Source organism: Tenrec ecaudatus, chromosome 4 (assembly GCF_050624435.1).
Source record: "Tenrec ecaudatus isolate mTenEca1 chromosome 4, mTenEca1.hap1, whole genome shotgun sequence".
NCBI classification, from domain to species: domain Eukaryota; kingdom Metazoa; phylum Chordata; class Mammalia; order Afrosoricida; family Tenrecidae; genus Tenrec; species Tenrec ecaudatus.
The window spans coordinates 46,022-117,049 of record NC_134533.1 but is presented as its reverse complement, the minus strand read 5'-3'; the positions used below and the strand labels follow the sequence as shown (position 1 = coordinate 117,049).

The 71,028-nt window shown below is 51.5% G+C and overlaps 2 protein-coding genes and 1 pseudogene across 2 annotated transcripts in view; 2 read left to right on the top strand and 1 right to left on the bottom strand.

The window, feature by feature from the left end:
• LOC142444740 (putative GTP-binding protein 6) overlaps window positions 1-6,092 on the top strand; it is an 8,314-nt gene extending 2,222 nt beyond the window's left edge. Inside the window, exons 2-7 of the mRNA XM_075545936.1 lie at window positions 992-1,127; window positions 1,634-1,689; window positions 2,124-2,269; window positions 2,776-2,827; window positions 3,263-3,464; window positions 5,848-6,092. Coding sequence (XP_075402051.1) covers window positions 992-1,127; window positions 1,634-1,689; window positions 2,124-2,269; window positions 2,776-2,827; window positions 3,263-3,464; window positions 5,848-6,092 — 837 coding nt within the window. The remainder of the gene's footprint in view (window positions 1-991; window positions 1,128-1,633; window positions 1,690-2,123; window positions 2,270-2,775; window positions 2,828-3,262; window positions 3,465-5,847) is intronic.
• A 13,171-nt stretch (window positions 6,093-19,263) lies between these two features.
• Window positions 19,264-45,335, bottom strand: LOC142444730 (PI-PLC X domain-containing protein 1-like; annotated as a pseudogene).
• A 17,516-nt stretch (window positions 45,336-62,851) lies between these two features.
• Window positions 62,852-71,028, top strand: part of ANHX (anomalous homeobox) — a gene marked incomplete at its 3' end in the record, with an annotated part of 10,246 nt that continues 2,069 nt past the window's right edge. Inside the window, exons 1-5 of the mRNA XM_075545886.1 lie at window positions 62,852-63,106; window positions 63,733-63,860; window positions 64,195-64,318; window positions 64,552-64,771; window positions 70,058-70,205. Coding sequence (XP_075402001.1) covers window positions 62,852-63,106; window positions 63,733-63,860; window positions 64,195-64,318; window positions 64,552-64,771; window positions 70,058-70,205 — 875 coding nt within the window. The remainder of the gene's footprint in view (window positions 63,107-63,732; window positions 63,861-64,194; window positions 64,319-64,551; window positions 64,772-70,057; window positions 70,206-71,028) is intronic.

Sequence of the window (71,028 nt, the reverse complement as noted above, 5' to 3'; positions counted from 1 at the left end):
TGATGAGAACAGACTGCCTGTTTTTTTCTCCCACCTTGGGTTCAAGCCGCTGTTTATTTCCGTTTACAGCGCTTAACCACGGTGCCAATAGGGCTCTGGAAGGGGCCACGGTGGGTACACAGGTCGTTTTATGGTCAGGTGCCCTCGAGTCCCTTCCCACTCACAGAGACCCCACGTGACACCACAGAGTGTCTAAGGCCGGTGATCACCTGGTCTTGTTTCAGCGGGACTGTTAGCTGGCTTGAACAAATGACCGTCAGTCAGCGGGTGAGCACTTAACTGCTGCCCCGCCAAGAATCCTGAGATGCTCCCCAGTTGGGAACCCCAAGCTGGGCTCCTATGGAAGACAGCATCGACCTACCCACCCCCCCCCCACCTCTAGATCAGGGCCATCGGGCTCGACTTCGGCTTCAGCGAACACGTGACCCTGTGTGGCCAATGGGGACGCGGCACAGGCCCGCCCCCGGCGGCTGTAGAAGCGAATTATGACCCTCCGGCCTGCCCTCCGCGGTGGGCTCCGGCTCTCTCGCGAGACTCACGGCCGCCCCGCCCCGCCCCGCAGCCTTCAGTCCCCAGGCTCTGGGCGGGGGGGCCGCAGGGGTGGTGGGTGGTTCCTGCGTGCGGTGTTCCGGAGCCCCGGGAGAGGAGCCAGAAGACTTCGGAAGGAGAGGAGGAGGGGGGCGAGGAAGAGGCGCTGCTGAGCTGAGGGCCTCTGCTACGGGCCGGCGCTTTGCGGGCGTCCCTGCTCCACCCGGACAGTGAGTGGGTCGCGTGGAAGCCAACGCGGACCCGAGGGGACGGGCGGGCTCCCGGGGGCGGGCCTAATGCTCAGGGTGGGGCCTCCGAGGTTAGACTTCTCGGGGTTAGGAGGCGGGGCGGGGTTGCCTCCGAATGCCGTGGGCTTGGAGGGTCGGGGTTTCTGGGCGTGGCAACAAGAGGGGGCGTTGCCCTCGGGTTTTTTCCCCCGCCCCGTATTTTCCTTGGGCCGCAGCAGACTGGCCCATGGCTGAGTCGGTCTCTGGTGCACACGCTAGACGGCTGGTCGGTGGTGGAGAGCCTGGTGGTGCCCACGGAGACGCCCGACAGCCGGCTGGTCTTTGGCCAAGGCAACTTGGAGCAGCTGACAGGTGCGCTATGGGGGTTGGCTGCGCAGACCCCTCTTCCCCGACCTGCCCGCCCGCCCCCCCACCCGACGCCTCCGTCCACCCCACAGCTGGCAAGCCTTTCCAGTATTGGCATAGGCTGCAGCGCGGTCCCTGCAGAAACCCAGGACTTTTAGCCCTGAACCTCAGACGTGGAGGTGGGACCTGCTGCCATGCACCCGCTGCCCCTGGGCAGGCGCCCCCTCGTCACCTGTGGGTCCAGGGCCCCTGCTGTCCTCAGACACTTGGGTCCCTTGACCATCGTACCTGCGGCATAGCCCCCCTCCCCAGACCCCGTCAGACAGGCTGCCAATAATCTGCCTGCACTGACAGGGCTGTGGGGGTCACACACCTACAAGGAGACCCCAGACTCCCCCTCTGTCCACTGTGTGGCTGTCCTGTGCACCCCTGAGGCACCCCACTGTCCTCAGAATGACTTCTAGGGCAGGTGTGTGAGGGCACCAGACTCCTGTGACGTCCTTTTCCGTTAGAGGAGCTCCGCGGCTCCCCAGAAGTCACGTTTGTCTTCCTGAACGTGGAGAGGATGCCTCCTGACAAAAGGCACTCACACACCCGGGCCGAGCAACTGCAGCTACCAGGTGTGACCATTGACACAGGTGGGGGGCAGAGCCTGCAGCAGGACGATCAAGTCAGGGACAAACAGAGGGATAGCCCCACTTTATCCACGGCCACCAGCCTGGGTGTGGTCTGCCTGTGCGTCACCTACTCAGGTGTGTATACCTGCCCAGGTGTGCAGGTGCATTCTCTGCCTAGATTTGCATCGACCAAGTTTGCCGCCTGCTCAGTTGTGTACCATGTTCCAGGGTTGTTCCCTGCTCAGATGTGTACTTGGCCAGGTGTTCATGTCCTCATCCATGTCCCCCTGCACAGGTGTGCTGAACACCCAGCTGCACATCTGCCCAGGTGGTTGCCACATGCTCAGGTTTGTTCGGTGCCCAGCTGTGCCCTCAGATGCTCCCCTCTTGGCCCTTGCAGAAGGAGCTGGAGGCGGCCTGGGGCGTGCAGGTGTTTGACTGCTTCACCATTGTGCTGTACATCCTCAGCTGCTACGCCTGCCCCAGGGAAGCCTGGCTGCAGCTGACCCTGGCTGTGATCCCCTTGCTTAAGTAGACTCTGAGATCCTCCTGCTTAGGTAGATTCTGGGATTCCCCCTGCACAGGTAGACTGGGATTCCCCCTGCTCAGGTAGATTCTTGTTAGAGGAAACCAGCTTCTGACAACCAAATGCTGACCCTCACTGCTGAGCACCCTGTGGGTGCTGGTGGCAGATTCCTGGCCTGGTGCCCTGTCTGTGGTGCACCCCTCGAGAAGGCTGCCCAGTAGATGCCGTCGCAGACAGTGTCAGCATGGGGGACACGGGGGCAGCATGTGACAGGCGGCAAGGGGATGACCTACTTCTGCAGCCAACATGCCCTCCTCTTTCTGCACCAGGTCCGACCCGAAGGAGGACCCATCTCCCATAGACCGATAGGGTGGGGACTCGCTACATCATGGCCTCTGGTGTGTGTGCTTATGGCCTGCCCTTTGGGAGTTGGGGAGGGGGACCTTGCGAGACGCCTAGGAGGGTGGGTGTGCAGGTGACTCGGGGTTCCTGTGGCATGTTCACACCTCAGGGCCCGAGCATCCAGAGGGCCACAGCAAGGGGACAAAAATCCGAGGCTTGAGGTAACAACATTGTCTCCCAGATCTGGTGACCTGGAGTCTGAGGTCCATGTGTGGGCAGGGTTGGCCTCCCTCAGGAGGCTTCTAGGGGAGGGTCCTTCCTCGTGGCCTCTCCCAGCTCCTGGGGCCCCTGGACATTCCTGAGCTTGTGTCCACATCTCTCCAACCTGTGCCTCCATCTCTACGTGGCTGTCGCCCCTCTGTTTCCCACCTCCTCTGTTATAAGGAAAACCACTCCTATAGGATATGGGCACCTCTGCTCCAGGGTGAGCTCAGGACACTGTTGTGATGTGAACTTGGTGGCAAAGAACATGCCCTGGATGGTTCCCCCCACCCCCGCCGTGGGATGGCGTCGTCCATAGGTTCCATGCTCACAACTCTCATGCAGGCCCAGGGTCCCATTCTCCTCTCCACCCCGGGATTATGTCATGCACACAGGCGCATATTCCACTCTCACCCCACCCTCCACCGGGAGCTGCAGGGGAGATGTTCCTGCAAGTGCAGCAGCATCTGCTGAAGGACAGGGAGGCACGGATCAAGGAGACGCTGCAGAACCTTGTCACCAAACGGAGACGGCTATGCCAGCAGCTGCAGGGCCGCGAGCTCCCCACGGTCACCGTCATGGGGTACACAAACTGTAGTGAGGAACTAGTGCATGAGGAGGGCTGCCCAGACGGGGGTTGATGTGGGGGAACAAAGACTGAGGGGTCGACATGGGCACACAGACGGTAATGAGGAGATGTGAGCACACAGACTGATCTTGAGGTGACGTGAGCACACAGACTATGATCTCGAGGTGACGTGGGCACACAGATTGTGGTGAGGAGGGGATGTGGACACACAGTGGTGAGGAGAGGACATGGGCACACAGACTGTGATGATGAAGGGATATGGGCACAGACTGGTGAGGTGATTTGGGCACACAAACTGATGAGGTGATGTGGGCACAGAGACTGATGGGATGTGGGCACAGAGACTGATGAGGGGTTGTGGACACACAGACTGATCAGGAGGTGATATGGGCACACACTGTGATGAGTAGACATGGGCACACAGACTGTGATCAGGTGATGTGGGCACACACACTGATCAGGAGGTGATGTGGACACACAGACTGATGAGGACATGGGCACACAAACTGAGAGGTTATGTGGGTACAGAATGTAATGAGTAAGCATGGGCACGCAGACTGTGATGAGGAGTGGACGTGGGCACAGAGACTGATGAGTATGTGATGTGGGCACGCAGACTAACAAGGATGTGATGTGGGTACAGAGACTGATGAGGTGATGTGGGCACACACCGATGAGGGGACATGGGCACACAGACTGGTGAGGAGTGACCTGTAGTCCACAGCAACTGCAGTCAGTGGTCAGGACGGGTCATCCCCACTGTGGTGATTCCTCAGGCCTTGGTGAGTTAGTGCTAGGACCATCCGCTTCCAAGCGCCCTTGGGAACCATACCCCGACAGGGCACCTCACAAGCAGTCCCCACCTACCTGTCAGATTGCTCTGCTTCTGTGGGGCGTCCCAACTGAGACGGACTGGGAAGCAAGGCTGACCACTACGTGCACACATCAGCCCCTGACCATCCTGTTGGCCTGAGCCAGCTGATTGACCTTGCCCGGGACAGTGCAGGCTGGGAGCCTGTCGGTGGGGTGATGTCACCCTGGGCTGGGCCAGCCTCCTCCGGGACAGCAATTGCCACACTGGGTACATGGGTTGTCTGTGGCACCAGGAGGCCTCCACACCCGTCAGCTGCCACGAAAATCCTCAGTAGCCAGTGGGTCGCTGTGGACCCCTCACCATCACGTCAGTGCTTCAAACCACCAGCCTCTGAAGGAGCTGTGCCGTCTGCTTCCATGAAGACTGACAGTCTCGGAAACCCACAGGGCGGTTCTACCCTGATCGTCGGGGTCACAGTCGTAATGGACTCGCTGGCCATGGGGGTTTTGTTCCTGTGTCCATTTCAGGAGGGTCCCTGGTGGTGGTGTGAGGTCAGTGCAGGGCTGCCCATTACAGGGGCAGCAGTTCAAACCCACCAGCCTTTTCTCCGGAGGAAGATGAGGCTCTCTGCTTCTGTGAACAGTGACAGGTTTAGAAGCCCTGTATAGGATCAGTCTGTGTGGGACTAGCCCCATGGGCAGGGTTAGAATCCTGCATGGGATCAGTCTGGGTCACACTGGCTCTGTGGACAGGGTTAGAGGCCTGCATGGGATCAGTCTGGGTCACACTGCCTCTGTGGACAGGGTTAGAGGCCTGCATGGGGTCAGTCTGGGTCTGACAGACCCCGTGGACAGGGTTAGAGGCCTGCATGGGGTCAGTCTGGGTCTGACAGACCCCGTGGACAGGGTTAGAGGCTTGCATGGGATCGCTGTAGATTGGATGGAACCTGTGAGCAGGTTGGTTATTGGTTTGCAGATACCACAGTGACTTCGATCTCGCTGGGGTCTTTTGGGAGCAAGTTCCAACTACAAAAGCCAAACCCTTTGTCGCCATGGCACCGGTGCTGGCTCACAGCAGCCTGTACCCTCTAGGACAGGGCAGATTTGTAAGAAGGACAAACTGAGGCACGAGGACAAACAGAAAAAGTTAAGAGGTTGTCAGAACTCTATTAGAAAAGAAGCTCCCAGACGAGGTTCCTTGGTCTAGCAGGTAGCCCAGGGAAGTCGCACACAGCAAGGAGAGTGGTGGGTTTTTCAAGGAGAGGCCGAGGAGACTCCCTTTTGGAAGGCGTTGTGGCCACAGTTCCCGGGGATTTTCCGCTGCTGGCATGTTCTCCCTGAATCTTTGTCCAGCCATTGCCAGTGGGGAAGAGAGACTGTTACTCTTGGAGCCAGCTCGAAGAATGGTCCGCCAGCTTTGCTTCCGGGGACGTGCAGGGAGAAGGGTTGAGGCCCTGACAACTGCATGTGTGGGGTGTCCCAGGCTCAGCCACAATAGCCCACTGCACCAGCGGAGATGGGGGCTAGCTTCTTGGGCTAAGCTCTGCACATATGACCTCTGCCATGTCGCTCCTCCAGTGAAAACCAGCCTGATCCAGGCCTTGACAGGAGACACAGCTGCACAGCCTTGGGACCAGCTGTTTGCCACCCTGGACACGAAGGCCTACACGGGCTCCCTGCCCTCGCGCCTGATTGTACTGTACGTGGACACCATCGGCTTCCCCTCCCAGCTGCCCAATGAGCTTGTCGCCTCCTTCACTGCCACCCTGGTGGATGTGGCTTGTGAGCTGAGAACAGCCCCTTGGAGGCCGGCCGGGCAGTGAGTGAGGGGGCTCAGCTGGGATTCCCAGAGGAGTACCCAGGCACCATTTGGGGCAGAGACTGGGCATAAGGGGGGCGCCACCTGGGACAACAAAGACGGGCACCAGGTGGCCCACCTGGGGCAGAGAGGCCCGGCACCAGGGGGCCAACGAGGGACAGAACCTGGGCACCAGGGGGCCCACCTGGGACAGAGAACCTGGGCACCATGGAGCCGACCTGGGGTATAGAGGCTGGGAACCAGGGGCCCACTTGGGATCCTGAAACACCAGGCACCCTGTTCCCACCTGGGACAGAGAGGCTAGGTACTAGGGGATTCACCTAGGACAGAGGCTGGGCACCACGGGGCCCACCTGGGGTCCAGAGAAGCTAGGCACCTAGTGTCCACCAGGGACAGAGAAGCTGGGCACCAGTGAGCTGGGCACTCAGGGATTCACCTAGGAAAGCTGGGCACCAGGGGGCCTACCTGAAAGAGAGAGGTTGGGCACCAGGGGGCCCACCTGGGATCTAGAGAAGCCAGGCACCCAGTGTCCACATGGGACCGAGAGGCTGGGCACTAGCAGGTTCACCTAGGACAGAGAGGCTGAGAGGCATGGCACCAGAGAGCCTACCTGGGGAAGATAAGCCAGGCACCCAGTGTCCACCTGGGACAGAGGGGCTAGGCACCTGGGTACCCATCTGGGATCCAGAGAAGCCAGGCACCCAGTGTCCACCTGGGACAGAGGGGCTGGGCACTGTGGTGTTCACCTTGGGCAGAGAGGCCTGGAAAAAGGAGCCCACGTGGGACAGAGGTTGGGCACCAGGGGGCCCACCTGGGACAGAGAGGCTGGGAACCAGGGAACCCACTTGATACAGAGAGGCCGAGCACATGGGGCCCACCTGGGGCAGAGAACCTGGGCACCAGGGGGCCAATCTGGGGTAGAGTGTCCGGGTACCAGGGCGCCACTAGGGATCCTGAGATGCCAGGCACCCTGTGTCCACCTGGGACAGAGAGGCTGGGCACTAGCAGGTTCATCTAGGACAGAGAGGCCGAGATGCATGGCACCAGGGGGCCCAGCTGGGATCCAGGGAAGCCAGGCACCCAGTGTCCATCTGGGATAGAGGCTGGGCACCAGGGCACCCACCTGGGGCAGAGAGGCTAGGCACAATAGGGCCTACCTGGGTCATACCACTGGGACACCTGGGGGCCAACTTGGGGCAGAGAAGCCTGGCACCAGGGTGCCCACTTGGGATCCAGAGAAGCCAGGCACCCAGTGTCCACCTGGAAATGATAGTCTGGGCACTATAGGGTTTTCCTGGGGCAGAGAGATTGGGCACCAGTGGGCCCACCTGGGGCAGAGAGGCCGGGAACCAGGGGGGCCCAACTGGGGCAGAGAACCTGGGCACCAGGGAGCCCACTTGGGACAGAGAGGCCAGGCACCAGGCAGCCTACTTAGGGCAGAGAGGCCAGGCACCAGTGGGCTCACCTGGGGTAGAGAGGTCGGGTACCAGGGCGCCCACCTGGGATCCATAGAAGCCAGGTACCCAGTGTCCACCTGGGACAGAGGCCAGGTACCAGAGACTCTATCTTGGACAGAGAGGCTGGGCACTAGGGAGTTCACCTAGGACAGAGTCCAGGCACCAGGGGGCCCAGCTGGGATTCAGACAAGCCAGGTAACTAGTGTCCAACCTGGACAGAGCCTGGGCACCAGGGAACCCACCTCAGGGAGAGGGCTGGACACTAGGAAGCTCACCTAGGAAAGGGGCTGGGCACCAGGGAGCTCACCTGGGACATACCACGGGCACCATGAGGCCCACCTGGGTAAAGAGATTGGGCAACAGGGGGCCCACCTGAGCTCCAGAGAAGCCAAGCACCCAGGAAGGGTCCGGTGTGGTAGCCAAGTTGGTGACCCATTGGCCACCCACTTGCTGCGAAGTCGGCAGTTTGAACCCACCAGCCCCCAGTGGGAGAAAGCAGGTTGGTCCCCTGGAGAGCGACAAACTAGGAGACCCACAGGGGCAGTGCCTCCCTGCCCGGCAGGGTAGCTGTGAGTATGCGTCCACTCAGTGGCAGTGACGACTTCTCTGTCCTTCGGTCACTCCATCCCTCTCCTGATCCTCTGATGGGAGAGGGCTTCATCTGGCGGGGAGGGGGGGGCTGTACCTCCCCCTCCCCCATCCAAACACCTGGAAGCCACACCCCCTCCCATGCACGTGCCCCATGACCTTTGACGTGGCCCCTCCCCCGCGTCCGAGCTTGGAAGAGGTGGTCTGGTTAGTGTCTCTGAGCTGCACTTCACTGAGTTGCCCATCCACACACTCCTGAACAAGCGACCCCTGGGGGCCACCGGCGGGCCGTCTCCTAGATGAGCGGAGGAGGTAAGCTTGGAAGGGGGGGTGGCTGCTGTCCGTACCATGGGGGCAACCCGGGGTGACGAGGCAGACCCCCGCCTTGCGGCGGTTCCCCCAGCCCATCTGCCACCTTCACCACTGCAGGACGTCAGGCCTACCTTCCCTGGATGCCTGCCAGCCCTCCGGGGTGGCTCTAGCGTGTGTTAGTACTGAGGGTGTACCAAACAATAAAGGTGTGGAGCCAGGGTGGGGGGGTGGGCCTGCTTGGGGGTGCGGGCCAGTGGCACCTGAGCCCCGCTTTCCCCGAGCCTGCAGAGGGCAGGAGCCCGGGGTTGCTGCAGGCCCTGGGCCCATCTGCGGGAGGGGCGGGAGGGGCGTGAGCAGCGGGCATGGGAGAGGCTGGGGCCAGGTGCATGGGGTGGGAAGTGGGGGGGGTGAGCGGGTAAGTGTAAGCCCCACCCAGAAGCTGCTTCCTGACCGGGAGGAGCCCTGCGGGTGGAGAAACGCCTGCCGCTGGGCCCAGCACCCAGCACGGTGGAGCGAGCCGGCCCTGGTGCTGTTGTGCATGAACTGGACAAGAACAACTCAGATTCTGGTAAAGCAAAATAGTTTATTGGAAAGGGATCAGAGAGGAAGAGGAGACCTGCGCAGGAACCAGTTCTCCAAGCAGAGATTGGCCCGTTTGCTTACAGACTTAAAATTTTTATGGGGCGGGGTAAACACCGGGGCTTTGCAGCTGTGCAAGCAAGCAGGAACAGAAGCAGAACTTGCCCTTAACTTGAACATTCTTGGAATTTTTCCAGGATCAGGGTGGGCTGCTCTGCTTCCCGGACCTTATCACAGCTGTAATCCCTGATAAATGACGGGCAGAGGAGGCTTCAGGGAATTTCCAGTTTGGTTTCAAAATGGAGGCTGCTACAGAGTGGTTTCACTTAAGCTAACTATCACATTCCTCCCTGTTGTTACACCTGTGAATCTTCCAGGTGCAGTCACCCATATGACTTAGCACCAATTGCTTAACAGATTGGCCTCGGTCCTGTACAAACTGCACCAATTTATCAATTAGCGGCCCTCAGGTTAAACTAATTAAAAGCAGAAGCAGTGGGCCTGCTAGACTGGAGATTAAGGTGGTGAGTCAAGGAGACCAGTTAAACACTTGTTGGAACCAACCTTCCTGGCTCCTTCTGCCTTCTCACTCACTCAATCTTTCTCTCACTAAGGCTAAGCTATTTTTTATTATTCCTGAGTGGTTGGCATAGAAACAGCAAGTTTCACCCAGTGTCATACAAAGACCTCCTTGTTTGAGAAACAGGAGGTCTAGCCTGCGTCTGTTCTGCAGAACTACTTCAGCTAGGGAATTGAGGGATTTTTTTTTTTAGATCTCTGACAGACTTTTTAAAATCCTGTAAATCATCTATTTGCTGACTTAAAATTGTATAATTTTCATTTTTTTTTGTATAAGGCTGCCGTCCCTACTGATGCTGACCTGGCAATGCCTAGTCCCACAAGTAAAGGAACTAATATAGGGACTCTTGACTCTGGAATAAGTATTAAAATGCTGCCACCGGCTTCCCATGAATACAGAAACACTTGGGGTAAAATATGAAGTAATATACAAAATCCAGAATGGTTAGAGGCGAGTAATATTGTAGAGAACAAGCAGGGAGTGATTCCAGTAGAACAAGCAAACCACATTCCTGGTGGGGCTAACAGAAAGGGTTCCCTGGAACTGGGTATAACAGAAACATTGGCACAATACTGACTATACCGTTGGGATTTCCAGTTGGTTTGGTAGCAGTGTCCTTTCCAGTGTAAGTCTTCCAGGGTTAGGGTAGACCTTTCCCCGGCTTCCTTCCACTTGCACACACTGCTGTTATTATTATAATCACAGTGTGATGTTGGCTACTGAGGAGGTATCGTTGGGCTTAATTCCTACAAAATAGGGTGGTGCCGGGTTAAGACATAATCAACAATTACCAGTGAAATTTGGGTTAGTAGCATTTATAAAATCAAAAAATGTTTTTAGGGTTTTTACTTTTGCCAACACAGGGGAGTTTATTTTGGTTTGTTTAGGTTTTGGGTTGAATGCTGGAGACACCGCGATGGTAAGAGTTTTAGGAGTATGAGACTGGGTTGGGATTTTGGTTTAACAGGAGGGGGGTTTAATACTTTGTTAGGCCCAATGGCTTGGGCTGTTTTTCTAGAAGCAAGTTGCTTTTGAACAGTGACTATGACACCAGGGTCTGGTTTACTGACAATTTGACTCCCCAGGTTTTCTCAGTTAACCACTCTGGTGATTGATGGTGATTTAACTTGCCACTTAAATCTGGTGATTTAACTTGCCACTTACGAGGGTTACATGCTCCTACTGCGCACGAGTGGGGTTTATTTATTTATTTTTGCCAAAAATGAGAATAAACGCCCTTGTGGATGGGTTCCCAGCTTCCCGTAACCATAGTTTTACATCCCCACTTAGGTTGCCACGCAACTTCACCATCTGCTGGACAAGCGTATATGTTTATGTTAGATCTCTCTGGGGATAGATATACCTCGGTCCTTGGCTCCACGCGAGAAAATTCACGCTGAAGCCTGGTTTGTGATCCAAGTGAGTTTTATGAGCGTTAGAAGAAGTTTCAGGTTTACACAGGCACCAACAGGGCTCCTCCCGAATGTGCAGCCTGCCTGGAAGCTGCTCACAGAGTCACGCTGTTGACTCCAGGCTCCTGCCTTTTCAGTCATTTCACAAGAGGCGTGGTGGACGACCCCTGGTCGACGACCCCTGGTCGGTCCCATTGGCTGAACTGAATTAGACAGGCCAATCCAGGTGCAGCGCCCACCCATGCGTACCTGGCGGGAAACCTGAACCTCTGAGCATGTGCAGTGTGCCACTCCTTTGTTTCCATAGCTTGACTCTCTGGGCATGCATTAATGGCCATCCCAGCACCTATGCTAGACTACTTAACATCCCCCCCTGAAAAGATATGGACCCGAATCTTTGGGGGTACTGGGCAACCACATCTCTAGCTACTTCCTGCTGACAAAAGGGGCAAAGTGGGGTTTTGGGTCCATACCCTTCCTACTCTGTTAGAAAGGGTTGTCCATTCAGGGCCCAGGATGAATAAGGTTGAGGTGGTCCAGGAGATGGTGGCTCTGGAGCTGGCACACTTGGTTCAGAGGCCTTGGTAACCTGAGAACTTCTGGAAAAACAAACGGACAAACAGGTGAACAGTTTAAGTGAGACAAGAGTAAGATTGTGAGGTGGTAGTGCCCTAGAAGTTAGGCTAGTGTCGCAGGAAATCAATAGAAATCTTAGGACTAACAGGCATGAGTGTTTGGGTCTGAGGTAGAATCCTCTGTGTAGCCCTCATCTGTCCTGGGGTGGTGATGAAATACCATCCTAAGACCATCCAGTGGCTCACAGGAGTATCCATCTGCAGCCTCTGCCTCGGAGGAGTCAGATGGTGATGGTTTCCAGGGTTTCACCTGGGTATGGTGGATCCAAGCACTCTGCCCTGGAACTTTGACAGCAGTGGGCGTAGAGAGAATTACTGGCAAAGGTCCCTTCCAGACTGGCTGGAGCTGGGAATTAGGGGACCCGTCCTTCCAAGTTTTATAAGAACTAGATCTGGCTGGCACAAGGGTGGTAACTTCCCCTCCCTTTGGGTCTGAGTGAGCCCAAACTGATGGAATGCCTCCTGACACTGGGCTACTTGGGTGGCATATTGCTGTATTAAGACTACTTCAGTCTATAGCTGGCTCGCTTATAAGAAAAGGCTGCCCGTATAAAACTTCATAGGGGTTCGAACACGTAGATTGCCGTGGGGCAATCCTAAGATGTGGCAGAGCTATGGGTAGTGCATCTTTCCAGCTCATCTGAGTTTCTTGTGTCAGCTTTCTGAGGGGTAACTTCGGGTGTTGGTTAATTCTCTCTACCTGCCCCGAAGACTGAGGCCTCCTGGCACAGTGGAGATGATAGGTTATTCCCTAGTGTTAGGAGACTGCGTGAGTGATTTGGGAGATGAAAGCAGGCCCGTCATCACTCTGAAGCGATTTGGGAAGCCCAGACTGAGGAATTATTTCCTGAAGTAGTTTTTTAGCCACTTCATTAGCCTTCTCAGTGCAGGTGGGATACGCTTCAATCCACCCAGTAAAGGTGTCTATAAACACCAGAAGATGCTTAAATCCCTGGACAGCAGGAACCTGGGTAAAATCTGCCGGGCTTCCCCAGGGTAGGATCCTTTGCGCTGGACAGGTTGAGCAAGGTGGCTTCTGAGCGCCCCTCGGGGACTGTTGGTCTGACAGATGAGACAATGGGAAGTTACTGACCTGCTGGTTGAGGTTATGTTGGCCCCACAGAACTGCTGAGTGAGCAGGGTCAAGGAGGGTTTATGGCTAAGATGAGTGGCGTCATGGAAGGCTTTCATGACTTTCCACTGGAACCTTTGTGGCAAGAGGAGCTTGTTGTCTTTCTCCCACCATCCACCAGGTCGAAGGCAGAATTCTTGTGTCTTCACTTGTTCCACTTCTTTTGGCGTGTAGTCTGGAAGAGGGAGCTGGTTTGGGGGAATTAAGGCATTTATGGAGACTGAGGGGCAGGTGTCCAAGGCTGCCTGTCTGGCAGCCTTATCAGTGTCTCGGTTGCCCACAGCGACTTCCGAGTCCCCTTGTGCCCTTGGCAGTGCACTACTGCCACTTCAGCTGATTTTTGGACAGCTTCTAAGTGTCTTGATCTGGCTCCCATACTTCATGGGGCTTCCCTGAGTGGTGAGATACCCTCTTTCCTGCCAGATAGAAGAGTGGGTGTGGAGGACCAGAAACCCATATTTGGAGTCAGTAAATAAAGTTAGTTTCTTCCCCTCTGCTAGTTCAAGGCCCCTGGTTAAGGCTACGCGTTCAGCCGGCTGGGCTGAAGTTCCCGGGGCAGGGGATTAGCTTCAATTACTTGGTTGAGGGAGACAATGGCATAGGCTGCCTTGTGCACTCCCTCAATCACAAAGCTGCTCCCATCTGAGAACCACACACAGTCTGCAAGCGCCAGCGGTTGGTCTTTGAGGTCTGGTCATGGCAGGTTATTAGTAGACAGCAGCAGTAGTACTGTTGTGGTTGATGGAGAATGGTGCCTACCCGGTGCCACATAGTAGGATTGGTGTAATTGAGGCAGCTTTTGCAGCTTTACCTTGAGCAGGTTGTCCATTTTCTGTATGGTCCATTGCTTGGTGACGTGCCCCACCATGGTTTTTTTTACTTGGGTGAAGTGGATCCATGGCAACTTTCCTGCAACTTTTACCACAGTGGGAGTGGTAAGAATTACTTGGTATGGCCCAGTTCACCTTAGTTCGAGCGCAGGGGTCTTTTGTCGCTTGACCCAGGCCCAGTTGCCTGGGGTTAGATCATGGAAGGGTCCCGATCCTTGCGGCTGCTCTGACCTGGGATTTTCTGCAGTGTCTGGATGGTGGAGGTGGTGCAACAGGTGTTGTTAGTGCTGCAGACTTCCTGCACAGCCTGTATAGACTTTAAAAGTTTAATATTAGTGAGGTGAGCCAACTGCTCCATCCCAACCTTAGGTAAGAAAGGAGGAGGTCTACTATACATGATTTCAGAAGGCGCAAGGTTTTTAAGGTATGGGGTGCAACGGAAACGCATTAAAGCAAAAGGAAAAAGCTTTACCCAGTTCTCGCCGGTTTATATGCATAATTTAGTTAGTACTTTCTTTAAGGTTTTATTCATTTTTTTAACCTGCCGTGGACTTTGAGGCTGATAGGCACAATGAAAATTTTAATACATAAAACTTTACTTAAAATTTTAGAAATATGTGTTACGAAAGCAGGGCCTATATCAGAGCCAATGCACAGGAATGCCAAATCTAGGGAGGATCTTAGTTAACAGCAGTTTGCATACCACAGTGGCAATTTCTGCTTTGGTTGGGAAAGCTTTTTCTTTTTAGCAGGCCCCCAGAGGCCCTGCAACAGAAACTAGTGATGCCTGGTTAGGGCTTCCTTGTCCTGTGCATCGTTGGGGTCCCATGGTGGGCTCCGGGTTGGAAACAAGGATTTTTGCAAATGCAGGGCAGCCACTGGCTGCCCCGAGTAGAATCTTATTGGTTTCCCTCTGGATTCTTTCCCATTCTTCTGCCGTGAAGGGAACCTGTAAAAGTTGCTGAAAATCATCCCAAGTGGGTTGGTGGGTATGGAAAATGGTTTCCAATAAGGAAATTAATCCCTGGGGTTTATCAGAGAAGAACGGGTTCTGTTGCTTCCAATTATACAGGTCACTGGTAGAAAAGGGGACATAAACCATGAAAGGGACTGCCTGGTCCACCCCTGGTGGAGGAACAGTTCGTCTCAAGGGAAAAATACCGACCGGTACTTCAGCAGACTTGCCCTGTTCTCCCGCTGTCTCAGTGTATACCTACCCCTCTACCCCCCCGGGTGTGGGGAGAACTGAATGGGGCAGCAGTTTCCATAGTATCAGGTGCTGAGCTTGCTCCAGCAGATGGGTATGGAGAAGGCAGAGCTGGGGACCTGGCTGCCTCAAGGGGTGCTCAGGTTGAAGGAAGGGTTTCAAGCTCCCCTTCAGCACTCTGGAGGACAGGTTCAAGTTGCTGGGGCTTCTTGTTTTTGATCCGAGTCTCCTTTTCCACTGCCACCAGGATTAGAGGCTATGTAAATCCACACATCTATGTGTAGAGGATTTGGTCTGCATGACCTGGTTTTCTGCAGACATATTTCCACACCTGGTATAAAAGAGAGAGGGAAAAGGTGCCCGCTGAGGGCCAATCGGGCACTTCTGCAACCCAGTCTGTCTCACAAAAGGTCCTGAGATGAGAAGACTTTGTTTTGAAAGCATAAGTTGACGTAGATCTTTTAGAAAAGTCATAAATTATCTAAAAGGCAGTGGAGTGGTGTTGATTGCATCTGTCCTATGGTTCCACTTCACCTGTTGAAAATCAAACAATCATGGAAGACAAATGGGAGCATGAGCCACCAACACACAGCCGAAAACAATAGACAAGAAACGGGGGACTTATATATATAAGGAAAACAACAATATGCCATCAATAAGGCATCAGTTTAAAGATACAGGAGGTCGCAGAGATGTCTCTCTGGCCCTCTGGGAGTGCCCTAAAGTTGCGTCCAACCGAGCCTAACCTCCCAACACGGAGTGTGCACACCAACCTGTTAGCGCTCTGGACAGGATCCGACAACTGGGGCGGAGGAACGTCTCTCTGAGGCCTTCCCCTAGTTGCGGCACTGGCTGAGGAAAACGCCTGTTCCCGGGGTCTCGCTTGTCCCACTAATGTACAACCTGGTTGCCAAATCTCGGTGGAACCTCCAAAATATTGTACATGAACTGGACAAGAACAACTCAGAATCTGGTAAAAAGCAAAAGTTTATTGGAAAGGGATAGGAAAGAAAGAGGAGACCTGCACAGGGACCAGTTCTCTGAGCAGAGAATGGTCCAGTTTGCTTACAGACTTAGATTTTTATGGGCTGGGGTAAACACTGGGGCTTTGCAGCTGTGCAAGCAAGCAGGAACAGAAGTAGAACTTGTGGTTAGCTTTAAAATGGAATTTTTCCAGGATCAGGGTGGGTCGGCTGTTATGCCCTGATAAATAACGGGCAGGGGAAGCTTCGGGGAATCTCCACAGCTTGGTTACAAATGGAAGCTACTACAAAATGGTTTCACTTAGACTAACTATCACAGTGCTGCTGGCACCTGCCAGTCAGCGTCCTGGCCGCTCCTGGACGTCCTGGTGGAGGGGGCGGCTGATTAATGGCTGCCTTTCTCCGGCAGCCCCCACGTGGTGTCTGGTCACCCTCCTCCTGTGGGTTCTCCCAGAATGCCTTGACTGGTGTCCCTCCCCCAGCAGGGACCCCCACGCTGGCCCCAGGGCCTCCTGAGGTCTGGGGCTTAGGAGGAAGCAAGGGGGAGGACTCCTGGACTTACCAGAAAGGATATCTGTGTCATGTTGGTGGTGGATTGAACAGAGTGCTCCCCTCTACCTCTAAACTGCACCCCAACTTTCCTGAGTTGTCACTTCCCGCAGATGGACTGTTCCAGGCACTTCCCTCAACACAAGCAGCCGCACATGAACACAGCACATGCCCCTCTTACCCATGTGTGTACATATGCTACCACACACATACAGAGCACAGACCACAGTGTGTACACACAGGTACACACACCACATGCTACACCACAAGCACACATTCTCTTAGGCTAGTGCGTTTTGCAGATTCACATTGCAAACCAGGCTGCACCTGAGCAGTCTGAGGCCATTTCCATGGGAAAACCTCATGGAGCCCCCAACACAAACCTTGTGGGAGAATGAGGTGGTCTTGAGGGCAGCAGCTCACTGACAGCAATGACTGAAGTTGCAGGGGAAGGGGAAGCTGCAGGGATGGGAGGACCCCATGTGACGCCTCTCAGGGCTGCTGTCAGGACTGGGAACCCTGACACCAGGCCAGCTCAGGGATCTTCCCCACCAGACAACATGCCCTTCCAAATAGGGCGTCTTGGATGTTCCTTGTACTGTTACATCCAGAAGCTCTGCCGAGATCCAGCTAAACCAAGACCTCACCGCCACACAGTCTTTTCCAGTCCATAGAGCAGAGCTGCCTCTGGGGGCTCCTGAGGCTGTCAGCGTTTATGGGAGGGAGCAGACAATCTGATCTTTCTGTCAAGAAGTGAATGCATAGGTAGATATACAGATAGATAGATAGATAGATAGATAGATAGATAGAAAAACACTGCCATTGAGTGGATCCCGATTCAGTGACCCTGCAGGACAAGGCAGAGCTGCCCTTGTGGGTGTCCCAGACTGTCAGTCTTTACCGGAACAGTCTGGTCTTTCTCCTGTGTAGCAGCTGGTGGGTTTGAACTGCTACCAGGAAGCTCAGCATTTCATACTCACTAGCCGCTCCGAGGGAGAAAGAGAGGCTGTCTGCTCCTATAAACCCTGATGGCCTGGGAAACACAGCTCTGCAAAGTCACTGTGAATCAGAATTGACTTGATGACACTTTTGTTTGGGGGTGGGGTTTCTTTGGTTAAAAAGGCCCTTATACTTCAGAAGAAGTAAAGACTGCAGGCCAGATTGTGAGCTGGGCTCTGCTGCTGGCAAGACCCCCCCATACTTTGGCCCTCTCTACTCTTTCAGTGACATTTGACAGTGTTCGTGACCAAACAACAAGAGAACACAGGCCATAGAAAAGAATTATCCGCAGTGAGAAGAATATTTGGCCAAGAACTAAAACCCCTGATTCTAAAGATGGCATGGCATAGTTGGCCACGCATTATGCTATGAACATGAAGGGCAACAGTTGAAGCCCACCGGCCACTCTGCAGGTGAAAGATGAGACTGTCTGCTCTCGTAAAGATTGACAGCCCCGAGCACCCTGTGCAGGGGCCCTGTGTGTGAGAACTGGCCTGGTGGCCGGTGGGTTTGCTTGTGGACAGAATGAGGACTCCTGTGATCTTTGGGTTTCTGAAGCCCGGGCCTGTGAGGTCAGGAAGGAGCTCAACACCTGCTTGGAAAGTGGCCACAAGGCCTTGAGGCAAAAGCTGGGAAAGAAAGTTGGAAACATGAGAAGCATCCAAGTGCATCTTGTGGGGAAGGACAGCATCATGGGTGGGTGAATAGGACAAACCAAGGTGGAGAACAAGCAGCTTTGACATTCAGTCCACACTGGAGGGAGCAGCGCAGTGGGCACCCCTGGCCCTGAGCTAATTGGGCAAAGGAAGGGGAATAGTCAAGGGACCCTGTTTGAAGTGACCAGGTGAGAGATGAGATGTGTAGAAAGCCCAAGAGGCGGTTATGAGAACCAGCAACAGCTTGCCACAGTGTGGGCCTTCAGTGGGCCCTTTAAACATGTGTCACACCTGCACCATCCGTGTTCTCACGCCATGTGAGACGTGCACAGGGGACAGCTGTGAGGACGAGAAGTCACTCTGGAAGCTCACAGCAGGAGCATGGGGTGGGGTCCGGTATGCGTGTGTTACACCTGCTGCACACGTGCTCTGACTCCCATGAAGGGGCGGCTGTGAGGACGAGAAACCACTCATGGGAGCAAGGTCACAGCGTGCGTGGGGACAGCACTCCCCCAGCTCCACCTGGGTCCTGAAGCCACATGAAAGAAACCCCAGAGAGCACGTGAGGAGACTGTGGACATCAACACTGTTCCTGCACCATCTGTCCTTTCCACATTTGTCACCACCCCGCTGGGCAGCCACGTTTACATCCTGTCGACACTTGGTGAGATCAGAGTAGAAGCATCTAGTCCTTGGGGAGCCTGCTGGGCTTCGAGGGGCAGGGCATGGCAGAGAGCATCCTTGCCCTGGAATTGTAGTGTGTGGATTTTGACGTTTTCCCAGGATTCCAAGGCCCTCAGACCTTTCCAGGCAGCCTGATGTGCGTGCACATTCCATGGGTCCACAGGCCCTCAGAGCTGTCCACACGCTCTGTGGTGCCCTGCAGGCCCCCCAAACAGAGGTAGCCAGTGTAGACCAAGCATCATACCCGTGGACCCCAAGGGACCCAACCCCACAACTGTGGACCATCCCCCCAAAGATGTGCTTAAGGTACTGACCGTTCACACATGGAACCATCTGGGAGGGAAAGTGGGGTCCTCAGGGGGAGTGGCCATGGGCTGGGGGGGGCGGCATGCCAGGGAGGCCAGAAGAAGCTGATCTAGGCCTGTGTGGACCCCACAGCAAGCACCCGCCTATCCTCCTCATAGGCATGTGGTCCCTAGGACAGTAGTCCTATTTGTGGGACTGTGAGCTGGGCATGCACCCGGGGATATCACAGAAGGGTCCAGTGGCCAGGTGTCGGCCCATCCTGGACATCAGCAGGCCAGGAGCTTGTTGTTGAGCTGTGTGATGTCACTGACAAAACTGATGACCCCGATGAAGTCACCCGCGATGATGTGGGTACAGTGGGTTTTGGGCCCTGGGCACTGCTCAAGGACTCGGAAGCCCAGGTCGGGCAGCATCATGGTCTCCAGGGACTGGGAGGGATGCACCAACACGTAGCCCAGGTTCTCAATCAGGTTGATGCCAGCCACACACAGCCTATCTGGAACAGTGCAGGGGGTGGGGGTGGGGGCGGGGGCAGACGGCTCATATCCCACACCTCCATCCCTGCTTCTGCACCCCCCAACCCAGTCCACATCTGCGGGGGGTGGGGTGGGGGAGGAGGCAGTTTTGAACATAGGCTGCAGGATCCTCAGGCTCAGCTGGAACTAACTTGGGTTTCATAAGCAGGATCCGTGGCAATGAGATGATTAAGCACCAGCTAGAAGGTCAGAGGTTCAAACCCACCCTCAGCATCTCATGGGAGAATGAGCTGGTCCTCTGCTCTTGAGCAGATCAGAGCAAAATCCCTCAGGCATTGAGTGGATGCCGACAGACAGTGACCTTGCAGGACAGGGCAGAGTTTCCCTGTGGGTTTCCCAGGCTGTCAGTCTTTACAGGAGCAGAGGGTCTGGCTCCCAAGGAGCTAATGGATAGGTAGATACATAGATGATATATAAACCCACCGACAGATGTTGACTCACAGGGAGCAGACAGCCTGGTCTTTTTCCTTGGAGAGCGGCTGGTGGGTTTGAACTGCTGACCTTTGGGTGAGCAGCCCAAGGTGTAACCCGCTGTGCACATGACATGAAGTTCTCCCTTACAGCAAATAGTTCTGTTGGATTAAATACATTCACTACCCAGCAACATCACCACCTTTACCTTGTCCCCACATGATCAGTGTTCTTTTTCCCTGGCCCACCTGCGCATACATACACACACCCCTGGACCTACCTGGGTGGCTGCCACTCTTAATGGTATCTAGGTATTGGATGAATTCCCTGCTCTGGCTGGTCACAGCCCTGGGTGTCTGCTCACTGAGTCTGGGTCATCGTAGGACATCACCACCTGGCCGCCACAGGCCCACAGCTGTCACAGAGTGGGGACCTCCTGGGGGCAGAGGTAGGAAGGGGAAGCTGGAGGCTGCCTGCTGACACTGCCCACTGTGCCAGGGCCAGACAATGACCACCTCTCTCCAGAGGTGGACTCACTCTGAGGGGACCCCATCATGCAGGCGGGAGGGGGTGTGTGTCATCAGAACCAGCACAAATCACACGTTAAAGGTCACAAATGGCCCTCAGTTCTCAGTCCCCCAACCTCTCCGACCCCCTGACCAGTAAACGCACTCCCTCATCTAAGAACTGTTCGGTGACCACTGATGGTACTAACAGCTAGCATGTTACTGGCCAGAGGGCTGGACATTCATGTGCCCCCATGTGTGCATTGAAAAAAAAAAGGCTGGCAACTTCAGACACTGAGCCAATGGAAACCCTGTTGCATGCAGTTCCGCACTGATGCACATGGGAGTGCTGTTGGGAGCTGGAGCAGGCACCCAGCTGCCATGGCTGCCTGGTGGAGTGGTGCTCGCTATTGGCTGCTTATCTTGAGGTCAGCAATTCAAAACCACCAGCTGTGCTGTCTGCTGTAAAGACTGACAGCCTCGGAAACCCACTCTAGAGTGGGCGGCTCTACTCTTTGCCATCCTGTAGGATTGCTGCAAGTCAATTGATTTGACAGCAGGAAGGCTTTAATGCGCCTTCGAAGTGAGAACAGCAAGTCTTGGTCTCCTGGCTTTTGGATATGTCGTCAGGAGAGACTGGTTGCTGGAGAAAGATGGTGTGCTTGGTCAAGAAGAGGGGGCAGCGACACAGAGGAAGGCCCTGGATGAGATGGTCCGACACAGTGGCTGTAGCTGTGGGCTCAGGCACACAGGGATGAGGAGGGGTGTTCTCCTGGTGGACTTCAGGCTGCCATGACCCAAGTTCACTCGAAGCTGAGTCCACCCTGAGCCACCTCATAAGAAAGGCTTGGCTGCTGCTTTAAACTTGTCCAAGCCCTTTCATGGGCACTGCGGGTGGGGACCGCTCTTTCCCTGGCCGGGATGGGGTCAGGGCAATGTCTCGACAGAAGGGGGCCTGCAGACACACAATCCTTATAGGGCTGTGGGGTGCAGCAGATACTCCCTGCACCCCCCAGGAGTTAACATCAGGCAGCTTCACTACAGAAAATGGGGCTTCCAGACATGAAGCCCAGCCTGTCCTGTGGCCACCGTGGGCTTTCCTGGAACAGGCCTGTCTCCAAACTTGTGGAGGATGAAACATGGTGAGCAGCTTAGCTTTCAGACAAGGAGTTGTGTGCTGAAGACCTTGTACTACCAGGGCCCACAGGGAAGGCACAGCTCCAGGGTCTGGTTCCCTCCACTCTTCGTCTTTGGGTGTCACACCTGGATCCTTGTCCCCACCAGGCCTGGGGCAGGTGGTGGCCCCCTGCTGCCCATGCGGGACCCTCATGGACCCACCCTCCAAGGGGTACACCTGACAACACCCCCCCCCCCGCGGGCTGAGCATGATTCCAAAGATTTTCTTGACGCAGGAAACCAGGTATTCATGCAGGTTCTCCAAGGTCCTGTACACCAGGATGACTACCTCAGGTGGCTGGCTCTCCTTGTCCAGTTAACACCTGCATGTGAAGCCAGCTCTCAGGCCAGTGGCTGCTGCTCGCCAGTGGGGATGGCCAGGACTGCAGACCCCTCATGGGGGGGTGGGGTGGGGGGGGTGGGGGGGTGGGGGGGGTGGGGGGGGTGGGGGGGTGGGGGAGGTGGGGGGGTGGTGGGTGGCCGATGACTCGCTCCACCTGGGAGCCCTTGGACTGTGGGCCCTGCTGTCACATCCCACAGGATCTCAGGGATTCACTCTAGGGTGATGCCAGTCACAGCTACCACAGACACTGAACACATCCCTTTCCACACGGGGCTCAGGGCCTCCCTGTAGGGTCCCCAGCACTGAGAGGTACCCCAGCTGTCATGACTTAAGGGGGTGGTAGAATCTAAGGGCTCATGGAACCTGAGAAGGACATTGCCGCATTGGGCAGGCTGCCCCTGACCACATGGTAGGGTGCATGCACACAACCACTGACATCGCGTGTCTCTGAGGCTGTCAGCTTTTACCAGAGCAGACTGCCTGTCTTTCTCCCTCAGGGCAGTGGGGGGGTTTCAAGCTGCTGACCTTACAGTGCACAACCCAATGCCTCACCCACTGCACCAGAGAGGCTCCTCTCCAGGACCCTCTACCTGGCCCCTGTTCTCGTAACCCCACTGTACCATGTAGGCCAGGTGGAGAGGGTGTGGGGTCCTATACAGAGCTGCCCTCCCCGAGCCCAGGGAAGCCGGGTGACCCCAAGCGGGTGGCTAGAGCTGGAAAATGGACCACTTGAGCACCACAGGCTGGATAATGCAGGGAGCACCTAGCTGAGGAGCTGCAGGGCCTTGGGTTGGTCGAGAGGGATGGGGAACTTCCTGCTCAGGCATCTGGTCATGGTGTCATAACTGCACAGGTGACACTGCATTCGAGACCACCCTGTAATGTTCCCTTCAAGGAGCACATGAGGGACTGGGGGAGGGGTTTCCCTTGTAGGGGGTAGAGGCAGGGCTAGGTGCTGGTCTGGGTTCTGTGAGCGGGACCTTACTGGAAACGGGCCCTTTACAGATGTCAATTAGCATGTCACTGGAACATGAGTGACATCCTTATAACAGAGGTGCAGACAGGGTGGAGAGATGTGGCCACAAGTCAAGGGGTGCCTGAGGCCCCCAGGAGCTGGGAGACACCACGAGGAAGTGCCCTCCCCTGGACCGCCGACTGGTGTCTTTGCAGATGTGATTCACTCAGCATGAGGTCACAGTAGGGGTGGTCCTGGTCCTCACCCTACAGGAGTGGTGTCATTACAACACGTGGAGGCAGAGGCTGCCCCCTACCCACCAGTCTGAAGACAGCAAGAAGGAATGTGTGCCCATGCGTGCCCATGCTCACCTGGGATGGAGAGATGGTGTGGGGATACATCCCAGACTGGGGGCCAGAGACAGTGATGTCACCTAGATACAATGCAGCTTTCCAAAATGGTCAGAAAATAAATGTGACAGGCCTAGTGCAATGTGCCTTCCAGAAATGTATTAGTAATGCTATGGATGGCAGTGAAGACTGCGCTTCGTATGAAAATGACAGCAGTGATGGCGATCTCAGTGAGGACAGCGTCTGTGATAACTTCACAGCAGCTGAAGCTCTGCAATGGGATACGGATGATGAGGAATCCAGTTTTGAAGGGTTTTAATGCTTTACACTTTAGCGTGGTTGCTGAGTTCAGAGAATAGTACTCCTAAGGTATTGTTGATACCTTATTGTTCTTGTTGAACCTTTTACCACTTACTGTGCTGGTTTACTAATGTTAAATGACTTGACCTTTTACTTACGCTTTTTATTTAAAATAAATATTTAAATACATTACCCTACTGATATCTCAATTTTTAGTAATTTTATCTATTATGGCCTCTGCTAGGACAGGGGAACCATATAAGGACATAATTCAACATCTTTTCATGTGCTTTGCTTATCTTGGCATACCCAGAGCTCTTAAAACAGGTAATGTTCCTGCTTACACTGGCAAAGCAGTTAAGATTTTTTGTTCTAATTTTGACATTAAACATAATACAGGGATCCCCTATAATCCTCAAGGGCAAGCTACTGTGGAAAGAGCTCATCAAACTTTAAAAACTCAAATTGTGAAATTAATGGCTGGGGAATTCAAACATATTTCTCCTCATCATTGCTAAACCATGCCCTTTTTAAGTTAAATTCTTTGAACTCTGATGAGAAAGGGCAAACTCCTATTTTAAGACATTAGGAAAAAGAAAAAAACTGCAAAGCCCTGGGTCAAATGGAAAGACCCACTTACAGGTTAATGGAAAGGACCTGACCTTTTAATAACAGCGGGTCGAGAGTATGCTTGTATATTTCCACAGGATGCAGACTCCCCCCTCCCCAATTTGGGTTCCAGACCATCTCATCAGCCCAGCGAAGCAAAAAGAGGAAGGCACCCGCCTCCCTCCCTCGCTCGCTTGTCTGTGGTGCTGGGTAACTTTCAGTCGGTAATCAGAGCACCTGTGGAATGTAGAATTTACGGAGTCGCTTCAAAAAGATGACAGGAAAAGCAAAGAAAATGCACAAGAGCCGCACACAGGCTTTGATGTTTTTGCTTCTGGTGAGTGACTGAACTGTTGGTGGCCGGAAAGAACACTTTGACAGGAGTCCTCTTCAGAGTCTGCGCTGCCTTGTTCTCCCTGCTGCCAGCAAACTGCCCTGGGCCTTGCTCAACTTTCTTGTCTCCCACGAGCCCTCAGCCCTGAATGGCACTGAACCTCTGTGGCTGGTGGAGACGCCTCCTTCTCCACAGCAAGCCTTTCAGTCTGTGTGTTCTCCCAAACAGAATGGTTTCTGGGCCTTGGGGAGACTGTAACCATCTCCCATCGGATGAGAATGGTCGTCTCTTTAGTTTGAAATGCTCGTGTCATTTAGCGTGAATCAATCTTCACTCTTACCCTGGGTTTCTAATTATGAGCCAGTAAGGGAGCATCCAATTTCCCCTCCCAATCCTCCATCTTGATTCCTTGATAGCTTTTATTTAGTCTGGAACTAAGAACCTTGACTTGTCCTCCATTTCACATACCCGTCTATCACTCAATAGTAGCTATTGGCCAACTCATGGACTTCGCAGTGAGGATGGTCCAGGGTATAGCATCACTCTAGCCAAAAGGTCCCTAATCATCATGGAATCACTGGAGTCTACTTCTCAGAACCCCAGGGCCATGGACCATGGTTCACAGTGTTCTCATCATTCATAGGTGTCTTTTGTGCTGTGAGCCGATGGGGATTTCAGCAGTGGTACAGTGATGTTAGACTACTTTATGGGAATATTAAACATTTGACAGGTTAGTCTCTGGAAGTTAAAAACCTGTTACACATATGATGGTATGCATGTACAACATGCTGCCATTTAGTGACTCCTTACTGTGGCCCAGGCGTTGTATCACATTCATAACACACATTCTCTCATTTAATTTCCACCCCAGCTAAGGAGTCATTTACTATTACTAGCCCCAAATGACTGAGGAAGCTGGGCGTCCATGCGTCAGGTCCTTGCCAAAGGCGGCACTGCCAGACTAGCAGACTCAGGGTCCCCATTCTGAATGCCTCGTCCTCAGAGCTCCTGCACACACTGCCCTTCAGCCCTCGCCTGTGGCAGGGCTGGCGTAGCCACAGCCAGAACACACAGTTCCAGCACCGGAGACGGCCACCCTGGAGGTCATCCTGGTCTGCACACTTCGATCAGCTGGATGAAATCATAAGACAAAATTGTTTAGATCTGCCCCCCAAAAAAATCTTAGTAGAAAGGGCACTAGAAGCCAGCCCGAACATTCATAGCTAAGCATGAAAGACTAATACTCTGCTGCTGACGGAGAGCTCCGGACAGAGAGCGCCATCTTTAAAGCCTGAACTAGACCCTAGTTGGGAAAGATATTTATGGTAATTATACAGTTCACGACTCTGATGACACTTATTCTCAGGCAGTCAGTACTAATCAGATGCCTGATAGAAGCCCAGATGCCAACCACTGTGACCAGCAACTCGAATTCTTTTCTATTACAACAGAAATGACAATATTACAGATCAGTTCATAGTCAAAACGGACAAAACACACGAGCAAACAACCCGCCACGAAGGAAAGTGAACACATGGGGAAACACAGCGTGGCAACCCGAGACTCGAAGTCACTGGAGCAGTCTGAGGAGGGCATCCCAGTCAGGGACAGGGGCTTCGGAGGAACAGACTGCACGGAATTACGCACAGCTTTGCAAACAACGCTTACATGGATTCGATGAAAAGGTCGGCAATACTAAAAATCTAATAGATTCTGTAAGCAGAAGGAAGTTAACTGGAATACACCTCGAAAGGAATGAATCAGGAGAAAAGTACATAAATTCATGAAACAAACTTATTTCAAGAACACTTTAGGAAATTTCAGAACAATGAACATACGGTGAATATTTCTAAAACGTCATCAGGAGGAAAAGTCAAGATACTTACAAAGATGCAAAGTCAAAGGCCAGAAGGCAGTGGGACATTCTCCACACAAGACAACCACTGGGAGGTCGTGGAGTGAAATGGCCCATGCCGAGTACATATTAAATAAGACACTCTAGACCCATGGTTCTCAACCTTCCTCATGCCACGACCCTTCCATACAGTTTCTCATGTGGTGGTGACCCCACAACCATCGCATTATTTTAGTTCCTACTTCATCACTGTCATTTTGCTACTGTTATAAATCGGGACCCCTGTGAAAGGATCGTTAGACCCCCAAAGGGGTCGCGACCCACAGGCTGAGACTGTTGCTCTAGACAAAGGAGAAAATTTAACCACCATTCCGGAAAGCACCCCAAAAGCACTCTACACTAAAAACAGTGGTGGCCAAATTGACAACGATAATAAATTATTTAGTGGGTTGAAAACACAGTACAGCTATCAATAAACTGAAAAGGCAACTTACAGGTGATAACTATGTGGAAGCTGTATGTGTACAGGTTTAATTGCTAAAAATCAATCATCCTAGCCACTCAATAACAAAGTCAAACAATTTATAAAATGGGCAAGGGACTTGAGTAGACTTTGTCCAAAGAAGGGCCCCGGAGTGCAGAGACATTCATTGCTCAGCAAGATCAGGCATGTGGGAGTTTGGACTTCTCTGCAACTAGTTCGGCTGTTCTTTTGGACACGGGGGAGGGGTGCTGGTGAGAATGTGGGGAAGTTGGAGCCCTCTTCTGAAGTGATGTAATCTTAACATACTGCAACCACAGAAACAAAAACAGCCCTTTGAAACTTAGAACAACTGCATGGCTGAGCAATTCCGCTCCTAGGAGTATGCCCCGCAGACTGCCAAGCAGGGATTTTAGTTCCGGCAGTCCTCATCGTGGATTTGAATCCACACAGAGGCGGCGGCGACACATCCGCAGAGAGCAGAGCCACAGTTCCTGCTCTCTCCGCAAACAAAGCCAAAGGGGGGCCCCAGGTCCAATTCCATGGACAAAGAGGACTGCTCCACTGGGACAGAGTCCATGCTCCCACGTATGTACAAGATACATGGCAGTGCATCTTCAAAATATAAAATGTAAGATGAACTGCATGATATGAAGAGCTAAGTCAACCAACCATAATGCTGGTGAGGAATTGGCATATTAAGTAGCTCGACACCAACAGTATATGGGAAGATTTGCCTTAGTGGATACATACCGATCCCAGGACTAGCTACTACAGAATGCAGCTTGTTTAAAAACACACACACACACACACACACACACAAAACACAGCGAGTCTCCACAAAATTAAAAGGATGTATTAAGCAGAATACAATGATGCTATAGTGATCAATAATAAAGAGATACGAGTTAGGAGATTCTGAATCACTCTTTTCAAAAATACAGATCAGTACATGATAATAATAGAAAAATGTGAGAAGTCAACAACAATGAAAACTCTTTATGGGGATAGACTGGAGCATACACATAGACATCTGCAGGCACACAAAAAATATCATATGCAAACAGTTAGCAAATAAAAAAGAGTAACCCCCAGACACATGGTAATCATACAGACAAGAAGCTGACAAAATAAAGTGGAATGTGAACGGTACAACAAAAAAGAGGCCTAGACCACGGAAACAATGATGCCTTCTTAAAGGACAAGAATGAGAAACATGTCTCTGACAGTGAGAAGACGGGAGGGGGAGGACCACAAGAGAGCAGGGGAAAGGGAGGGAGAGGGAATCCATGAGGACCATCAAGAATTTAAACAGGGACAAAGTACAACTACAGCAGCAGCTTCTAATCCAGCGGTTTTCTCAACCTGTGGGTCTCAACCAAACGACCCTTTCACAGGGGTCGCTCAATTCAGAACAGTAGCAAAATGACAGTGATGAAGTAGCAACGAAAATAATTTTATGGTTGGGGTCAACACCACATGGGGAACTGTATTAAAGTTCCCGGCATTAGGAAGGTTGAGAACCACTGTTTTAAACCAAAATAGAATGTAATTAACACATGCACTCAAATAAACTTGAAAACTGAGATGGAAATGAACAACTTTCTAAGAAATATCATAGCTAAAGCCATTTCAAAAAGAGAGTATTTCAAATCATTAAAGAAATTAGTAGTTATAAGTCTAGCTACATACACAAAATCCCATCAATCATTGATAACTTTCTAGGTAAGTTTTAGTAAGCATATATGTATAATTCAATCTTATACAAAATATTACAGATAGTAGAAAATGAGGGAAACTATCGAGGCTGATTTGTTACAATGAAGTAACTTTAAGAAGAAAACCAAATGACATTACACGATTTATATTTTCAACATAAATCAAAAGCCCACAGTATAATGAGCAAAACAAATCTAGATACATATGGAGGGGTAGGAGGAGGGAGGGAGGGAGCGAGAAAGAGAGAGAATATGAATATGAGAATCCTACTGCTAACTGCAAGACTGGTGGTTCAAAATCCATAACCACTCCCAAGGAGAAAGATGAGGCTGTCTGCTCCTGTGAAGACTTATTGTCTCAGGAACCGTATAGAGGGTAGCTAAGAGCTGAGGTGGTGGTGGTGGTGGTGGTGGTGGTGTGTGTGTCTCTCTACCTGGTACCATGGAGATTCATCCTGGAAAATAACTATTTTCAAGTTAAATACTGTATTTACTATTATATATATGTTTATTATACATGATCTACTTACTGGTTTTAAAATTTGAAAACGACATCAGTGTAAATCAACAAATTAACAAATTAAAGGAAGGTGATTCTAGTAATGGATGTAGAAAAAATGTTTGATACAGTTCAACATTCATACAAGTTTCAAACAACAGAAGCCGCAACAAGAACTCATAGAGGTTTTCTTTTACCTAAGTGGCTAATTTGAAAAACATACAGCAGATATTATATGTAACATGGAATTACAGAAGGCTTTTCTTTAAACCTGAAAATAGTTGACATTCTCACTACTTCCACTCAACAATATATCAGAAGTCCAGAGCAGTAAAACACACACACATACACACACACACACACACACACACACACACACTCCCAGTTAAGAATGACAATTAGAAGGTAAACTTTCACTAATGATATTGTTGCCTATGCAAGAAGTCCAAGATAATGTATACACAAGCAATTCAATCTAAAAGATCAGTTAGCAATTTGCTATGTATAAGTTATTCAATGTACATAAATCAGTGATATACTAATAGCAGTTACCAATTAGAAAATGTAATTTTAATAGCTAGCACTTATGATGACAAGAAAGGTATATACTATGTTTTGACCTTTCATAAATAAAATTGTAATACTGTATCAAAGGCATTGAAAAGATGTACATAGAGATACTCAGTTTATGAATGAAAAGGTCCAATATTTACAACAGCAGTTGGCTTCAAATTCATCTATAACAAACATATTGCTTTTAATCAAAATCGTAGCATTCATGCAGGTTTAACAAAAGTATACCAAAATTAATATAAAAAAATTAAAAAGTCAAGAATAGCCACGTAGATTAGAAGGAAACGGGCACTTGCTCTCCTAACTAGCAAATCCTAGTTAAAGTGATGATCCTTAGGACCATTGACACACCACAGGGCGAGCAACAAACCTGCATACAGACCGGAGCTCCGCCCGGCACGGGGGCGTCGTAACCACTCGTAGGAAATGCACAGCTTGGTTAACATACCAACAACACAGGAAAGGATGAAATTAGAACTCCACCTGATGACACGCACGCATCACTTCCAGGGGGATTAGAGTCCTGCACAGGAAAGGCAGTGCTTGAAAGCACTCAGGACATTATAGGAAAATGTCTCTCATATGACCCCAGTGCTGCTACTCAATTCAGACCAGACCGGAGCATGTACACAGGTCCAGATAAGAAGACACACGGAATCCAGGAACAGGAGTGGGGATAGAGATACCAGAAGGGTAAGGGGAAAGAGAGGAGAGGATGGGAGAAGGTGGTACCAATCACAATGATTGGCACAAAACCATACACCCCCACCAGGGGGAATAACAGAAAACATGGGGGAAGGGAGACAGCAGTTGGTGTGAGATATGAAAATAAAAATAATTTATAATCTATCAAGGGGTCATGAGGGAGGTGGGCGGGGAGGGAAACAAAAGCAGATACCAAGGGCTCAATAGAAAGTAACTGTCCAGAAAAGAATGATGGCAACATACGTATAAACAGGCCTGATGCAATCGGTGTATGGATTGTAAAAAGAGCTGTAAGAGCCCCCAATAAAATGATCGTTTCCTATAAAGGGGAAAAAAAACAAGACACCAAGTCATGAAAGGAAAGAGGGATAAATCAGACTAGATTAAAATAAGAGCGCAGAAAACTCTACTCAACAAAATGGAATCTAGAACACAAGGAATATCCAAGGCAAAAATTAGACCCAAATAACCAACTCAGGAGCCTCACGGGACCAAAGAGGCAAGGAAGTCCAAGTAATCAATAAAACTGTTAAAAAAAACATCGGCATCATTAGTCATCAGTGACATGGAGATACCAGGAGACCAACACCGTTTTACCAGATTGGGGAAAACACAAAGGCCAGTTAGTTTTAAGGATGTGATCTGAGAATTCCTTGAGACAACTTTTAAATGGTCAACCATCCATTTGTGAAAAGATCCACTGGGACTTCTCCAACCAGTAAGCACCTGGACGGAGGAGTCTCCCCCATTCCAGGAGGTGTTCTTATGCAGTTGAATGCGGGCCACCTTGGAAGAATCTCACAGACCCAGCGATGCTTCTTCCCAGCTGACAGGAACACATGTCCACACAACAGGGCAGCCATGCTTTCCGTCTCTCTGCAAGCCAACTGCCAGTGTCCCACTTGCCCGTGGGGGGGGATGTGTGTGTTGGGGGGTGGGGCCTTACTTAGAGCAGTCTTCACAAGCAATGTTCCCGGTGGTCTCCTTGATGGTGCGCTCAGAGACAAACACGGGGTACTCCGTGTTGCAGGGTTCCAGGGTGTGCTTCAACTTCTGTGCTGCAGGGATATGGGGTAGGGGGAGAACGGGATCAAGAACTCAGGAGTGTGCACTCCCGATTGTGAGCCCCGCACAGAGCAGCTGAGGATGGATTGAGGCTCCCACGGCTCTGGGTTTGGTTCTAAGCCCCGCCAGATCCCATGGAATTTTCTAACTGGCAGTTGTAGAAGTCTGCCAGCCTGACTCTCCTACAACCTGTGCTTAGAACCCCACAAGCCAATGCTATTAAAAACTGAGGCGCCTACAGTGCTTCATAACCACAAACAGGTGTTATGTTACTTTGTTGCAGGCATCACCACATTTCATTAGTATTGTTACTGTATTATTTGGCCAAAGGTGTCTTAGCCTGTCTTTCTTTAGTGTTTCTTATGCATAAAAAGGTTTACTGCAGATCATAATAGACATTTGACTGATATTAGGTATGAACCATTCCTAATTGTCTTTGGATTTAAAAACAGACTTAGTAAAAAAAAAACTCATTTGTAATCTGGGGCAGCTTGTAGTCAAGTCACTGTGCCTGCCAAGCTACGCTCTAACCTATAATTCCTCACGCAGTGGTCTTGGCATTATCAGCTATCATTTATGCAGCAGAAGAATTCTACTTTCTGGGACATCAGTCACCGGGGCTCTGACCTCAGCCTCTCTAGAGCTTAGCAACAATGCACATGTATATCTTAATAAATACATAAAATATAAGCTAGACCACATTATTTAGGGTGAGACAGAGGTCATGATACAATTGCATGGTTTTATTATAGAAGGAAAATAGTAAAATACATAATGCCTTTGAACCACAGCCACAGACCGAATCTTACTACTATGAAGCTCTTTGTCCCATAGTGTACACACCTTGTCAGTTTTCACACAGTCAAAAGCCTGGGGCGTGCTGGCCCAGGAGCTCAAACACTCTGCTGCTAACTCCAAGGTTAGTGGTGCAAACCCACAGTTGTGCTGCAGGAGGCCAAAGAGGAGGTGAGGAGGCAGGCAGTCTGCTTCCATGATGATCACAGACAGCCTTGGGGCCCTACGGGGAGGTTCCTGCCTATCCCTCGGGGTGTGGGGTTGGACTCCCCTGGGTGACTTGCTTTGTGGTTTAGTTCGATGCAGGAACACATAGTAAGTAGGTGGTGGGCAATATCTTTGTGATGAAATGATTGAAATAAATTATACCCAGGAGGCAAGTAACAAATCAAGTTGAGTTGATTCTTTTTAAACTGGGGATAATGAAAATCCATTTTTCAGAGGTTACGGAGCCCTGGCGGGGCCATGGGTGAAGCTCTGTCTGGGTTGGTGACCATGAAGGCCGAGAATTCAAAGCAGAAGCAGTTATTTCCCCAGGAGAAAGATGAGGTTGTCTGCTTCCATGATGATTGACTGTCTCAAACTACAATACAGTGCGATGCAGTGTAACTCAACAACACAGTACAGGACAATACGGGTGTCGGGTCTCGAGGACCCCCAGGAACAGCTCCACTCTGCTGGGTGCAGTCACTAGGAGTTGGACACCATTTCTGGATGGTGGCTTTGGCGAGGGTGGTGGTGCCCGTGAGCGACATGGACCCAGGCATGTCACAGACTTTAGTCCTGGGCCCAGACCTAATGAGCACCACGTGCACCTCAGCTAGGAAACACAAGCAACACCCGGAGCTCTCTACTAACGTCACTAACATTAAAGTGGCGAAGATACTGATCGCGATGAGATAGGACAGCACGGTGGTAAGCAGGAAGGTTCTGAAGTGGGGAAGTTGATAGTACAAATCCCTCATCTGACGCTTTCAGTTAATCCCCAGTATTCTCCCCTGGGAAATAGGAAGGCTGAGACCACCACAGAATACATAAACATCAACCTTCTAGGACTTAGGGAGCTGAAATGGCATTTTGAATGACAAAATCAGATGGTTTACTGGGCTGGGAATGAAAGATTCAAGAGGAAATGAACTGCATTCACCATCAAAAAGGATATTTCAAGATCTATCTTGAAGTACAGTGCTGTCTGTGCAGGAGAATAATATCTATCCCCATACAAGTAAACGCTGTCAATACAACTATTACTCACACGTATGCACCAGCTACTAAAAGTAACAAAGCAGAAAGTGAAGAAGTCTACCAACATCTTCAGTCTGAAATTGATCAAGCAATCAGGATGCATGGATCAGTACTGGTGATTGGAGCGCAAGCTTTAGAAACAAAGAGGAAGGGACAGTAGTTGGAAAATATGGCCTTGGTGATAGAAATGAAGCTTGGGTTGGTGACAGGATTTTGCAAGAACCAATGACTTGCTCCTAGAAGATATACTTTTAACAATAGATGAGGACTTCTCCAGAGGGAACAGAGAGATGTCCTATTGACCATGTCCGGGGGAAGAGACGATGGGGAAGCTCGCTATCAGCAGCCAACTAAGGTGGCCAGGCCCAACCGTGGATCAGTGCAAGGTCAGGCTGAAGGAAACCAAGTCCACAGACCAAACTACGCTCTTGAGAACACTTCAGAACAGACGTGATGCCCTGAACACTAATGAGAGAAGACCTGAGGACTGAGGAGCAGTGGGATGACATATAGACCATCGCACCTCAATAAGTCAAAGGGCACTGCAAAGACCGTCAAGACTGAAGCATAAGCGGAGCAAAGGCAGGATTTACCAAGATTTCCTCTCGCTTGGATCCACAACCCATGTGCAAGGAAACAGCAGTGCAGAGCTCAAAGGACGCACTGCGTTGCACTGAAGACCTGTGCCCTGAGGATCACAAACTGTGCCATTCAGAGCCCGAGAGGGACTATGATCAGAGTTCCAACAACACTGAGATGCTGGTGTGCAGAAGGCTGCGGATGACAGTGGAAGCCCGAGATACATGTGAAATCTACACAGGGAATAAGCCTCCCCTGATGGAGGGACAGGAATAAACTGGGTACCAAGCACAGTGTTGGAGGGAAGACTATGGTAGATTAAAATGTCAAACCTGACTTGAAGGGTTAAAGCCTTGTCATTTGACCTCCCCTCTGAGACAACTGGGCTTGATTGGGCTCTCAATATTTTCTGGGTTTTTTTCATATTGGAGTTTGTTTTTTATGTTATTTTTTCATGTGGGTAGCCTTTTTGAATATTTTTAAAGCATTTTTCTGTGTTCTGGTATATGAAACCCAGGAATGAAGAATCTCTAGAAACAGTAATTGTAATAAATGTTCCTCGGGGTGGGGGTAAAAGGGTGCTGATAGCAAGGAGTTCAAGAAAGGAAGGACGTGCTTTGAAACTTATTGGGGTAGCAATTGTACAATACTGCTCCTAATAAAATGGTTCCGGGGAGGAGGGCACACCAAACTTTTGTGCAACACCTCTTTAAAGTGTCGAGAAGCAGGGACTCGGGTGCTTTGAGGACTAAGGTGCACCTGACCTGAACAGTGGCCTTTTCAATCACCCCACACATCTGAAATTCGGACATTGAATAAAGAAGGCCAAGGAAGAACTGACGTCCGTCTCTGAATCACAGTGCTGGGAGGGAATACTGAAAGGACACCGTGCCTTCCCTGCTGTCCTTTGTGAAGACACATGAACTTTCATATCAAGCTGTGGCCGGTCACCTCGCATCTACACAGCGTGGCTTCCCACAAAGCCCTTCCTTGGTCTGGAGCGCTGTGGGAAATGCGAGGTCGGTGCCGGCCGTGCCAGTGCGTCTATGGGACTTGACGCCAACAACGAAGGCAGCCAGCAAGAGCATGGGCACTGCTTCAACTCACGGCCGTGCCAGATCCACTGCCTGCCTCTCGGCGAATACAGATGCAGGGGGAGCATGGGGTTCGGCTGGGCTGATTCCTGTTTTACCCTGGAGTGGAAATGGGGGCTGCGACAGCAGACATACTCCTCCTGGAGTGGCTCAGAAGGTCCCTGTCGTGACCACCACATCCATTTGCGCAGGAAGCACTTACAGCCAGGGGACCTCAGGTTGGTTCTGAGTCCGGGGAACCAGATGCAAGCTCTGCTCCATCAGGTTTTCAGTGGCTGTTTTGAGGCCTGTGTTTCTGAGGCACCCCTGGACATACCTGAATCTCCCACATTTGGGCCAGCATCCTGATGTACCAAGGCTGTGCCCCCCATGGTCTCACTCCACGAAGCACCTACTGTGGACCAAATGCCTTTCGTGATCAGTCATCAGCATCACGCACAAAGCAAGACCTAGCCAGGACCCCCACACTAAAGCTCAGGGAACTGAAGACAATGCTCTGGAGTTGCCTTGTGCTCTGAGTGGCAGTGCCTGCCATGGGCCCCGGGCTGTCCCAGCCCAGCACCTTCCTCACCACTATCAGACCACCTGACCTGACCACAGACAGCTGTTTGGGAGGCCTGGAGCCTTGTGAGGAGAGCACTCAGGGGAGTGTCCACGCAACAACATTTCTTTCACTTTCCCTTAGCAACGATGACCCAGAGCAGAAGCACTGATGGGGCTCACTGTCATGCTGAGCAGACACTTGAGTAGATTGCTCCTAGCTGAACCGCCCCCCTTCCATCTCAGCAAAGGCACCCCCTTTCACAGACAGGGGCCAGCCAGCTCCTCTTTCCGTGCAGCTTCCCCCAGATGAAACCTTTGTAATCATCCAGCAGAAATGCGCTCCCACAGTGCCCTCATTAGGGAAATGAAGCAGATAAACAGTGTAATTATGGATTCCATTTTCAGCTAAAACAAAACTCGTGTCCAGCTCAGGGGCTTTCTCTAGCCGGGGCATGGTACACTTAGAAGGAACCTTGCGGGTCAATGGCCTCACATTGGTTCAAACGGCCCCCTTCTGGCACTGGGTCGAGGAGGCCCCCTGCTCTACAAGACCTTCTTCAGAGGGCAACAGCCCACTGAGGGGGCAGGGGGAGAGCCGACTCGCTGGGCGGAGCAGGAGGCGTGGCTGTTCACCATCAGGAGGAAAGGCGAGCTCCACACTCAGCAGAGCGCTACAGACCCGGCTGGCGGGTAATTTTGGTCAATCAGTCCGCTCGACTCAGGGACTCCAGGGAGGGCAGGCGGTGTGAACACCTCACCCAGGCAGCTGAGGGGACAGGTCTTGGCTGAACACCCATGGCAGGTTCTACCAGTAGGCACACTTCTGTGTGCTCCAGGGATCTGAAGAGCACCCATGAAAAAGGAGCCCTCCTTGATGAGCACCATGAACGTGACAAGGCCTTGCCACAGTCCGTGGGAAGTAGGTCCCTCGGTGTGGCGGTGGAGTGAGCTGTAAAAGCCTTAAAGAAAAGCTTCTGAAGATGGAAAACAGGGAGACAAAACGCCACAGAGTCCTTTTTGGTTGTTTTTGCTACAGTTTTGGCCACCGCTTGCCCAGGTGTGTGGGCGTGTAGGTGCCGGACTACCTCCCAGAGAGGGCGTGTGAAGGCTGCCCTGCCCTTCCCATGGGGCCACCCACACCGTGTCTGGTGAGGGTTCCGCACCTGGAGTGGGCAGTGAGGATGTCTGCGGTGGATCACTCTGTGGCACAGGCTGTCCTGCAGGCCTGAGCCACTAAATGCCAGCAGCACTGTCCCCTAGTTGTGACCACAGCTATTTGTCTCCAGATAAAGCAAATGTTCACCGGTGTGTGTGGGGGGTGGTGGTGGGGTGGGGGTGTGTACATGGGGATTTGGGGAGGGGGAAGGAGGTGCAAAATGGCTGGGATGAAGCAAAGGGCACCCCAGCTGGCAACTGATTAACAGAAACTCACTGTCTAAAGGCTGTGTGTGTTCTGGATGGAGCTGTGTCCCCCAAAGCAAGTGTTACCAAATCCTATGTAACCTGTGCCATGAGCCCGCTTGGAGAGTAGGGTTCCTTTATCATAGTAAGGAGGCAGGATTTGTATCAGATGTGGCTTAAAGCAATCTTGTGTAAGGTCCCGAGAACAGATGATAACAAGCAAGCGGATGGATACCACTCCTGGGTACAAAGCTGAGAAGGGACAAGGACATTCCCTGAGAGCCAGCACCCTGGATCTGGACTTCTTGAAAGCCTGCACTGTGAGAAAATAACATGTGCCTGCGCTAGATCACAAAGCTGGGCAGGGGGACAGGGGTGTTTGCCTTGGATCCCCACTGAAGCCCCTTGGCACAGTGAAAAAAGGGAGTTAGGAAAAGTCGAACCATGGGAGATGACCAGCCCACTTTCCTCGGCACCTTGCAGTCCCCTAAGAAACAGCCATATGTTTTGGTGTTTGTTTGCCATGAGAACCACCAGGGGAAACCAAGCACAGGCACCCTCCCCTCTGCCAGTCACGTAATGTGGTCGGCTGTTATGTGCGTTGAAAATGAGGAATTCAGAGTCCACAGAGACCAGGTGCCTTGCGTGGGTCTTTGGAGCCGGCACAAGGCCACGCTGCGCCAAAGCACTTGGCTGCAGCTCCCCGTCCTTTGCTCTCCTCCTGCTTCAATCCTGCAGTCCCCAGTTCTCATGATGAATGGATACAGCTCTGCTGTTTCCAATTAGAAGTCAACCTTCAACTATCTCCACCTGCAGGGCAGAACTCAGCTGACAAGACCTGCGGTCGGAGGGGAAGCTCACCTCTAAGCCAAAAGGACAATCAGAACCAGAAGGCTTATCACATGGGCCAGATTGCTCCTGAAGACCCCTTCGCCCAATGCCCTGACTGCCAAAGGCTCCAAATTCATCGCTCAGGGAGCCTTGGTGTCACAGTGGGTCTCACATTGAGCAGCTGACCACAGAGTTGCAGGTACGAACCCACCAGCTGCTCCTCGGGAGAAAGATGAGGCTGTCTGCTCCTGTCAAGCAGTCTAGCCTTGGAAACCCCGAGAGCCCAGTTCTGCTGGGTCCCGTAGGGTCACTGTGACTTAGGATCTGCTAGTTGGCTGTGGGTTTGGTTTCCCGCGTAGCTGGAAGAAGCAGGTGGACACAGTCAGGTTGGTCTTCCTAGGTACTAGGAGCCCTGGTGGTGCAATGGTTACACCTGGGGCCACGAACTACAAGATCAGCAGTTTGAAACCACCAGCCACTCTTCCCAAGAAAGATGGGGCTCTCTACTCCCGTAAACAGTCACCGTCTCGGAGACCCACAGGGGCAGCTCTCCCCTATCCTGTAGGGTCGCTGTGAGTCAGAATCAACTCAGTGGCAGTGAGAGTTTTGTGATTCCTTCATAAATATTCTCACTTTCCCTCAGTCCCGTCTTGTTAAGCGGCTTCCCTGTGACAGTCCGCCCACATCACCCATGTAGTGAGGACCCCCTTACCTCCCAGGACTCAAAGCCTGGTGTGGAGGCTCCCACTTCCACGGGGTCCAGTGCTGCCGCGTCTGAGAGCTGATGTTCCGAACGCTCGGTTTGTGGAGAGCCGCAGGTAAGGGCGGAGGAGCCAGAAATCCATCTGCGTCTCCACTAGATTCCGGTTCCCTTTAAGTTCTGACCGTTGACCTCTCACAGCCACGGAGTTAATTCTAACAAGCAATGTAAAAACACTTCGCTCTCAGGTGCAGAGAGTTTGCTGTGCCGCACGTGGCCAGCCACTCAGGGGCAGCCTCGCCCTCAGGAACGTGCCTGGTGTGCCCCTGATGGGAACTGGGGCACTAAGAGTCATACTCCTCAGATCAGGGTAAGGGGGAGGGGGCTGGCCCAATTATGTAAACTTTTCTAATCTGAAACAGTGAATCTCTCCCAAATCTCAGACCTTCCTTCTGTAGTCCTGCCTGTGACAGGGAAGGGGCAGCCAGCACCTGGGGACTTGCCGGCGTTTGTCCTTGATGAGACTGGGGATGACACGATTTCAGTGAAGTATGCTAACTGAACAGTCAGCAGTTCAGACGCACTACCTGCTCTTAGGGAGAAAGACGAGAGTTTCTGCTCCTGTTTAGATTTAGAACCTCGGAAACCCGCAGGGCAGTTCTCGCTATTCTATAAGGTCGCTATTAATTAGATGGTGTTTCCTCCTCAATGGCAGCACGTTTGAGTGCCACATAGCCTTGAGCCACAGTCTACCTGCCTTAGGTGGAGGGTCCTGAACCAACCATGTGCCATCCAACTGCATGGGTTTACTGTCCCCGTGCAGCCCCTTCCCTGCAAGCTTCCTCCTGCCCACAGCTGCAGTGTTTTCATCTGCCACCATCATGACTGACGGACAGGTTTCTCCATGTCCTATTTAGCCGAGTTTCTGGGAATCTTGGCCACCATTTGGGCCTTGTGCTGACTGTCTCCCTCGTCTGTATAATTTGTCTCTGTCCTGCTTAAGACTTAATAAGTGTGTCTCCATAAGTTCTTTTTGAATGTGGGGTCCCTTTTATCCCCTACAACAGGTGTATAATTTTTCACCCCCAATTTAAAAATTGGGGGAAAGCTAGTAAAATAAATAGACAGCAGTCAGTACCCTATAGACCAACTCTCAGGTTTCCTACATCTTGAGCATTGCATATTTTCAAACAAAAGTTCTGCCACTGTGGGGGTGGGGGGGTCTTCTGAGGACAGGAAAGTCTTGTCTCCCTATGTCCCCAGTTTGGTCTCTGCTCACTGGACACCTTTCGCCACATTGACTACGGACTGTACTTAGTTCCACGTCCTGCCCCTCCCCCCATGATATTGTCCTGTCTTGGCACAACACACTCCATTTTGAGTCCTGCAATTCTATCTTAGCTCTTAAGACTGACCCCTAACCGACCTCCCCTCCCCTGCTCAACCCCAAATTCCTGGAACCAGCTCATCCCAAAGCCAGAATGTTTTCTGAAGATAAGGTCACTCCACCTGTCCCTGACATATAAACGACCTTCTCCCTTCTGAAGCACCTTTGTGCGCAGATCCCCCCCAAGCTATGATCCTCCCCAGCTGTGCCTGCCAGCAGTGGGCATAAAAAAGCCACCAGGATTTTTTCCCAGTGCGGTTTCAATAGCTCAATACTCTTGAGTTGCTGAACCCGCCCGCAAGCTTCTCAATAAAGCCTGCTTCTAAAACTCCACTAATTGGGTCTTTGATTCTGTTTTCACGTCCAAATAAACCTTATAGATATCTCTGTGGCATATGCAGTGTTGCATCTCGTTTTTCTTGTTACATGATACTTCCATGAGTCCTTTTCCATTTTATTAAAAGGTTACTGCCGTGTCTTTCTCCCAAGGACAGGCTGGGGGTACAAACTACAGATCATGGAGCTAGTAACTGGGTTACCAGGCTTGCTTCTCTGAATAGAGAAAAATGGACGGATTTGTCAAAGCCACACATCTGTGACTGTAATGGCCATGCCTGACCTAGGGAGAACTGCTGAGGTCTATAGTTAGCACAGACAAGCACCTGGTGTGCACCACATCACCGATGAGCTGCTGGCTCTTCACACTTCGTTCTAGGACACATTCTTTTGACACATGCAGATTTTCTCAATGACAATGACAGGAACAGTTGCCATTGACCTCCTACCACTGACTTTTATCCAGTTAATGAGATGGATACAAATCCAGATTTATTTTCTCCCAAGCCTTCGAAGCTCGAAATTATTTGTGTGGTATACCTAACTCTACAGATACACGTCAATTTGACGTGAACATAAAATGAACATTAATCTCAGTAAATTTGTTTCACTCATGAGAACATTACTTCAATAATAACTATGTGCAGTCAAAAAGTTCTTGTAGAGCAAACATCAAATGCAAAGACAAACAATGCAGTGGAAACTGTCATACTGACCCACCCAGGGGACATTAGGATGTGTGGAACATAATACCTCAAATGCCATATAATGCTACACAGTAGAAATTGTATATAGAGATAGAACGTCACATCGTTTCCTTTATAAGTTAATGGTATAATTATGTTGTCTTTAAGTTTTTTTAAAAAAGAAAATGTATGGTTTCATTCATGTGTCAACTGGAAACATGTCCTTTGAGATAGATAGTTCTATAAGAAATATCGATAAACCCAGCATTAAAAGAGCCACTACCTTCAGTCAGTCCTAACTCGTAGTGGCTCTACATAGGGTTTCTAAGATGAATCTTTACTGGCGCGAAGAGCCTCCGTTTTCTCCCGAGTGCTGGCTGGTGTGTTTGAATGGCTGACCTCCTGGCTAATGCGCAGGGCCTCACCATGGCTAAGACGCAGCTGTGCCATCAAGGAATTCCAGAGTCATTAGCAACAGAGAGAGGCAGGGACCGTTGGGAAGAGCAACAGTTCAGTGTGTGTGCTGTCTGGGACAGATGCAGAAAGATCCTTAGGGAGAGAAAAGCTCAAAAGTTCACTTCCGTGGAGTCAGCGAGTACATAAAACTTAAGGAAAATGAATGGCTGTTACTGGGTCTTGTTCCAAGATCAACAATAGAATGGGAATCACTGAAAAGCAACAATAGGAAATAAAACGTGTTTGCCAGCAGGCGGGGGGGAAAAATCCAGAACCCTTATAGTGGTCCCATGGCTAAGGTGCTCGCTGCTAACTCAAGTTCAACTGTCAGAACCCATGAGTCACTCCCTGGGGGAAAGACATGGCTGTCCACTTCCACACAGACTCACAGTCTCAGAAAACCCATAGGTGGGCAGCTCTGCCCTGTGCCACAAGGTCCACAAGGCCACTCTGGGTCGGAACTGACTTGATGGCAATGGGTTTAGGGTTTGGGTTACTGTTGTTTTTGTTTTTTATTTACCGTGGAAAATAGCTTGGTGGTTTTGCTACATGTTAAATGTACAACTACCGCACCGCCTGAGCCATTCCAAATGCAGAGGCACCTCAGACCTGTGTCCGCCGTGCTGACTGCGCCATCCCTGACAGTCCAGAGGTGGAGTGATGGTCTTGTCCCCACGAGCAGACTGGCTCCATGTGGCAGATGTACACCACATGCAGACTAGAACATTATTCGGTTATAAAGAACAGAGGAATTCAAATTCATGCAACACCGTGGGTGAACCTCGGACACATGATGCTAGCCGAACGGAGCCAGACACCAAAGACTGGACGTTGTATGGTCCAACTGATGTGGAGTGTCCAGAATAGGGCAATCTACAGGGGCGGACAGAAGATGAGTGGTGACCAGGAGCTGGGGAGTGACTTAAGTGGGCACAGAGGCTCTGTTGGAAGTGACTAAAAACAAACACACTTGGAACCAAATAGTGTATGTCTGCACAGCAGAGCCATTGTTCAAAGGACTTCGCTGAACTGTACTGTTAAATGGTTTGAAGGACAGACTTTACATACGTGCATGCACACGGTAAGTACTCATGGCAGTCGTAGGCTCTGACTCTAGTGAGCCTGTCGGACAGAGAGGGCTCCCGAGTCTGCGTGCCTTTATGGGAGCAGGCGGCTCCAGGGTCCTTCTGGTGGAGTGGTGGTGGGGTTTGAGATGCAGATCTTGTGGTTAGCAGCCCGGCGCTGCACCCGCAGCACCATCACGGCTCCTGGTCCTCAGTTTGTCACATGATTTGTGGCACTGCTAAATGCACACACAGGTAACCTAGGACTTGCTCCTTATTGACTATGAAGAAACTCGGCCCAAAGGAAATCAGTTAACGTGCCGACTTCGAAGCCAGGGTCTCTGCCCACAGAGCTCCAACTCTTCCCCTCCGTCCCCGAGCGCGGTGACGGGTGTTCAGCAGGGCCAGCACTACAGCCAGATGTGGGCTTTGTGTAGGCATCAGTAGAAACACGAACAAGGGAGCTACCCACTCCTTCAGCCTGTGTCTGCCTCCCTGAAATGTCAGCATGGCCTGCAGGCATTCTGGAGAAGTGACCTGTGTGGTGCAGGAACTCAAAGCCTTCCTTAAGAAAGAGGGCAAAGTTGACATTCAACCAGGGCTGGACGACGCCTGTGGAATTCATGTGATATGGGTGGCCCTGTCTACAGCACAAAGCATGACTTCCCGCCGGCGGGGCTGAGAAACCATCACTCCGTCCTGGGGAGCTTTGAGTGCACGCACTCCGATGACGAGCTCCCAGGGGACCCAGAGCCTGTCGCTCCCAGGGCAGACGTGGAAGCCAGCCGCTGCTTACCTCCAGCTGTCATAGCTGAGTGCCACCAACCGCAGAGGTTAAATTCCACCAGGAACCTAAACAGACAAAGGAGAGGCCCAGTGATTCACAGGGGCCACACCGGCAGAGCGGACACACTGTGTTTCATAGCGTTGCCCCCTCACTTCAAAGAACCTTGGCACAAGCAGGCAGCCACACCAAAGTGGCACCCTTGCTCCTGGGCTGTCCCCAGCCTCGCACGTGTGGGAAAGGCTGTTCGATCACCCAGAGTCAGCCAAACCCTACACGCAGGTTGCCCTTGACCGGAGGACTCTTGGTTGAGGATCCCACTCGACCGGCCACAAGTTTTCTAATTGTGTTACTTGTTACCGTGTACTTTAATTCTTCGTTTCAAAAGGAGCCCATTTCCAGAGTCGCCTCTAACCTTGGCTCAGAGACCCTGAGGGAGCATCCCCTGCCCCAAGACTCTGGTCTGAAGCAATAATAAAGCAAAACAATCCACCAGATTCAGAATTTCTACTGTGACCCTGACTTGTTTAAGCTTAATGTGTCTGTGTGCAAGGCAGGGGGCAGGGGGTGGGAGGGGGTGCCCCACCTCTCTATGAAATGATGCTACCAAGATGAAACTTTAAGAAAAACCTGAATTTCTCCATTGTCAGTGAGGAATGGGACCGTGGTGTAAATCCTCTTGCATATGAATAGAGGCATCAAAACTCCATGATTTCTTTTTCCTCGGCTAGAGGCTCCTCTCCCCAGCAGCCCATTCATCAAGACCCACCATTGTCTCTGACCACATTTTCTGCAGACCTTTGTCCTCATTTGAACTGATAAGCATTGTCAGATTCATACATGGCTTGAAGCCACAAAGAACACCATGCTTGTCCTGCCTTGGGCCCACAAAGCAGGGGCTGGGGACTCCGAATGAGCTTTTGGGGCCACGACACAACCTGGTTTACACGGCTGTCAGTGGAAGCCTCCTCCTGGTGACACACTGTTTCTGTCATGTGTCTTACATCTCGTCTGCATGTCTCCTTTTGGACCATCTAGTCTGAGCTAAATGACAGATGCAACCAGCACCGCTCATCCCCCTTCCCCCAAATAGGGCCCTGATTTGACACCAAAAACAACGGAATCACACCTGAGGTGAGCCAGCCCCGACCCCCCACCCCACCAAGGGTGCAGGCCCCCTTTCCTGAAAATGCCAGGACAACCGCAGGAGCCCTGTGCAGGGCCAGGCAGCTCACTCCTCTGACCACAGCCCACCCAGGCTGCATGACAAACTGCCAGACGTTCATGTTAAGTGTAACAGTAACAACAATAAATCAATCTGGTTTGTGCATTGCAAGCTGTTTGTCTACTACCAGTGACATAAAGGGATAGGCAGGACTTTTAGGTAGCTCTAGCGTAGGGATGGAGCATTAAAGCATGCCCAGAGAAACAAGCACGGGAACAAGGAGTCGTGCACTGCACATGCTCAGAGGCTCAGGTTTCCCGCCCGGTAGGCATGGGTGGGCACTAAACCTGGATTGGCCCACCTGGGCCAGGTGAATTCAATTCAGCCAATGGGGTCGATCAGGGTTGTCCACCACGCCTCCCTGTGGAATCCTTGAAAAGGCAGGAGTCTAGAGTCCGGAGAGAGAGAACTTTTGTCTGCGTGAAGCTGAGCAGCCTCTGCCAGGCTGCATGGTCGGGAGGAGTCCCATGGGTGCCGTGTAAACCTGAAACTTCTTTTAACTCTCATAAAACTCACTTGGACCGAGGTACAATTCTATCTACAGCAGGGCAGGGATCCAGACGTCACCATAAACCACCTTCTCAGCCAACAGCTTCCTTGGCCGATGGCTGTTGGTGGCATGGACAACGGCGAGGTAGTAGTCCAGGCTGATGAAGGCTAGGAGGAGGACACTGCTGTAGAGATTGACGGTGTAGATCACGTGGACCGCCTGGCACATGAACTGCCCAAAGTACCAGCCCGCCACGGCATCCACCGCCCAGAAGGGAAGCATGAGCACAAAGAGCAGGTCCACCATGGACAGGTGCAGCAGTCCATCATGCTTCCCCGTTTCTTCTGGTAACCCATGACCAAGATGACCAATCTACAGTCAAGAAAATGATGGTGTAGATGGTGGGCAGAAAGACTCGACTGAACTCAACGTTTCCTTCTCGGAAGCAGGGCTCCTTTGTGGAGTCAGAGCCCACTTCCGCCATGTCGTTGTCTAAAGTGAAGAACTGCAAGAGAAGCAAAGGAAAGGCCATTTACTTCCAAGTTCAGCGGGTAAGTTAAAAAAAAAACAGTCTCTGGGATTAAATTTTGTTTAATGTGTTTTTTTCCCCTTTCCTAAAACTGGACTCAGCCCAGCCCTCTTTAAGAAAGTCTGCTCCCACTTAAGGATTGGGTAAGGGCACAGTAGCAGCATGGTGAGAGGAACACAAAGCCACAGCCTGGAGTCACTGGGACTCAGGCCACCTCCGAGATAGTTCCCCTGGCTTTGCAATCTTCACCGGGCAGACAGCCTCCTCTTTCTTCCAAAGCAGCATGCTAGAACTTTATAACCCCTTTCCCAGTCACTATTATTTCCTTTGGTCAAACCACTTTGAATCTAAACAAAGGATCTAAAATGGGACGCTGAGATTCTGAGGTTTCAAAACCTAGCTCATCTGCCCACCCACTACAAAGAAAAAAACAGAGGCAAAACAAAACAAGGCCACTCCCAGGTGGGTGGGGGTAAGAGTAGAATATGGGGTTCTTCAGAACTTGGGCTACATTTTATAGAACGATTCTCCAGCCCAGAGAAAGAGAGGCATACTGGAGGATCCCAAAGCCTTTAATTCTCCCACGATCCAGTATCAGTTGTTCCCCCCACACTGGTCTAAGTGTCAACCATGCTGTACTTCCAGCATCACGTGGTGGCCCTGAAGCTTGACGCCTTCAAGCCAAAGATCTCAGGGTGGCTCCGGTACAGAACTTGGGAGTGAGTACCGACTCCATCCTGAAGGCGTGAGGCTCCTTTGCCACACCGAGGTCTCCAAGTCTATCATTTGGCGCGCTTGGGACGTTAAGGAGGCGCTGCATTTCCCGGCAGGGGAAAGACGTGGGGTGAGAACCTGTAGCCCTCGCCCCAAGTTTCATTTCCTCACTCTCCCAAGTGCCTTCCCACCCCGCTGCTGATCCAGGAAGGCTGCAGGAAATGGGCGCGCGGGCTGCCCAGTGGTCCCGTTCCCCGCGCCCACCGCACGCATGCACGCATGCCGGGGTCGGGCGGGCAGCGGTAAGGTGAGCGCTGCAGGCGCCCGCGGGCTCAGTCCCGCAGGGTGCCCGGGACCATCTGGGCGGCTCCGCCCCAGTCACTTTGAATCGGCGCGCCGCCGCTCGAGGAAACGAAAAGCCTCCCCAGCGAGGGGGTTTCAAAGGCTCCAGGAAACCACCGGCGGTTAAACGGCACCGCGGGGCTCAGCGAGGACCAAACGGTCTCACTGCTCGCACCTGTCCGTCTGCGCGCCAGGGCCCTGCCACGTGCCGGCGACCTCCCAATCCCCGCCGGGCCCGCGAACCTCTCGGCGCGGCCGCCCGCTGCCCGCTCACCCCCTTCCTCAGCCACGGAATCGACTCTCTCCAGCCTTGGGGCGCGCTACCCTCGCCACACGGAGCAGGTGGCAAGCCCGGCCGCCCGGGTTGGGTCGCCGCTTCTCCCCTAACGGGCGCGCGCGCGAGCAGCCCGGGCCATCTCCTACCTGCTGCCCGACGCAGGTGAGCTCCGAGGTGGGCCAGCTCGTCTTCCCTACCGTTGGACGTTCGATCACAGGACTGCGAGGGCCATCGTCCCCGGTCGTGCCAACGCCCACGATGCCCCCAATTTGCCCAAAGTTCACCCGGCGGGGCACACCATCCCTTCTGGGCCACAGCTCAGCCTTTGCCTTTAGAGAATGTAACTCGCTTCGAGAAGAGCCCCCCTAGTCCCGCGGCGGCTTGTGGGGCCTCTCTGCACCTGTGCTCGTGCTGCACCTCTGTTTGCAAACAACGTGCCAACCCGGAGTGGCCGCGCGCGGGACTCGAGGGCAAGACTCGAGCAATCGCTGCAGCTGCCTTCCGACCGTTCCTTGTCTACTTGCCAAGAAAAAGAGCCCTACCCCAACACCCGCTCTTCGCTTCCTCAGCCCGCCCCCGTTGCAGCCACGCTCGGGAACAATCCTTTCCGCGGCCCCACTCCCGGGACCGGACAACTCGAATATTCGGGGCGCTTCGTCTCGCTCGGAGAGGGGGGGCGTTCCCAGCAGGTTAAAAGTGGGCTCACCGTGATCGCGTCCATGGTGCCCTCTCCACTCGCTCTTCAAGATGCTGCGGCTACCGCAGAGGCCAAGGCCTGGAGTCACTTTACTACCCGCTGCCTTAGCCAGCAGACTGAAGTTTCTGGCCGAAGCTGAACTTAAAAAAAAACAAAACACGTTCCGCAGGCGGGCAGGTGGGCGGGGCAGGGAGAGGAAGGGGAAGCGGGGGTGGGGGTGGGGGACGTAGTGGGTAGACAGGAGGGACTGAGGATGGGGGTGGGGTGGCGTTGGGTAGGTGTGGAGGCTGGGAGGTCTGCAAACAGGTCTGCACTGCCATGTCCAGACTGCTGGGAGCTTTATCTTTCCTGAGACATGGGGTGGGCCTTCCAGATTCATCCTTAAGCTTCTCCTCAGGCTGATGTAGATTAGGTTCCTCAGGACTGAATAGGATTTGATTTCTGTCAAGTAAATGTGCACTTCAGGGTTAGGGTTCTGACAGGCAGTTTATTATTTTATTTTTTAAAACAATTTATTAGGGGCTCATACAACTCTTATAACAGTCCATACATATACATACATCAATTGTATAAAGCACATCTGTACATTCTTTGCCCTAATCATTTTCTTTTTTTTCCTCCTCTTTTTTTACATTTTATTAGCGACTTATACAACTCTTATCACAATCCATACATATACATACATCAAATGTATAAACACATCCATACATTCCCTGCCCCAATCATTCTCAAAGCATTTGCTCTCCACTTAAGCCCTTTGCATCAGGTCCTCTTTTTTTTTGCCCCTCCCTCCCCGCTCCCCCCTCCCTCATGTGACCTTGGTAATTTATACATCGTTATTTTGTCATATCTTGTCCTATCTGGAGTCTCCCTCCCCCCCCTTCTCTGCCGTCCCTCTCCCATGTGGATCCTTGTAATCAGTTCCCCCTTTCCAACCCACTCACCCTCCACTCTCCCAGCATCGCCCCTCACACCCTTGGTCCTGAAGGTATCATCTACCCTGGATTCCCTATGCCTCCAGCCCTCATATGTACCAGTGTACAACCTCTGCCCTATCCAGCCCTTCAAGGTAGATATCAGATCATGGTAGTTGGAGGGAGGAAGCATCCAGGATCTGGGGGATAGTTGTGTTCTTCATCGGTACTACCTTGCACCCTAATTAACCCATCTCCTCTCCTAAACCCCTCTATGAGGGGATCTCCATTGGCTGACACTTGGGCCTTGGGTCTCCACTCTGCACTTCCCCCTTCATTCAATATGGTATATATATACACACACACACACATACACACATATATATACACACACATATATCTTTTTTTTTTTTTTGCATGATGCCTTATACCTGGTCCCTTTGGCACCTCGTGATCGCACTGGCCGGTGTGCTTCTTCCATGTGGGCTTTTTTGCTTCTGAGCTAGATGGCCGCTTGTTCAGGCAGTTTATTTTTATGAGGTTTCTTTTTATTTTCTCTGCCTACTGCCTCGTATGCCCTTCCATGTGGCGTGTGCTAAGGTTTTTGTCACACATTGGCAATTTGCCAGGCTGAAAGCAGCCACTCTCTCTTTTTCAACGAAAAGCTCCTCCTTAAACATCTCCCCTGCACACAAGGGCATAGCCAGCCACCTTAGAAACCCAAGTCCCCTGTGGCTGCCGAACTTTCAGACATCCCAGCAGCCCTTGCACTCTCTGTTCTGTTGCATGCGTCCACTCAGCCTGTCTCCATTCTAGACAAGCCAGGTGCTGCTCTGACTAGACTGTTGAGTGTGGGTGCTGAGGGTCTAGACGAGTTCAGGAAGTAAGCAGGCTTTCCTTGGGTCCTGGGAGGCAAAGGCCTTCTCTGTCTCCTTACGCTAAACATGAAAAATAACCTTCTCATGACAGGTCTTACCCTTGAAAGCACGAACACGAGGCAACCCAGGTTCTCTGTAGTCACAGGGAATGTTTTTTATAAAAGCAGTTTTGCTCAAACCTCAGTTTTTTTGTGGTGGCGGATTTAAGAGAACAGTGTGTGGCTGTGGAATTGTGTTTCCTGCTTGGGGAAAATGCCACAGAAACTGTTATGATGTTGAACACAGCTTACAAGGACAGTGCAATGGGAAAAACTCAAGTGTACGAGTGGTTTTCTCATTTCAAAAAAGGGAAATGCTGATTGATGACAAAGCGCTCTCTGGACAGATGAAAATGTCAACTTGTAGTGAGTGCATTTGGAATTCATCCCACCAGGTCAGACAGTAATCAAGCTTGCTATTTAGAGGTTCTGAAAAGCTTGCATAACAGTGTGCAACAAAAATAGGCCTGATTTGTGGCAGATGGGGGACTGGTTTTGCCACCACAACAATGCACCTGCTTATGCAGCCACCTTGGTGCACAAGTTTTGGACAAAAAACAGCATGCCTCTCTTGCCCCACACACCTTACTCACTTGACCACTCTCTGTTCGACTTCTTTGTGTTTTCTTGAATGCAGAGGGACATGAAAGGACAGTGATTTGATGATGTTAAGAGGTGAAGAAAATAAAACAGGGAGGTGCTGTCAGCCATTCAACAAGCCATTGAACAATGTTTCCAGGAATGGAATCACAGATTTGGCAAATATATTAAGTGTCATGGAGACTACTTTGAAGGTGATAAGGTTGTTTTGTAAAAAATTTTTTTTTTAATTTTCTTTTTGTAAAAAAATTTTAAATACATAGCTTTGGGGGGGGGAAATCTGGTTTCTTTTAGGTCTCCCGCCCACCCCCACCCCCACCCCACCCCCTTCTACTGTCCTGGAGGGTTTTGTTGCACTTCACTTACTTTCTGTAGTTTGTATTTTGAAAACAAAAGGTATGTTGTTTTCCAAATAAGAAAAAATATATCACCAGGTGCATACATACATATATTTCTTGCAGCTCTCTACTTTATCATGGGTCTGAGGGAACCATGAGGGTAATCTGGATTTCTGACCTGCCGCCTGCTGTACCCACAGTCCTGTGTCCCTCAAAACAGAACAAACCTGTTCTGCATGAATTCTCTCCGGGAGAAAGAGCTGAGAATGGAGGTGGGTGAGACACCCACCAGAGTCCGAGTGGGTCAATCAGATAAAGTGACACAAAGTCTGTGTTTTTACCTCTTTGTTGTAGAACCCAAGCCGTGTATAAACCGTTCCCCTCTTTTCTCATGAGAGTAAGGGAAGTGGGGTTTTCTCTGCAAGCTCTCCTTTCCTCATGTTGCTTTTGTGGGGTCTGTTGAGGAAGGTGTGTGTATGCTTGTCTTTGCCATTGTCGCCGGTCAACCATTCATACACATGCCGTTAGAGGACCTACAATCCTCATGATGTAACGGCACCCTTTCCACCCACTTCCAGCACTTGTCTCACTCTGACTGATGCTGGGCAATATTCTACTGTTTCCATGGAAGCAGAGGTGACCACAGGTTGCCAGACATCCCTGCCTGGTGGTGGATATTCCTTCCCTGAGGGGAGAATCCTAGAGAATCTCCTGGGCAGGGTCATGCTCCAGCGACCCTTCCACCTCCAAGTTCTGACACTGGAGATGGAGATGTCAGAGATGACAAAAGGAGGTGTTTGCTCAGAGAACCGTATGTCCTAAGACATGCCATTGTAACGCAGCATCCTATACTCAGAAAACGAGGACAATGGTGTTTCCCTTAAGTGTGACTTGCCATGAAGGGAAATGTGCGTGGCATCAAAGGACATGATGGCCTGAGACAAGGTACATTGCCGATTCCAAGGTGCAGGTACAATTGGCAAGATACCCCATCAGCTATTTCTGTGGCAGGGTCTATAGGAGAACCATACAGGGTAATCTATAAGGTGTGTTTGTAAAGTGGAATAACATTACCTAAAGTGAATTATTAAGATATTTTATCAAACCTAGATTAAGTGTTACACCACGGTGAGCTTCTACCCACTGTAGTTTCATGACTCACAGGAGCACAGTGTTGGTCAGGAAGCCCTGGGTCTGTTATGAGGGACAGAGAGGTAATGAAGTGACCAACAAGACACTGATCTCAAATCAAGGTTGATGTTTATTCTTCACTGTTAGTGCCCATCCATTTCCTCTTCTCACCTCCTATGGTTCTCTCTCACCGTCCCACACCTGCCCCACAGTGCTTTCTTTTTCCTTATTCATGTCTCCATTTCTGTTCGTGACCTGCCTCCTCTTTCTCAGGGGTGGCTCATCCTGCTACCCAGCCCCTTCCGAGTTCCTTTGAAAAGAGACGGCCTTAGAAGTTCCTCCTGCCCTCTTGCCGGTTCCTATGCCCATCCTTCCATCCCTCCACCAACTTTAAACAAACAAAAGTGGTTCTTGTGATCAGGGCGACATTTCACAGAGCAAATTGGATTTTCATTCAGCAATCCATGCAGGTTTCTTTGTGTGACATCGATTGCATTCTCACTTCCTTCCTGAGTTTGTGCTTTCATTTGGCCTGGTCTAGTCCTGCCTGCCTTCTGAGCTTTATCCCAGGGCAAATGCTACCCCTTTGATCTCATAGGATCAGTCGTTTTTTTCTAAGGGGCGTATGTTTACCTCTCTGGTGTTATGGTTCACTTTACAGAACTGTCTAGTGTTGGGGTGAGTTCAGTTCCAGGCTGAAAGGTGAATAAGGACCACTAGTCTCTATCTAACTGGTAAGTCTGATCTTTCTATGATTTTGAGTTTGGTTCCACATTTTTCTCCCACTCTATTTGGAACCTTCTATTGGGATCCCTTTCACAGCAGTCAGCAATGGTAGATGCCATCTAGTTCTTTTGATCCTAGGGCAGCAGAGCCTGAGCTTCAAATAAGCTTTTGTTTCCTTGTGCCTTTGATCTTCACTTTGCTTTGGATGAGGAGACACCAAGCATTGAATCTTAGATGGTCAAGCGTGAAAGACCCAAGCCTCTCCTTTCCAAGGTAGGGTCGAGAACATTATCTTGGTGGATTATGTTAGGCCAATGGACCTTAGTGTCCCCTGAGACTCCACCACCTATTTTGAGAACCTACCACTCCTAGAGCTCTGCGAGGCACTGGGTTATATACTAGATGACTGGTGGACAGTCCTTAACCTCAAGGCACTGCCACCCAGCATGGAGATACCATTGGAACCCAGACATCTGTTACCATGGGCCTGAGCAGGGAGGCAGCATCGATGAAGTGTAAGTAAGGGCCGTTAGGGAAGGAGGAAATCCAGTGATGGAGCGCATTGGGCAAGGATGCTGCACAAGACCTCTTGAGAGTGCTAATGAGCCGGGATGTTACTTTAAGCACTACGGTGCCCCGCAAACAACCCACGACATTTTCAATCACCCCACCCCATGTGCACGTGAAAGCTGGACAGCGAATAAGGAAGACCAAAGACGAACTGATGCATTTGAATGATGACATTGGAGAAGAATTTTGAATATGCCATGGACCGCCAGAAGAGCAAACAAATCTGTCTGGGAGGAAGGACCTCCGGAATGTTACTTAGAAGCGAGAATGGCGAGACTTGGTCTCATGGACTTTGGGCATGTTATCAGGAGAAACCAGTCTCTGGAGAAGGACATCATGCTTCCTAAAGCAGAGGCTTAGTGAAAAAGAGGAAGACTCTGATTGCGACGGAATGACACAGGGGCTGCAACTATGGGCTCAAACAGAAGAGCCCTTGTGAAGCTGATACCGACTTGGGCAGTGCTCCTTTCTGTTATGCAGACGGTTGTATGAGTCAGAGCCAACCCCATGACACTTAACAACAGTAGCCCAGAGCTCCGAGAGGCCTGTGAGGCACTGGATTATATAGGGAGGGAGGAGGCCTTCCTCAGGGACTGCATCGATGAAGAGTGGGTATGATATTGACTTGAAAAAATTTGGGGAAAAATTGACTTGAAACATTGCCTGGAGGACATTCTGATTGAAGTAGGAAGGCATATGACATGGAGGTTCAAGCGCATGTGGTTTTGTCTGCAGGACTAATAGGTCTGAACTATATAGTAGCATGAGGACTCTAAATATTTCAACCATTGGAATAACATGGCCAGAGCTCTGCTTTATCTGGAGTAATTAATCCAGAAGTTGAATGTACATTGAGTTTGAAGGAGGAAGCTGGGGTATAGAAACCAGCTAGACACTCACTGGCATAGCTCAGGTGCAAGATGATAAAGGGATGGGCTAGAGGTGTAGTAGTGGGAACTGGAAAAAGCCTAATAAGGCATAGAAATCTTTGTGGAACTAGGCTGACTTCTGGTGATTTGGGATGTGGGGTTGAGGGAAAAAGAAAGGGTCTAGGTGACTGAAATTTTAGCTAGGCTGTGAGGAATGAAGGTTTGGGAGACAGGCTACCTGAGGGCAGGTAATGATTTTTAAAGTCTAAAGGCTTTTCACTTTCCAAAGTTTGACCCGCACACGACTTGTGGGATTTTGTGCAGCAATGACATCCTGTACTGGTGTCAATAAGATGACCTCATATACCTGCATAACTCATAAAGATAGCCTTCAAAACTTGGCAGACCAAAAGAATTTTCCAGTCCACGATTCATCCTTTACACTTTCAAGACCTCTGCGTGGCTAGCATCTGGAGTTGATTCTGTGTGGTAGGAGACTACATCTGATCGAAGCAAATCAGTATGAGACTGTTAACGTCACTTAGAGGACCAGGGGAGAAAAGGCAAAGGGAAAGTAGAGACTGTCCTAAGAAACTTGGAGAAAAACAAAACACCAGTGAAAACCAACGCCTGTCCTGTAATAACCATTCAAATAAGGATCATCTGTAATGTGCTGGCTACAGATAAGTTATTCAGAAAACACTCACTCTTCTCAGAGGGCTCGCTGCCAGCGAGGCAATGCTGACTCACAGTAACCCCCATGTGGGTTTCCAAGGCTGTAAGTAAATACAGGAGTAGAAAGCCTGCCTCATCTTTCTCCTGAGAAGCTGCTGGCGATTTCGAACTGACGACTGTGCGGATCACGGCACAACTTGTAAGTATATATAGAATTAGAATCTCCAGGGTTGGAGCCATTTCAAACCATTACGCGCTGGGAAGGCTTTAGAGAAGAGATAAAATCTGAGTTGACCTTACAAGCAGTTCGCCTGCCATTATGCCACTCAACTCCTGACAGCATACTGAAACCTCTTACTCAAGACATCGGTCCTTACAATAAGGAAGAACGGTAGGAATGCTACTTACAAACAAGCAGCAGCTCACTCACAGGTGTTCCTTAGCTGCATGCAGCGTTTTCAGTAGAAAATGGAAGCCAACTTTCTCTGCACTTGTGCATTTCTCTAGACAGTGTACTGCCCTGTTTTTTCTTCTTCTTGTTTTTAGGAATCCCAGGCCTGTGTGCTTGGAGACCTTCACTGCCCTGGCATCAGTGTGACCCTGGCTATTTCTGCTCAGCCGTTGGATGCTCAACTTCACCTCTCAGAGTTTAGCTCAAAGGGATCCAGAAACAATTTTGCTAGAGACAGTTTATTTTCCGATCCTTTTTCGCTTGTTTGACTTCAAACCACATTTGTGGTCCTTTGGTTACTCACTGGAGATTCATCTCAAACTCTGTTACTCCCATGGCTGGGTTTTGGGGACCAGTGAGTGCAGGTGGGCAGGCCACTGGCCTTGGACCTTGATAAGATGGCGCATGCTAGACCCCCAAGGAAGTTACTGTAAAGGGCCCATGTCAACTCCAGCTGGCTGAATAAATAATTCAGTGCAAGTTTTCAAATGAACGTTAGTGCTTGTTGTGGTTAATAAAACACCACATTTATTTGGAAGGATCTTGAGTTCTTAGGGATTTTGTTTGTGTGATCGGTGTGTGTGTGTGTGTGTGTGTGTGTTTAAGAATAGTTTATAAGTCAAGAGACATTAAAAGCATGACCAGCTTTCATCTGGTGGCTCATGAAACTTGTGGTTTTTAAAAGTTATATTAATTTTTGACCAGAATAGAGGTAGCCCTGGAGGGGGCCTAGTTCTTGCTGGTTCCCTGAACCTACTCCTACGCAGGCTGCCAGGCCAATGAACTTGTGAAATGCCTGGGGGTGAGGGTGGGGGGTGGGAGTTGGGGGGTTGGAAAGGGGCAGAACATCTGCTCTGGACATCAACTGCTGCCCAGGTTTCAGCAGGGAGTGACCAGCCAGATAAGAGGGCTGTTATTTAGCAGGTACTTTTTTAGGGAGTCTTGGTAGCATAGTGATTGCCCATTGGGCTGCAGTTCTAAACAACCAGCCTCTCCAGGAGAGACAAACAGGTTTTCTGCTCCCATTGAGTTATAATCTTGGGAAACTCACAGCAGTTCTTCCTTATCCTACAGGGGCACTATGAGTCAGCATCGACTTGATGGCAGTGAGTTTGGTTTTTATTTTCTTTTAAAAAGTCCTTTAAACCCACCTCCTAGCTTTGGTATAAATCCCTTATGGAACTTATCAGAAGGGTGAACATCTAGTCTTGGCTTAGGCCCTGTGAAGTCAGGAAGCCTGTGTGGTTGACGCACTTCGAGACCCACTCCTGCAGCCTTCTTGCCACTCTCCCTGTCTATCCACGCAGCACGCACCTGCTCCTGCTTGCTCTCTCATCAACTGCCCCTTCCGATCCCAGGAGCCAGTGGTCTCTGCAGACACCAACTTTACCCCTACCACCCACGGTGTCCTGTTGTCCCTGAGACTTTGTTTTCACCCACTGAGCCTCTTCTGTCCTGGAGGGGACCCAGGTAGGCAGGCTCTGTGCTCCCCAGGCCGGGCCAAGAGGGAGCGGGCATGTAGCCCTTCACTGTTCCTGGTCGAGAATACTTCTCATTCTCCCACTGTGGACCTGATGGGCTTCCCCTATGCATTTGCATGACTCATCAGGGGCCTGGTGCCCTCAGATGCCTCTCTCTACCATCTGAGTGCCCTGCAGTAGTGGGCAGGGAGAGACTGGCTGGGGACCCTGTCATAGGGCCTTCCCACTCCAGCCCCCGATATCCAGCACAGATGGCTGTTGTAATCATCTCTCTGCTTGCATGCCAGGCGGGCGGTAAACCAAATTACTGCCATCAAGTTGATGTGGACTCAGTGACCCTGTAGGACAGTGTAGAACTGCCCCTGTTAGCTTCAGAGGCTGTAACTTTTGGGGAGTTGACAGCCAGATCGGCTGGAGGATCAAAGCCCAACGACTACTACATGCTCTATCTTGTCCCTGGTCTCTGCAGGAACAGTGAATTATTCAATATGGCTCTTCTAGATCAAATCTCTAATTCTTACCAAATGACCTTTCCCTGCACGTGTCTGAGAAGAAGGTGTACGAAGATACTCGTAAGTTTCACCCAAGAATCAATCCTTGTAAACAGGCTTCCCTAGAGTGGCCTCCTGCTGTGTGTTACAGGGCTCTCTGAGAACCAGGAGGAGGGATGCCATTACCAGCAAGAGCCAGGAGAGTGCATCCTCAAAGTGAACATGTTGGATCCAGAAGCCATGAGAGAAGCAGCAGCAGATCCAGAAGCCAGTGCACGGAGCAGAGTGAACCCAAGGAGCAAGGAAAGCTGAGGGCGCTTATGCAGGAGACTGGCTTGTGGAACTGAGTGCCTCTGGGCTGAGGTTTACCGGGGTGGGTGCCTCTGGGTACTTAATTCAAGGAGGTGAGTTTGCTGATGCAGGAGTCTTGAGCTGAAGGCCTTTGTGTTGAGACAGGCTTAATTATAGCTTCTCTCTTTATGTCTTTGTCAGTATGGTAATGATTTTATCAATTTTATTGATGTTTAAAAAGAATCTACTTTTGGATTTGCTTTTCCTCTTTGTTTTTCTGTTTTCATTTCATTTCTTTCTGCTCTGTTTATTATCTATTTTCTTTTCATAGTTGTAGTTTGCCTTTTATCCCCTAAATATTCAAGCTGTAGCATTAGGCCATTTATTTGAAACCTGTTAAAAACAAATGTTTATTGCTATAAATTTCCTCTGAGAATTGTCTGCTGCATCCAGTAACTTTTGGTATTGTGTGCTTACATTTAATCCATCTCTGGTTTTGCTTTCTTTTAATTAATCGCTGATGTTGCTTGTACTATTTAAGCACTTGATTTCTTCCTTGACCTATAGTGGGTCACTGATATCATCCAATAAATTGTGGTATGCTCTGTCTTCATTTTAAATGATCTCTACTTTTGTTTATGTTTTATAACACTTGATTCCTTATTTAGACCTGCTAGTTGTTCAGTGGTATATTGCTTAATTTCTACTAACTTCTGTGTTTTTCAGTTGTGCTTCTCCTGTTTGCTCCTGTGAAGATTTCCAGTCTCAAACTCTGAAGGAGCAGGTAGACTCCCTCCCACAGGGTTTCTATGAGTGAGAAAGGATAGTAGTGTTGGATGGATTTCAGAAAACCACTCACTAGGAAATCTCAGCTTGTCGTACATCGGAAAACTCACTCTGCAGAAAAACCCTGTGGCTGCGAGGACACAGTTCTGACACAGGTGTCAGTTCTGTGGGCACACCCAGGAGCTTATGCAGAAGAGAACCTCTGAATGCCCTGGCTGTAGAAAGCTCTGTTGTTGCGAACCAATGTCCTTTACGTGCCAGAGACATCACAGAGAGATGAATACATGAATGAATTGAATGTGAGAAGCTGTCCAGAGCAGCCATTTTCAACCTGTGGGTCTTGACCCCTTTCGGAGGTCGAACAACTATTTCACTGGGGTCACCCGATTCATAACAGTAGCAACATTACAGTTATGAGGTAGTAACGAAAATGATTTTATGGTTGTGAGGTCACCACCACATGAGGAACTGTATTAAAGGTTGTGGCATTAGGAAGGTTGAGAACCACTGGTTTAGAGTGTCCATTCACAGGAACCACTTGTATATTCATGTAGGACGGTGACATGGGTTACACTGAATCCAGTAAACATCGGTGTCATTCGATGGGCCCATGAGCCTGATCTGACAGTCATTAACAGTCCCCTCTGTGTGACCTGATATGACAAGCCAGTCTGATGTGACAGCATCCATGGTGGGATACAGCGCTCTGAATCCCATTTGGTCCATGATCCTGATCTGTCAGCAATTTCTTATCCCCTCTGTGTGACCTGAGTGACAAGCCAGTCAGATGTGAGAGCGTCCATGGTGGGATGCAGCACTTTGAATGCCATCACAACCAGGATCTGATGGACCGAGAGGCCCTGGGATGTGGTCTGCAGCGCCTTATGTCTGACTTAAGAGGGCAAGGAAGGGAGTAGAGCGCAGAGGATGTAACACCACCAAGGAAAAAGAGAGCCAGGTGTGAGTGGCCATGGTCCTATACTTATTGGTTGACACCAACGCTTACCCGGCAGCACTGCTAGGGATTCTGCCATGGGAGTAAAGAGGCCCCAAATTAACATAATTTATGGAGACGCATTTGTCCCTTAAAGATGACAAAGACGAATCCTTCAGTGGAGGTAGACCATCAGCATGAAGCCATGATAGGTCCAAAGTTCTCATTCAGTAGGTTACTTAAGTAGGTCGTGGAGAACACAGGAAACACCAAATGAAGACTGGCAGCAGATCAATTCCTTCCTCATGGTTGCAGGCAGTTGGGACACTTACACAATCCCAAACTAGGGAAGTCTATGAGCTTGGTCCAGGACCTCCCACCAAGCGAGTCAAGATATGCCTCATGACCGTGAGGACTTAGAACAACAATTACCATCAAGGGCACCTCCAGAGAAGTCTATAATGGCCAGGTAGGCTAGTGGAGGGTTTCTAATTGATTTTTAAACCCTGGTCTGAGGAAAAAAACTTGCTAGTCAATGGTCAGAATTCAATGGAGGCTGAGTGGAGACTCAGGATGGATATAGGCCACCTGCTGTGAACTTGCCATTGTTCTACCTCTGAGCTTACTGTTCTCTGCCTGTACAGTGCACTGACTGAGCTTCCTGTCCTGACTGAACTTCCTGTGCTCTGACTAAATTTACTGTTCTGACTGAGCTCTGACTGAACTTCTTGTGCTCTGAATGAGCTGACTGTGCTCTGAATGAGGTTACTGTCCTAACTGAACTTATTGTCCTGACTGAACTCATTGTACTCTGACTGAACTTCCATTGCGGTGAATGAACTTCCTGTACTCTGACTGAACTTCTTGTGCTCTGACTGAACTTATTGTCCTGACTGAATTTATTGTACTCTGACTGAACTGCCTGTACTCTGACAGAGCTGACTGCTCTGACTGAAGTTACTATTCTGACTGAACTTCCTGTACTTTGACTGAGCACACTGTGACTGAGCTTTCTTTCCCTGACCTGCTTCATGCAGGGAGATGAGGATGGGACATGTGTGGTTCAGGGGAGGCTGTTGGGTGGTCTCGTGGATGTGTCCAGGCGTGGAGTAGACACAGCAGAGATGGCCCCACACTTACTTCCTTCTCCAGGGGCGTGGGGATGGAGGGGGTCCTCAGGGGTCATGGCTCCTCCCAACAGGGCTGTGGGCAATCAGGGCGCCCTCTGCCCTGGGTTGGGCTGCCCCTGGCCCTTTAAGGGGTGCCCGCTTCTGGCCCTGAGGGCACTGAGGCAGTGGTGCAGGGGACCTGGGGTGGGGTGGGGGTGGGGACCAGCCTGGGTGGAGGGTTTGACACTGAGCCCCCACCCCCACCCCGCCCCCGCTGGATCTGAGCTGGGGCCGTTTCCGGTCCAGGCCCGCCTCCCAAACAGTGTATCCAAGCCGCAGCCGTCTGGACGGGGTGGGTGCGGGGCTCTGAGAGCCGATCTGCGGGGCGAGGACGTGGGGCGCTGCGCCTAACCAACGGTGTGCGCCGAAAGGTAAGGGTCCTGGACAAGTCCAGCTGGGGCGCGGCCGGGAGTCTGCCATGTTCGGTTCCCTGTCCCCTCAAATGCGCAGGCCTGGGGACCCCAGATTGTCTGAGGACCAGGGCGCACTTGCTTGCTGAGCCGAACTGCAGTTGCCCTGGGGAAAGGGACCCCATAGGAGGAAGGGACCCCATGGGCTCCTGTCGGGTTGGGTGTTGGAGTGGATTCCTCCCTCCCTTCTGGGGACCCTGCCGAGCTGCCCAAGGACCCATACCCCACGGACGCAGCTTTTCCGTGCCTGGCTGGGGGGAGTGTCCGGCACCTTTCGCCCATCCCACAAATCAGAGCCGTGAGTTCAAGCCTGCCTGCGCCACCTGGATGTTGATGCAGACATGATGTCCCGGTGCCGCGGTGCCCCGGGAGCTTCTGGCAACACAGCTGGCGCCTGTGACCTGGGTCAGGGGAAGGTGGTGGCCTGTGACCTCGGCCAGGGGAGCTGCTGGCCCCGTGGCTGGTGCCTGTGACCTGGGTTAGGGGGAAGGTGCCAACCCGTGACCGCAGTCCGGGGGATGGTACTGCGGGCCTAGGGGCAGGTTCCTGTCACCTGGGTCAGACACAGCACTGGCACAGGTCCTCAGTTTCCCCTGCTTTACAAGCAGGTAAGTACACACACATCTGGTGACTCAGGACGCTGAGTCACTGGCCGGGCTGGGGGTTCCACGGAGCAGAGGAGGGCGAAGGTAACAACCCTGTCCAAGTAGCCATGTGGGCTTGGGGGCTGCACTGGGGCACTGGAGTCAGCCTGCCAAGGTCACATGTTGGGGACTTTTTTGAAGTCACTCTGCTGCCCTCAGTCTGAATTGCTCCTGTTACAGGGGTCTTGGTGAGCCAAAGGGCAGACCTGACAGACCCTATTTGGGGACCATATTTCAGTTCTTGTGTCTAGGTGTGTAGGGACAACATTTACAGTTTGTGTTTTTTCATTTTCTAAGTAAGAATTGCTTTCAAAATCAAAGCAGTTCAAACCAGAGGGCGCTGGCCCTGCTGCTGTTGTGTGTTCTGGAGTTTCCTCCTGGTAAACTATGGATGCCACCATCAATCCACAGCGCAGGCAGGCAGGCCAGATGGAAGAGATCTCCCAGTGCACAAGCAGATGCACAGCCTTGATGGGAGTGCCAGAGTGCCAATCCTGAGATTCCAGGCTTTTTCCTGTAACTAGTGGTCCGAGAAGGAGCTCAAATGACATACAGTTCACGGCTAAAGGCTGTTACATAAAGGTAGCAGATTACGTGAGTTTTCCAGTCAACAGTTCACACACACACACACACACACACTTTGTTTTGTGACACTGACTATAGCCCTCAGCCCTCGTGACACAGCAGCACCCTCTTCCCCCAGCCTCTGAGTGTTTCCCTTGGGCTCTTGCTGCCCCGCTGTTACTTGGGACTGGCCAGAGTCTCTTTCTGACATGTTCCGCTCACAGCGCATCACATTGTGAGTGAATGACACTGGGGCACGGTGGGTAACAGTTCAGCCACCCTATTGTCAGAGAGATCCAACTCCTGGCAGCCCTCTGGGCAGCCTAGACCTCCTCAGCACATATCTGAGGCTGCAATCTGGTGGGTGGGTTCACGCAGCCCCCTCTGTTTTTCACAGCCAGGCTTTCAGTCCTGTGCCATCAGGGCTCCTTGATGAAAACCTGTGAATGGTGAACGGCGTGTTGTAGATGTACACACAGTCCTGACATCCATGGGAGTGTCCTGAGGGCGTCTCAGAGTCAGATGAGAGCTGGAAGCTCCCAGACGCCTAGTGTCGCAGCTGACCACTGACCCACTGCTTCCCTGGGTCATCATGTGATGCCGGGCCAGGAGGCACTAGTGTCTACCTGGCAGAGGCTAGGAGACCCCAGACGCAGGGCAGAGCCATCCCCTGCACTGAGGGTGGAAGAGAGTCAGTTACGGAGATATGCTGTATGAGGAGCCAGGGGCAGTCAGGAGCCAGGCAAGGGCCTGACAGTGGTCCATGTGGTCAGGTCACTATGAAACCAAGCTCTGCCATGGAGTTGAGGCTGACTTATAGTGACCCTGCAGGACAGGGTAGAACTGACCCCCATGGGTTTCAGAGATTGTGACTCTGCCTAGTCTTTCAATGGTGGAGTGACTAGTGGTTTGGAGCTGCTGACTTGGTGGTAGAGAGGAGCCCTGGTAGCATAGTGGTTACATGTTGGGCTGCAGTGCACAAGGTCTGCAGTTCGAAGACACCAGCCACCCCATGGGAGAGAGGTGGAGCTTTTTGCCCAGTGTGTAACCACTGCACAGTCAGAACTCCTAGATCCCCACAGTGTCAGAGAAATGAGGGACAGTGTGGCTGGCTGGCTTAGCCTGTTGCCTTTGGGGATTGAAAGGTGTCATCAGGCTACACATACCCTGCCTCTCTGGAGGGTTCTAGGCTTTTGAGACTCAACAGGTTGGTTTGAAGAGTGGCCCTGTGGTGCTCTGAGTGTGTGGTCTGTGCCTCCCACTGCCCTCACTGTTACTGCAGAGGCCCCCAGCCTGAGGCGGGATGCAGAAGTTTCTGATGCTGCTGGAGGAGAGCGAGAGGAGGCCTGACTGGCCACCCCCGGCTGAGCTGGTGGCCCTGGCTGGAAGGCTGTGCCGGGACCTGGAGGATGACCTGGACAAGGCAGAGCCCCTGGTGGAGGCTGTGCTGAGGAGCCCACTCCGCCCGTACCTGCTAGAAAGTGAGGCTGTAGTCCTGGTGTGCGTGCTCGTCCTGGACCGGCAGGAGCAGCACCAGGAGGCCTGCAAGCTGCTGGAGGTAGGGCACCCTGCAGGGTGGGCGGGGAGGTCAGAAGTCAGCGGATTAGAGACCAGGGGTTTGCTCCTTGGGAAAACCGTCTCTTTTGGCCTACCGGCTGCTGGAGCTGGAGGGTCTGCGGATGGGCAGGAGGAGCACAGAGGTCAGTGGATTTGAGGTTGGCATTCTCTTCTTGGAAAAATTCTCTTCCCTCCACTGCTCACTCAGTCCTGCGCCTCCCAGCACTCTGACATGAAAGGTTCGTGACCGGGATCGTGCCTGGCTTGCCAAGCCCCTGGCAGATAAAGAAATGCCTGAGAGTCACCTCAGGTCCTGTCTGCAGAGCGAGCCTTCTCAGGGTGAGACCTCCACCCTCCGCTCAGACTTGAAGTGTCCTCTGGGACTCATGGACCCGGGACATTGTCAACATGCACGTGTGGTCCATGCTTCGAACTGACCATCGTCCACATTACTACTGTGGATGGATGCAGGACTGTAGGGACAAGAGGGCTGTAGATCCCGTTGTCCCACCACCCAGGGGTACCCCTCACCAGAGGTTCTGATGCCAGCATCTTCCCTGGGCTAGGTGCTGGACTGGTGGCCCCACAGGCCTGCCTCCAGGGCTCAGCCAGGCTCTCCCTCTGCAGGGCTGCCGGGTGCCCGGGGGCAGCTTGGACCTGGTGGAGGCCTGGAATAACATCCACTACCACATGACCATGAGGAGGCTGGGCGTGGACACACTGAGCCACCTGCAGACCTTCCGCTGCAGGAAGAAGTGCGTTGACTCAGAGTCCTGGGTTGCCCCTGGGTTCGGGGTCCCAGACACACAGGTGAGGGGAACTTGGGAGGTCCCGTGGAGACAATACAGAAGGAGCTCGGGGATGCCATGAGTGGGCACAGGATGGGGCACCGCCAGCTCCCGTCCCTGAGCACCTTCTCTGGGCCCTCATTTCCATGTACACAACTCCTCGTTGGTCCTGAAGTGAGCACAGAGGAGCTCCTGAGGAAAAACCTGGGGGCCCTTTCTTAGGGGCAGGTCCTGGCCCTGGGACAGAGTGGACAGAGTTTGGGGTCCTGTCAGACGACCTCGCCCTCTTGTCCTCACCCAGGAACCCACCGCCCCCGTCCCTCTGTCCTGAAGGCCTAAGGAGCCGTCACTTCCCTGGCAACGTGCGCAAGAAGTTGCGGGATTTCGCCTTGGCCGTGAGCACCTACCCAGACAAGGCCCAGCGGGTACGAGGGAGCTGGCCCCATAGCACCCAGAGGCCATGAGCAGCTCCCTCCTGCTGGGTGTGGGGGGACCTGCCTGGGACGGAGGGTCTCCCTGGATGGGCCGTACAGGGAGGACTTGGTCGCTTGTCCCCCAGGGTAAGACTGGCCCGAGTGTGGAGGGTGAGGCGGCCGTGCTCCTTTCCCTGGAAGAGCCATGTGGGGTGAGGCGAGCACAACTTATTTTGTCCCCACAGGACACCTTGTCGTTGGAGACCAGCCTGTCGGGTGATCAGGTCTACAACTGGTTTGCCAATTACCGCCGGAGACAAAAAGCTCTCATGCAGCGTTTGGAGCCAGACCTGGGGACAGCTACCCAGGATGAACCTGCTGCCTGTGGGAGTGCTCCAAAGCCTCCTTGCTCCTCAGGGGACCCCTGTGCCACCCCTGAGGGTGTGGTGAGGCCCCAGTGGCCAGGTGAGGGGCTCCAGAGCCCAGCCTACTATGGTTTGGGGTGTTGCTAGTCCTCACGGACTTTCCCCCTGACTGAGACTGGGACCTCTCTGTGATCCACCCCCTATGACCCCTCCAGATGGACCCCACCTTAATGCTCAAGCAGGGCTGGCCCATCGGCGGGGGGCTGGGGTCCACAGTGGTGACAGCCGAGGATCAGGACCCTACCTGTGATCCCTTTCCACATGGTCCCACCTCCTATGACCTCCATCATGACTGGGACACCCTTCCTGTAACCACTTCCCCAAATGCTCAGGCAGGATCGGCCCTTCAGCTGGGCTGGGGTCCACAGCTTTAGGTAATTTCTCAGTGGGGAAAGAGGTTGCTGAGATTGAAGCTGGGAAGTGACTAGACATGGGTCATATGTGGTGGGTGCTGGGCCTGGCCTGGGTGGGGGCCTGCATTCCCTTAGTGTGTGGAGGGCTAACCCTCACCCTTGTGGCGGAGGGTGGGAGGTAAGCAGCTGTGGTTGGCGCGGCTTGCTCTGTGCTCTATTGATTCAGAGGAGGGATGCCCGGGATATAGCTGGTTGGGTTTGGCTCTCACTTGCTGGGATTCCTTGGCAGAGCTTGCAGGAAGGAGGCCCAGGTTTGGGCTGCCACTGAACATCCCTGTTTGTCTGCTCTGTCTCTGGGCTTGGCTCGTCCTGTGCTCCGTTCTCCAGAGCAGGCGGTTGGCCTTGACATCGTCTGTGGGGTTGTCAAGGTGGAGCCTGCAGGAAGGAGGCAGAGGCTTGGGCTGCCGCTGAGCCTCCCCATCTGTCTGATGCTGACTTGGCTCACCCTATGCTCCTTTCCTCCATCCCTTGTTGGGGTGTCCAGGCAGAGCCTGCGTGAAGGGGAATGGGCTGACAGCCCTGTGCTCCAGGGACCGGTGGGAGAGCAGGCGGTTCGGCCTGGCTCTCACTTGCTGGGCCCCTTGGGCAGAGCCTGTGGGAAGGGGGCACAGGCTTGGATGTTGCTGAGCCTCCCCCATCTTACTGTTGTGCTCCAACAGGACTTGCAGAAACCGCGTCTCCACAGACCATGGAGGCCTCCCAGGGACTGTGGGCACCGTTGGCCCCTGCCTCAGGCTTTCCTGAAATACCTGCAGAGCCAGCAGCTCCCAGGTACTGTGCCCCACAGCCTTATGACAGGGCTGAGAAGGAACCCAGACCCCACACCGGCTGGAGTCTCTTTCCAGCCTCTGACCGAGGAGCCTCTGCCCACGGGAAGTGGTGTTTGCTGTGTCAGCAGGTCCCTGCTACTTGGTGAGATTGACCAGGAGGGGCCTACCCCAGACCCTGTCCGCTTCGTCCCGGTCACCCCTGGCCCTGGATTCTGCCCTCTGGCTGCTGGCAGCGTCACAGCGGATCCGTCTCCAGATCCTTCAAGGTCGTGGCTGATGACACTGGCAACAGTGTCCTCCAGAGAAGCCTCTCTTCAGATGAGGGGTCCAGTCCCAAGCCAGGAGCTGAGCTTCACCATGTCCTGTCCCGACACAGCCCTAGCAGGTGGGTCTGCTCGGGCCAGAGCCTCAGTTCCCCGTGGCTAGGGTCAGGCCCGTCCTCTCCTGTCCTGTGCGGTGTGATTACACCCAGAACCAGGGCAGCTGGACAGAACTGCACACAAGTAGTTCAGATGTTTTTGCACTTTTTTCTTTCCAAAGTAAAATTCGCAAATGGCAGGAAGTAAGAGGATGTACAAAGAGTGAGGCTGAAAGGAAACTGCGCTGGCCCCACCTCCAAGCCCCACGTGACATCCTCTGACATCCCTGTAAGGTCCCTCTGCCCCTCTGTGAGGGAAATAGCAGGGCTTAAGGGTCTGTCTCAGTCACCCACACAGCTTTCAATACCACCACGAAGCGTTTGAGGGGGCTTCGGGCATTTATGGAGAAATGGAGGTCCCACTAACTCTTTCAAGGCTCCTGCTTGTGTTAAGATACAGATTTTGTGCCTCAAATGCAGCAGTAGGTTATGACCTCCTACCTTGTAGAGAGGACGTGGAACACCGTGTGTTCGCCCAGTCATCAGGATCTCTACTTTTCTGTGCTTACTTAGATCTTTGTCCTCCAGCTTCCTGTTGTCTTGGCTTTCTTGATGCCCTTGTTAGTTTCTGATCCTGTCTGTGTCTGTCACACTTGACTCTGACTGTCAACTTGGGCGTCCCAGTTTAGTCACTACTGCTTTGAGATGCCCTCTCGAGGCCAGGCTGGAGCCGTGCATGGAGAGCTGGGGCATTGCCCTGGGATTTGGGCCTCTGTTCCCTGGGTTTCACACCAGGTCATTCCCTTCCTGAGGCCCTCAGGTAATGACTGTCTTTAATCAGTGTTGTGAGAGAGGGGCCAGGAAGGTAGATTTCCGAGTTCTTGGGTGTTTGGTGGATGTCCCACTCTGCCCCCACGCTGATGGGCAGTGTGGCTGGTGGAACTGTGGTTGGAAACCGTTTTCCCTCAGAAATCTGAAGCTTCCCTGTGGTTGTGTAGCATTTCTCACTTTTGAGAAGTGGGACCTCATTCTGATGTTCACTTTTCTGTGTGTAGCCTGCTTTCTCTTGCTGAGAGCTTTTATGGTTTTGATATTTTGGGGTTTATTTTAGAATTCAGAAATTCCATAGTGATGGCCTTGGCCCTAGATCTTACGAATTCATCTTACCATTCAGATTTTCAGTGTAAAGTACCTTGGCCTCCTTTAAACTCTGGGAATTTGGGGGTTACATTCTTTTGATGAAAGTCTTTGGCAGTTTCTTCCATCCGGTTCCCTGTCTTCTCTTCATAGCACATGCTATTTGGGTGTCAGAACTCTGAACAAGCTCCCAAGTAGCCTATCTTTTTCCTGATTTTTTGGGTCTTTTTATAGTGTGTGTACTGTGGGTATATCTCTTAAATTCTATCCCTCAACAATCCTATTGAAGTTTTTATCTCAACAGTTATATTTTAAGTTCCAAGAGCTCTTTTTTGGTCGGCGAATTTTCCTTCTCGTACGTCATGTCTTTCTTTAAAGACAGCACAGAGCCACCATGCTGAAAAGAACTGGTTGATGTTTAACCCCCAGATCAAGAACTGGCATTGCTGGGGAAAGAAGTCCAAGCAGCTCTGAAGGTGTTGGCATAAACCAGGCTCCAGGAGTGGTTTGAACGCCAGCAGAGATGCTTCCACAAACGGATGCAACACTGGAAGGACTGACTGGTCTGTGCCAAGAAATTTGGAAAACAGCTACCTACCTATTTGGCCATCCACTGGAAGAGAGCTGTACATATGTCCGCTCCAAGAAGGGTATTCTAGTAGAATGTTCGAATTATTGAAAAACAGTATATTTTATTTATTTATTTATTAGTTGGGGTTTATTGCAGATGTGTATTTCATATCACTCCATATTTCAATCATGGCGAGTAGAATTTTAGAATTGCTACCACGACAGTTCCCAAACAATCTTTCTATACTAACTCTTTTTTACCCTCTGACCACCACTGTATCCCATCCCCATGAACCCCTAATTCTACATGCTGTCCCTATCAGTCCATCAACCCTGGGTTTCATTGAAGAAGATTATTAATAGCTCGTGCAAATTTAAAAACATTGCTGACTGTAATACAAAAAGCAGTTGTAGTGGTACTGAAAGGGAACTGCCTGACATTCAAATTGGATTTATAAAAGGGCACAAAACAAGGGATACCATTAATGATGTCAGATGGATCTTGGGTGCAGGCAAGAATACCAGAAAGATGTCTCTCTGTGTTTTATTGACTATACAAAGGCATTTATCTTTGTAGGTCATAATAGATTATGGATAGCACTGCCAAGAATGGGAATTCCAGAACATACCGTTGTGCTCATTTGGGAACTCCTCATAGACCAAGAGGCAGTCAGCCAGTCTCATAGTTTACAGTCACATGGCTTACAGTCAAGGGAGGTGCTCGCTAAGGCTATGCCCCTGCACATATTCACTCTGCACATGAACAGATCATCTGAGAAGAGGGACTCTGTGAAGGAGAACACAGCGTTGGGATTAGAGGGTGATTCATCAATAACCTGCAGCATGCAGGTGGCACAGCCGTGGCTGCATGTGGAAAGTCACAAGGACATGGAGCGCTGACTGAAGAAGATAAAGACTGCAGCCTTCACTCAGGATGGGTTGCATCTCAAAAATTCTTCATAACTGGACACCTTTCATCAGCAACCCGAGTAACAGAGAAAATGTGAAACTGAAGGATTTCAGTTTGCTGGTATCCACAGTTCCCTCTCAGGGTAGCAGAAGTCAAGAAAGCAGATGATGGGTTGCATGGGCAAAACTGCTGCCAAATACCTCTTTAAAATCAAAGATGTTATTTTGAGGACTGATGTGCACCTGACCCAATTCATGGTATTTTCTATTGCTTTACATGAAGACAAAAGAAAAAAGAATTGTTGCCTTTGAATTGCGGTATTGGCGTGTCATACCAACTGCATGGACTGTCAGAAGTTTAGACAAGAGGAAAAAGTATATCCAGAAAGCTCCTTGGAAGAGGGAATGGTGGTATTCCGTCTTATATACTTTGAATGTCACATCGGAAGGGGCCAGTTTCTGATGAAGGGCGTTATGCCCGGTAAAGAAGAGGGTCATCCAAAAAGAAGAGTCAATTAGCAAAATGGACTGAGTGACCTATTGGCCATTGCAGTGGGCTGAGACACAGCCAGAGGTGTGAGGAAGGCACAGGACTGGGCATGGTTTCCTTCCACTGTGTGGAGGTGATTTGACCAGTACCCCCTGCTTTTCCTTGATGCTCCCCTTTCTCAGGGCTCCTGGTGCATGACACCTTGCCTTGTGCCCCGCACCATCATCTAGGGGGCTCCGTTGGCTTCCCAACGCTGCAGGCCTGGGGTCGCTTCACCCGTTTGTCCTGTTTCAGTTGCCCCCCTTTGCTGGTTTGGTTCATGGCCTTTTGATATTCTCCGTCTCAGAGGGAGAAGTATAGCACTGTGCTACCGTTGCTGAGACAGAGGTGGTCTGATTGGCACTTAAGCCTTATGTCCTGCAGTGGAGAGGTCCCCAGGGGGGAGAGAATGGGAGAAAGCAGATGTGCCCTCATAAACCAGCCTGAGCAGGTGATCTTGGTCAGGAGGTTCAGGGAGGCCAGTTAGCCTGTTTGGTTGCTCGAACATAGATGTTACTGTGTCGATTCAGAGGCTTCTGCAGGCAGTGAGCCTGGCTCAGCGTGGCCAGCCTCAATGTGGAGCTGCTGCCTCACACTCCCTGCTCCTTCCCTGTTTAATCTGTGAACCCTATTTCCCCAGGATTCACTGACATGCCTCGTGGGAGCCCCCAGACCATTTGTCTGGAGGAAGGCCCAGGTACCAGTGGTGAACATGTGGAGCTACAGGCGGGGAGCTTCCCGGTGACACAGCCTGCATTGCCACCTCTGGAGTTCATGCTTCCCCAAAGGTAGTCTCACGGAACCCCATGGTCAGAGTCTGTCCTTCCCCAAAGAGTATCCCAAAAAACCCCATGCTCAGAGTTTACTCTTCCCTGAAGATCGGTGTCCATCCTTCCCCAAAGCTGGTGCCACAGAACCCTACGGTGGGAGTTCATCCTTCCCCAAAGTTAATCCTGCAGAGCCCCGTGTCTGAGTTCATCCTTCCGCAAAGGTGGTCCCATACAACCCCACAGTCTGGGATATCCTTCCCACCAATGACCCTGGAAAGTGAAGGGGACAAAGGCCCAGTAGGAGGGGGTTCAGTAGGAGGGGGTCCAGCCTTCTCTTTACTCCTCAGAGCACACAGATTAGACATGTCTGAAAGTTACAGCATTCATCCCAGGTTGATTCTACGAAGAGTTTGGCTTTCTGGTAAACAGGAAAGGCACCCACAAACACCCGGGCTTATGTGGGCACCATCCCTGGCCTGTGTCTGGGTAGAGCTTGGCCTCACTTGCCCATGAGGCTGCCCAGGTTCCCAGCAGCCTCTTCCTGGTGTTTTCCTTTAGCCACACAGGCGGTGGGGCTCTGAGCAGCAGCATCCTGGTTCTGCATTTCAGATTGTGGTTTTGAAAGGGCTTCGGGGTTTCAGGCAGCCTGGAAGAGATTTTCCTGTTGATGGAGGGTGGGTTTGATGTGCACCTTCCTCATGGCATTTCCTGAGGGGCCCTGGCTGCACAATGCACTTCTCTGCTGGTCAGAGGTTCAAACCCACCAGCTGCTCCCCAGGAGAGAAATGTGGCAGTCTGCTGCCATAAATATGTTCAGAAACCCTAATTGTGGCACTTCTGC